General features: G+C 37.3%; 2 pseudogenes; both read right to left on the bottom strand.

Moving 5' to 3' along the window:
* Positions 1-46,935: 46,935 nt before the first annotated feature.
* Positions 46,936-48,271, bottom strand: LOC132372857 (cytochrome b-like; annotated as a pseudogene).
* A 408-nt stretch (positions 48,272-48,679) lies between these two features.
* On the bottom strand, positions 48,680-52,548 carry LOC132372856 (NADH-ubiquinone oxidoreductase chain 5-like; annotated as a pseudogene).
* Between the last annotated feature and the right edge of the window lie 19,541 nt (positions 52,549-72,089).

Here is a 72,089-nt window from a genome sequence, read left to right as displayed (position 1 = left end):
ACGCGCAGGCTCAGTAGTTGTGGCTCACGGGCCTAGTTGCTCTGCGGCATGTGGGATCTTCCCAGACCAGGGCTCGAACCCGTGTCCCCTGCACCGGCAGGCAGACTCTCAACCACTGCGCCACCAGGGAAGCCCCAGAGGACTTTTTAAATGCAAAGATTTTTTTTTCTTTTACAATAGAAAAATTGATTTCTTAAATATCTTGGATATTTTCATGCTAATATTTTTTTGGAAAACATGAATGGTGGGGAGTGATAGCTTATTAATTGCAATTAGCCAAACATGAATAATCTAAATGTTCTCAATTTTAGTTTAACAATACTAAAAAGATAAAAGAATTTGGTGCAATAAACATGTTAAGGAAATTGCATATCATAGACTAAACAAGACAAGCAGCATGCACTGACTTAGTTAGAAGCACATGTAAATGTTCCCAAGAGCTTGAAAACCCTGGTTTCCTTATTAGAGACCTTGTACCTCAGAAGAATACATAAATGAAACAATTTATAAATTAAGATAAAACATTAAAGTCCTATAGTTTAAAGTTTTCCTTGATACTTATTTGCTTTACATACATATTTGCTTACTCTTTGATAATAACTCTTCTCTATAATTTTACCATATCTATTCTTTTCACATAATTCAGGCCATTTCTCCTGCTCACTAGTATTTCAAAGGTGTTAGAGAAGATAGCAGTTAAAATTATAAGTGTATCTTACTTTCGTGTGTGTGTGTGTGCACGCACACACGTATATATTCTAAGTTGAATTATTTAATTTTACTTTTATAAGTAATAAAAATAATAACATTATTTTTATGATAATTGCAAACAAATTCTAATGTCTTTATGAAAAACAAGATGTCCATATTCTTAACGACTGAACCAGTTTTAAGGTTGGTGTTGAAAAAACTGACTTTTATCTTAGTATATTAATATATTATAACTAAATTTGCTGATTTCAGTCCATATCACCAGAGTAAGAGTGTTTTCTATATGCAAGAAAAGATTTTTTGTCTATGGGAGGGAAGCCTTTTCTCTCCCAACAATGTTAATTTTGCTTCCCTAGAGCTTTCTCTTCACATCTAGACCCCCTTTGCTCTGAGACCTTTTACAGTAGCAGAAATGAACTTGACCTAAAGGCACACCTATAGATTTTTGTTATATAGTCTGCTCTCCCTCCTTTTCCCTCTTTCTAAAGTCTTCAAAATGGATGCTACAACCATCCACAGCCTTTATCATTTCTGATGTGGCTTGAACTTTGGACAGCAGAAGATCAGTTGAGTGGTTCTTGCTTGCCAGTGACTGAAAAAGCTGTGAGGGTTGATAAAAGATGAGAATATTTTCTTTGGGGTAATGAGGTGTTTACAATGAACTGTAAAACTGAAGCATTAAAGTTTTCAAAGTAATTTGCGGAGAATAGACCACATTCCATTCAACCAGCAAGGTCCTTTGGACTGCATTCCAGGATGAAAGGAAAACCTGACCCAAGGGTGAATGCACAGGAAAAAACGTGTGGACTATTATTACCACAGGTTATCACCTGTGGTCAAATGTCAAATGTCATTTGACTATAACTGAATTGTATCATGTTACTAGCATTCATATAAGAAGGTTGCATTGCTACTAACATTGGGGCAAAAAAAAAAAAGCAAATTAGTTTGGACACTACTAGAGGGGGGAAATCACATTTGGGGCACGAGGATTAGAGAGAAACTGAAACTTATACTCCAAAATTAGAGTGTATTCACCCAGTGACCACAATCCAGGGGAGAATCCTGCACTTGGGGGAGATACATATCTAGGCAAAAATGAGCACAAAAGCTAGGACAAATTCTCCTAAGGGGCATCTAGAAAGGAATCCCTTGTACCCTTATTTAGAAGCAAGAGGTGATGAAGAAACTATTTTTCCCCCGAAGTGACCTTTTTCAGACACTTTTGGGGGGGGGGTCTGAATTTTTTTTGCCATCCTTCTCTGTTGACTATCCACCCCACCTCACCTCCATCTGACTACGTTGTTTGTGCTGAGAAATCCCAAGACATGTTGGTCTAATTCACAGATATATCCCTGGGTACCTTGCAATTATTGCTCCATAAATTTTTTTGAAGAAATGTTTATAAATGTGTCAATAAAAATTGTTCCAAGGTTAAATTCATTAGATGAAACCTAGGTAAAAGCAAGTGAAACAAATTTCTTTATGGAAGGATTCCTACTGCCAATTGTGAACCTCCAAGAGAAGTTCATTGTTTACTTTTTTTCAGACTTTTTTCACTACTTTCACAGTCCACCTGTTATAATCTACTCAGTGTTCCATGTTCCCTTTCACCAGAAACATCAATTGACCAATGGACTGGGACAGCTCCTTTGGCAAAAATGCCTTTAAAGTAAAATCAGGAAATCCATTTGGCTACCACAGCCCAGATAGACCTACCTTCATGAGAACCCAAAATCATTTTATCCCTTTGTTGACCATGCAAATTTCTAACTTTGCAATTTATATTTTGCATATATATATATATTTATATATCACCATGTCACCAATAATTATGATTATGAGAGGTTAAAGATCTCTCCCTTATATATCAATAAACTGGCATTTTGATTTACGAATTTATCTTTTGTGAATTTGACCAACATGAAACTGAACCCTCCTAGATAAAATCATGACCAATCAGTTGTCTGGTGCTGGAAGACTGAAGCACAAAGCCTCAGTCAAAGTACAACATGACTGAACAGCCCCCTGGCTGATATGACTTTACCTATAATTCCAGAAAAATTTTAAAGTAGCTGCATAAAATCATCATAGAACTCAAAAATATATCACAGAACATTGCTATTTGTATCCCTATAGGTCTCTGCTGAGAATGGTCCTTTGTCTGGATAAAAATACTAATCAGTGATAAATTAATGCATGCATTCTTTCATTTATTTACCAAATGTGTATTGAGAACTTTCTCCGTGTCATGTTTGTTCTGGTGTTAGAGATACACTGATGAATAAGAGAGTTCCTGCTCTCAAGTTGCTCAGAGACCAGAGAAGTCAGACCAAAATATGAAATAAAATTAAATTAAGATTAAAATGCCCTCCATAATACAGTAAGTGTTATGATAAAATTTGTTTATGGTACTGAGGAACACATAGAGAGACATCTCTTGAAGTCAGGGAGAATAGAATCTTAGAAGTACTAACCCTTGCTGAGCCACGAATGGTATGGATGGATATCACAGCATCCTTCAGTGTTGCAAAATACATATTAATTACCTATCAAATATAGAATTCCTCCTAAATAATGGAACAAAGTATAATCACCAGCAAGAAAGCACTACTTTAAACTAACTTCTCTCAAGGGTGCATTGAAGTTCAGCTGAAAGTGGAGAAGTTTAAGTGTGTGAGCACCTCTGGGATTTGTGCCCTGGTTATTTTTAAGGTGTTCTGTGAGCTTTCTATTTATTAAACTACACATAGTGAAACAGTTTGCCTGGATTATGTTAGCATGGTTACTAGCAGAAAGATGTTTGTAGAGTTAACATGTAATATCATTTGAAGATTCTAATTCTCACAGAGAAAACATGTTTTTACTTGGCATCCCTTATGTAAGAAACCATAAAAAATTTTTGTTCTAGAATTTAGCACCAAGAAAAAACGTCTTTCCAGACAAATTCAGATTTGACTTTTAATATACAAAAATTATGATTCATCTCATGTTTCTTCCCTTTTGTAGTGAGAGAACAGATAAATGGAGGGTTCAGTTGTTGTTATGACTATCTCCCCATAGATCCCAGAAGAAATATTTTTCTTCTTCTAAATTATTTCTGATCATACTTGACATTTGATTAAGTCATTTATTCTTTTACATATTCAAACACCACAAACCATTAAAAATGTTTTTGAAGTTAAAAACATTCTAAGTTATTAATCTATAAGTAAATGGACAGATGAATAAATGGATAGGCAAGTGGTTTCAGAAATAAATAGATAGATCCTCAAATATAGTCAATGTTAGTGCTGTATTATGCTTTTCTACATGTTTTAATCAACAAAAATATTAATTATTACTAAAATAATTAATAAAGTATATTCTATACCCAAGAATGTGTTTAGTTTTTAATAGTTCATACAAATCACCAGGATATACATATTTACATATTTTAATCACAGCACTAATGAGCTAAATTTTTTATTGCACTTAGAATGGTACCTGGCATACAGAAAATGCTACTACATATGTGCTTCTTACATAAATTGTCCTAAAAAATATTACAAATAGTTGTTAAAACTTGAGAATTACCAAGAAGTTTAATTATAACAGTGTACAACAGATGATAGCTAGACTTCCATGGTGATTATTTTGTAGTGTATAGAAATAGCAAATCAACTATGTTGTACACCTGAAACTAATATAATACTGTAAATCAATATACTTTAATTTAAAAAGAGAGAGAGAGAAATATAGTGTTTGGAAAGAGTCTAGTAGTTTAATTTTTGTCTCATATATGTAACATATCGTGCAAAAATCTGTAAAGGTACATAATACCAACTTAAGTGTATAGAATATTAGGTGAGCTTCAAAGTAAAGAAATATTGTTCTTTATTCTTTAAGGTTAAGTAATTGAAATATTCAACAACACTGGTAATGTTTCATTAAAAAATTATGATAAAAATGTAAGGCTCACTTTTCTTCAGTAAATTAATAATTTGTCAATAGAAGTATCTGTTTACAAATGTACATATTTACCCCTTATTCACTACCTCTTAATTGCTATTACTCCACTTTCTTTTTCTGTAACAACTTTCACTTTTTTAATATCCTTATATGCTATTAGAAAAGCAACACACATACAAACACACACAAAAAAGTAAAGAATTTACTACCAACTTCATTATGAGTCATATATAAAGCTTGTGCTGAGTCATATACTTGTATTTACCTGTCATATACTTGTATACACATAACATATACCTGTTATGTATAAGTTGGTAAATATCCTTTGTAATTTGCAGAATAAAATTTACATTTTATGTATTTTGCATATATATATATATAAATCTCTGCATGTTTAACTGAGAAAAATACAAGTATTCCAAGAAAAAAATGGTAAATATTATTTAATACTTCCTAAAATCCTTCAAATAATATTTAAATAAAGCATCATTGTCTCTTTTGTGTTGTAATATTAACATTTAAAACAAATGTGCTTCAGAATAGAACTAACATCAGTAGAACACTTCCCAAGAGAAGTTGCAAAACACCTCTTACTAAGTCTGAAATATTAAAAAAAACTGGTTCATTCTGACTACCAGGTATTAGTACAGAGCCAGTACACAATGTGCAACAGCATATATATATTGATATTATTAATACATAAGTAGGTTCATAATTTTACCAAATAACTGGGCACTCTTGAAACTCAAAGTAAATGTGGGACAAGCAAAAAGATGACACAAAGTCTCTCAGGCTCTGGATATAATAGCTGTTATACTAGGAGCCTGAGGGTGAAAAAGCAGAAAGGAATCAATATTCTTCAGAGAGTATTCTCCAAATTCTTCCATCTTAAGGGACAGCTATAGGCATGATAACATTTGACTAAAGAAGAGATTAAAGAAGTGGTTTTATAAAAAATTGAAGTGTGATTTCTCTGAGTCTCATTCATGGAATGCAGGGGCAGAATCATTGTCAAAGTTAGACCCAAAGGAGCTCTCTATAATTCATTAAAAAGAAACACCTCCTAGGGGTCTAACGGGCAATGAGAACTCTGAGCTCCAGTTAGAAACTAGAAGAGGCTAGAAACCCAGTTGGTATCAAGTTTTATCCCAATGGATTACAAGGATATTAGCAATATACTTGCCTACACACAGGAACTAGATTCTAACAATGAAGCATATAGCTGGAGCAGAATCTAAAAGAGGTCCTTTTATTTAGTGTCTGTAACATCTTCCAAATCCAGGTAAGTTATTTAGCCTTAAATTTGAACCTAGTTTTATATATATTATACACTGTGGAGTACAGTATACATTTTGGTATACATAATACACTTGGATAGTACACACCTATGTGAAAAGTTCTGTACTTTTAAAACTGACAGTGATAACAAATCCAACTTCAGGTGTCATATATGAAATGGGAAAGTTACTATCAAAGCACGGGGAACGAAATTCTCAACTGTATCCTCCTTAGCCTAACAACAACTTCTAATCTTCTGTTTGATAACCAGGCTTCTGTTTAAGCCAAATGTGAATAGATCTCTTCTCTACCACTGATTAGCTGTAATGGGACCTGTTTCCTCATCTATAACATGGAAATAATAAGAATATCTACCCCACAGGAGTAGTTTGTAGAGTTTAAAGAAGGACAATTTGTATAAAACGTTTATTAGCATGCCCTAGAAACAAGGACTGTCCAATAGAAATATAATGTTAGCTATAAATGCAAACCACATAAGTAATAGTACATATTCTAGTACCTACATTTTTTAAACGATTAAAAGGAAATTAATTTTAATTATATATTTTATTAATCTAATATATCCAAAATATTATCATTTTAGCAATCAATATAAAAGTTATTAATGAAATATTTTATATTTTTTCCTACAATATCTTTTAAATCTGATGAATTTTTTATATTTGAGTACATCTCAGTTTAGTTTTGCCCCATTTCAGTACTCAATAGCCACATGTGACTAGTGACTACTGTATTGAACAAGGCAGATCTAGGATGTAGTTAACACTCAACAAATATTTATTAGTGTTAATTATTGTAGTAGTACTTGAATTACTATTACTATTACTATATTCTTACAATAATCCTAAGCAGTGTTTATAACTATTTATATGTTGGGGCTCAGTGCAGGTCACTCCAAAATATGCCACAATGGCATATTGATTGTTTTGAATTAAATTTACTGGAGAAAGAGCCAACACAAGAGGGACACTCTGGCCCTCCTTTCTGTCTCCCTGAAAGCAGGAAATAAATCTCCCATGCGAAGCCTGTATTCCCTGTATCTGGAGGTAGAAGGACACCCTTACCATAAAAGATAGGAAATTCAGGTGGAAAATCCTGTATAAACAAATCTTGTTACTTTAATTTACTACCCCAAGTCCAAATTCTGTTTAGATTCTTCACTAATTGAGCGCCCAAAACCTAAGTTTCTTTGTCCTTGTCAATTCCTCACAAATTCACTGTTTCTTTGTCTAAAAAAGTATAAAAGCTACCTGTTTTGGCCACTCCTTAGGTCCCATTTCTATAAGAACTAAAATTTGCGCCTTTTTCTCCTGTTAATCTGTCTTGTGTTAATTTAATATTAGTCCAACCACAAGAACTCAAGAAGAGTAGAAGGGGAAAGTTTTCCTTCCCTGATGCATAGAATTTAAAATCTCTTGCTAATTTTCAAAATATGAAAGTCTCCAGTGATGTTACAAAAACGAATAAAAAAATAAAAGCAGATATGCATCTTAATATGTTAGGAAAAATTACAGAAGAAAATTTTCGAAGAGCACAGCAAATGTTCCAAAGGGGAAAAAACTGTATGGACATGAGGAAAATTTCAGATAGATTATATATTTCAAGAAAAGGTTTTTTTAAAAAGCAGGATTTAAGGCTGTAAAACATAGGTTTAAATTTTCACTATAGCAAACATAGTGGGAATTTTTAACTAAAAACCCTGTTTGCTTATTATCCAAAAAATCCAGATAAATGTAAAAGCCTTAGTAAGGCAACTTAGATATACAGTTTTGAATTAAGCAAAATCAGAGTTGTACAAGACCTTCTAGAACAACATTATTTTATAAGTCAGGGAGCTTCTTTGAGGAATAAAATTTAGCCTGAAGTTGTAAAGGTACATGTAGGCCTTGTTACCAGATTGCAAGGGAGGAACTTCCCAGGACACTGAGCCTTCCTAGGGCTGGTTGAGTCCACTTCCCTGACTCCACAATGCAATCTCTCTCTCACCCCAATCTCCTTCTGGCAAACTCCTAATTATGCTTCAGGTATCAACCTAGCCTTTCCTTCCTTTGGGAAGTTTTCCCTGACCCTGAAAGACCCTGATATATGTCTATGGCACACTCTTTTACCTTTTTGGTATTTCTTACCACAATGTATTTCAGTTCCAAGGATATGTGTTGATTCCTTTTTTTTCCTTGAAACTCCTTTTTTTTTTTTTTTTTTTTTTACTTGTTTACTTTCTGTCTCTGAGGAATATTATAATTTCCTATGCTTTCAACTATCTATGCATATAGATTATAAATATATATCTAAAACCTGCTAGAATTCTCCACTTTAAAGTGCACAAAACTAAAATTATCATCCTACCCTTTCAAAACCTACTCCTCCTCCTGACTTCTCGTTTTTTTTTTAATAGCCTCACTGTTCTCTTGGTTATGAAGGAAATCTTAAATTCATTTTTGGTTCTTCCTTTCCCTATACCATCCAGACTAAATATAGGCCCTGTAGGGAAGCAAAATTTGCCACCGCAAAATGTCTCTTTGGCATAAGGATTATTGCAAGCTGAAAACAAGCAAGACCCAAAAGACTCAGGAAGAAACTTTGATCTTCCTACTAACTGCCTAAAAAAATTTAGACAAAGGGCCTGTTCCTGGAATAGAGCTATCACTAGAGATACTGCGAAGAATATGGGCTAGGTGTGATGGGGGAAACTCAGCAGGGCCTAGAGATCAGAGTGGACTCTGTCCCACTGTCTCTGCATGGCCCTACAAATATTTACTTACCAAACATTTGCTTTTCCATCTCCTTGTGAATTGCCTTCCTCCCTTTTGAAGTCCCAAACCACTACCCCAACATCCTCTTTTGTCTTTAGCTGAAGATATTTAAGGTGAGGGCTATGGCCATTTTGGTGTGTTAGCTTTCCTAGGTCTCTCCCATGTATACATGTTATTAAACTTTTGCTGGATTATCTCCTGTTAATCTGTTTCATGTTATAGCTGAATATAAAGTTAAAAATTTAGCAACTAACCTTCTTTTAACTCATGCATTAAATCGAATAATGTACACATGCTGTTTCTCTCTGCTAACTATGCCAATAAGTTCTATCCCGTTTTGCTAGTTCTTCTTGAGTCACAGGTGCATAGGATCAAGTGGTCAGCAGAAAAACAACTAGAACATCTTGACAAGAGGCAGACAGCCACAATGGCCATGAATCATGAAAATATCAAAACAAGTGGCACCGTCCCAGCGAGGTCTCAGTCCTGCAACCCACACTCTCAAAATTCTCCTTAAATAGACCTGCCCTCTTTCAGAGAGTAGGATGGTACTTTTCAAGACATTAGTCTGCTACCCTCCTCATTTGCTGGAAAATTAATAAATTTCTTTCCTTTACCCTCATAACCTTGTTCTCATTATTCTCATCTGGCATCAGGGACACGGAATGAATTTTCAGTTACAAATTAGTGAGTCAGCCAGGAGACACCTCGGCACTGCAGTGGTGTGCGTCCCTCTACCGACCTCCAACGTTGGAGCAGGGAGGGGCCATGTCAGGTTGCGCTTTGAACCCTTGCCAGCAGGAGTGCTACCTCCCAGGGAGAGATTGAGGGTCAGGTAGGCCCCATGTAGCTCCATGGAACTTCTGTCTCTCTCCCTAAATAGGGCACTGTCTCCTGCAGCTTGAACCTTCTTTGAGGAAAAGGAAACAGATTTTGGAAGAGTCGTGACATCTTGGCCATTTGGGTAAGTCCCCCAGTGTGCACACTGAGACCCTTAATTCCACACTTTTAGGGAAGGTTGTGAACCTTCCAGCCCCTTACAGGGCACTTGTGACACTGTTGGTGTGGACGTCATAGTTGAGTGGGACTAAGGAATCCAGGGAAGTCTTTCTCTTTTGTTCTTTTTTGAGTTTTGAAAGGTTCCCATTTGTTTAGCTAGCCTTGGTTTTGATATATTTGGGGTTTGGTTCCTTTGTTGTTGCTCTTTTGTCATTTGTCTACTTTTAAACATGGGAGACAACATTTCAATTCCATCTGAAAGTCTCTTGGGAAGAATTCTGGCCAAATGACCAACTTATAGCTATAAGCCTATGTCTAAAAGGAAAATGTGAAATTAGAGCTCTATTCCATTTTGTAGTTGTTTCTTAGGGTGTACTTTACACAACTGGGAGATTTTTAGTATGCTCCTAGAAAGAGAAAGAAAGATTTTTTAAAATACTGCATGGTCACAATGTTCTTTAGACTCCAGAGAAAAATGGCCAAGATGAAGTTTTTCATTCCAAAACTGTTTCTTTTTGCATACGGAGTTAGAGAAAGCTGGCTTGATAAAATACATTTTTTTCAGAATTCTGATCCTGTAAGAAGAAAAATATGCCTAGGAAAAGCTTGAAATTAACTCTTATCATGTCATTGAAATACAAACACAGCCCACCTTACCTGAGATGTCACCCTTCGGTTAATAAGTAGAACTTCAAGCCAAGGGGGAGAAAAGGACAAAGAGGTTATTATGTCTCAGTATGTGTCTTTGTCTTTGGATAATATTGCTGAGGTTAATTTGTAAATAAGCTCTATTTATTTGGCTTAAAGAAAAGTAAGTGCTTACAAATCAAACATTTCTAAACACAAGAGAAACTAAGATAACTAAATTTCAGGTTCACGTGATCTGGGGAATATTCAGTATTAAATTAATACCTAGTATTAAAGTCAGTTTAAGTTTGTTTAAATATGTTAATTAATACAGGCATATCTTTAGAAACATCAACATTAAATATAGTAATTTTATTGTACCTGGGTCTACCGAAAGTCAATAAGTTCATACTATCTCTGTTGCAATATTTGCCAGCAAGAAAATTAACTTGGTATGGGATAAAAACTTTGAGTGAACACTTTGGAAATAATTGTGTTTTAGAAATGTCTACTTAAAAATAGTTTTTCCAGATTTTTGGTAACTCGAAATTTTAGAGTTTTGTTAAATTTGGTTAATTGATGAAACCTCATTGAATGTCTAAATTATTTTTAAGATAAAATACTGGAACACTGATTGCTGAATAAATCTAAATTTACCTACTTTTTTCTTCTTACAAGAGGGAAACTAAAGATGTTTGGGTTTATTAACCATGCATTTTGTACCACATACTAGAGGAATTATGCTATGAGAAAAATGTATGTTTTTGGAGATTATGAAATATATTCTTAAGTTTGCTAATCAGGAAATGCTGATATCACAACTAATTAAGATACTTGTTTCTTGGTTTTGTTAAGGTTTCTAAGGATTAAATAATTATTATATGTAACTAAAGCTACTAAAATAATAAGGGAAACATTTCAGTGTGTAAAGAAAGTAGGATATGTGTTGTCAGTAATAGAAGATATGAAGACTGGAAATATATTTGTTGGGGGGAAAAAAGGAGAATAATTTTGTCCTGGAGCTGGTAGTTTATGGATTAAAAAATAAGGAACAAGTTAATATGGATACATAAAGTTATAAAACGTTTACAGAAAAGAACCTTGAAAAAAGGAATTTTATATGGTCAGGATTGATTAAGATTAGATTGAATTTAATTAAATTAATGAATTTTGTTATTAACAGTAAGCTGATACAAGACTAGAATTTGGTTTTCTCTCTGTGTTAAAAAAACAAAGGTTTCTTGGAATGCTGCTTTTGATAACAGATTTTGTAAATCTCTTTGCCTTTAAGTGATACTTATTTGCTTTTGAAATCTTTTATTACTTTGGTTGAGAAAATAACTATTGTTTCAAAATGACCTATGATTCTATTGACCAAATGTTTTGAAACTTTTTGATATTTTTGACAAACTTCCCAAATGTCAAATTCTAATTAAGGTCTTTCTGACCTCCAGCTAACATTGAGGTGTTTCAGAGGACCCCTGAGGCACCTCAGAAAAACTATTAAACTAACTAGGATTATTTGGTAGGTTAAATTACAAGGGAAGCATTGTCAAATAAAAGATAACATTAAGCCTTCTTAATGTTATGTCTCTGTATATATATATTATGGGTGTTACAGAAATTATATCAAGTTCCTGGAAATCTTATATGACCCGACATAAAATGTTATCTGTAATCAAAACTGAGGCTCATACTGAACCTGAGTATTAGGGAAATGTCCTAACTGACTTTCATGCAAAGCCAACAACAACAGAATCTGTAAAGGTTATGGCAAACATAAATAAAGTCCATTCTGCTTCTACAAAAATTTAACACCTCATTTTCAGACCTTTGCCATCCTGATGTCTTTGTAGCATGGCAACAGTCTGATCCTAAATCAGAGAAATTAAGATGGGTAAACAATAGCTGTGAGTTAAACAGTCAGGGCTATGGGAAATCCAAGATGGCCATTTGGTTCTTCCTGGCTCCCTGGTAAACCCCATTTTTTATTTGATGTGTTAAAGCCATCCCTTGCTGTAAGACTGATGCCCTCACAATGAAAAAGCAAAAAGGGTTAGAAAATGTGTTTTCCACTTAGGGTATACTTTCTACAATCTTAATTTGACTATATTTGGTAAAAATAAGGATAATTTTAGAGAGAAAAGATTATGTTTCAATAGATATTAATTCTAGTTTTGTTAATTAAGGTCAGTGTTTACTGTCTAAAACTCACTTCCCAAATAGCATTTTGTTCCTATGTTACATTATTGTAAAGTTTGAGTTATTAAGAAGATATTCTAAGCTTGTTTCTGATGCTGATCAGTGTAATTTATCTTTTAATGAAAATTAGGTGCCCCTTGATCTATAACCAAGGGATTATACATACTGGAAAAAATATCATTTAAAGGACTGTCTCCAACCTAAGTGAAAGACTTCTTATCAGGTGTTCTTAAGTGCCTCAAGCACAAAGAAACTGAGGGGAATTAACTCTTAAATTTATATTTGCCACTTAAGAAGGGGCTCTGCATTGGACTGTCTATAAAAAAAGACTGCTGACACCAAATGACACTCACACCAGGATGAGAAGACAACAGCACGGGTAGGCAACTGACCCAAGAATCTGGACCTGGACTGTAAGAACCATCCAACTAATTTAGTTGAACTGTTCACAAAATGTTTGTCTTCCTATCAAAATGGAAAGCTATTGCTTTACTTCTAACCATATTTTTAACCCCAATGTTCAGGATGAAAAGAAAATTCTCTAGTGATATTGTCAAAGTATAACTATTCATGACATGCATCACTGCTTACTTTGAGTATACTGCTAAAAGCACATGTACAGTGTTTGAAAGACAATTTGGTATAATCGATAAAATGTATAGCCTATAAAGTGTTTTCCTGTCACCATACCTCCCTGTACTTGCTTCTCATATCTGATTAGTTTTCCCCCAATGTGGAGAACTAGGCAAAGGTATAAAGAAAAAGTAAGCCTAGCACCTAGGGACATGAATGGACTTGGAGTAGGCAGCTCAACCACTCTAACAACAATGGAAAAGTATATTGATTATCAATACTTTCTAAGGAGTGATTTGCATCTAAAAGGGGAAAATGATGGAGGAAATTTTCACATATTGAGGTATGGGGAAGTCTTTCCGGCTTATACATTATTTTGAAATTTAGGCTAACCAAAACAGCCTGTTTTTGGCCTATTAAACATACTTTGTATATCTGCTTTAACCATTCAAAAAAATACATTTAAAAATCAAAGTTGAGGAGGAGCTTCAAGATGGCGGAAGAGTAAGATGCGGATATCACCTTCCTTCCCACAGATACATCAGAAATACATCTACATGTGGAACAACTCCTACAGAACACCTACTGAATGCCGGCAGAAGACCTCAGACTTCCCAAAAGGCAAGAAACTCCCCATGTACCTGGGTAGGGCAAAAGGAAAAAGAAAAAACAGAGACAAAAGAATAGGGATGGGACCTGCACCAGTGGGAAGGAGCTGTGAAGGAGGAAAAGTTTCCACAGACGAGGAAGCCCCTTCATGGGCAGAGACTGCAGGTGGCAGAGGGGGGAAGCTTCAGAGCCACAGAAGAGAGCGCAGCCACAGGTGTGCAAAGGGCAAAGCAGAGAGATTCCCGCACAGAGGATCAGTGCCAAGCAGCACTCACCAGCCCGAGAGGCTTGTCTGCTCACCCGCCAGGGCGGGTGGGGGCTGGGAGCTGAGGCTTGGGATTCGGAGGTCAGATCCCAGGGAGAGGACTGGGGTTGGCAGCGTGAACACAGCCTAAATGGGGCTACTGTGGCACAGATAGCCGGGAGGGAGTCCAGGAAAAAGTCTGGAACTGCCGAAGAGACCAGACTTTTTCTTGCCTCTTTGTTTCCTGGTGTGCGAGAAGAGGGGATTAAGAGCACCACTTAAAGGTGCACCAGAGATGGGCATGAGCAGTGGCTATCAGCGCGGACCCCAGAGACGGGCATGAGACGCTAAGGATGCTGGTGCCACCACCAAGAAACCTGTGTGCAAGCACAGGTCACTCTCCACACCGCCCCTCCCGGGAGCCTGTGCAGCCCACCACTGCCAGGGTCCCGTGATCCAAGGACAACTTCCATGGGAGAACGGATGACACGCCTCAGGTTGGTGCAACATCACGCCAGCCTCTGCCACTGCAGGCTCACTCCGCATTCCGTACCCCTCCCTCCCCCTGACCTGAGTGAGCCAGAGCCCCCGAATCAGCTGCTCCTTTAACCCCGTCCTGTCTGAGCGAAGAACAGATGCCCTCAGGCAACCTACACGCAGAGGTGGGTCCAAATCCAAAGCTGAACCACAGGAGCTGTGCGAACAAAGAAGACAAAGGGAAATTTCTCATAGCAGCCTCAGGAGCAGCGGATTAAAGCTCCACAATCAACTTGATGTACCTGCATCTGTGGAATACCTGAATAGACAACAAATCATTCCAAATTGAGGAGGTGGACTTTGGGAGCAAAGATATATTTTTTATTCCCCTTTTGCACTTTTTGTGAGTGTCTATGTGTATGCTTCTGTGTGTGATTTTGTCTGTATAGCTTTGCTTTTACCATTTATCCTAGGGTTCTGTCCATCCGTTTTTTGTTTGTTTGTTTATTTTTACTTTAAAATTTTTTTTTCTTAATAATTATTTTTTCTTTTAATAAATTTATCTTCTTTTATTTTACTTTATTTAATTTTATCATCTTTCTTTCTTTCTTTCTATTTTTTTCTCCCTTTTATTCTGACTCATGTGGATGAAAGGCTCTTGGTGCTCCAGCCAGGCATCAGGGCTGTGCCTCTGAGGTGGGAGAGCCAACTTCAGGACACTGGTCCACAAGAGACCTCCCAGCTCCACATAATATCCAATGGCGAAAATCTCCCAGAGATCTCCATCTCAACATCAAGACCCAGCTTCACTCAACGACCAGCAATCTACAGTGCTGAACACCCTATGCCAAACTACGAGAAAGACAGGAACACACCCTCATCCATTAGCAGAGAGGCTGCCTAAAATCATAATAAGGCCACAGACACCCCAAAACACACCACCAGACGTGGACGTGCCCACCAGAAAGACAAGATCCAGCCTCATCCACCAGAACACAGGCACCAGTCCCCTCCACCAGGAAGTCTACACAACCCACTGAACCAACCTTAGCCACTTGGGACAGACAACAAAAACAACGGGAACAACGAACTGCAGCCTGTGAAAAGGAGACCCAAAACACAGTAAGTTAAGCAAAATGAAAAGAGAGAAAAACACAGCAGATGAAGGAGCAAGGTAAAAATCCACCAGACCTAACAAATGAAGAGGAAATAGGCAGTCTACCTGACAAAGAATTCAGAATAATGATAGTAAAGATGATCCAAAATCTTGGAAATACAATAGAGAAAATAAAAGAAACGTTTAACAAGGACCTAGAAGAACTAAAGAGCAAACAAACAATGATGAACAACACAATAAATGAAATTAAAAATTCTCTAGAAGGAATCAATAGCAGAATAACTGAGGCAGAATAACGGATAAATGACATGGAAGGTAAAATAGTGGAAATAAATACTGCAGAGCAGAAAAAACAAGAAAGAATGAAAAGAACTTAGGACAGTTTCAGAGACCTCTGGGACAACATTAAATGCACCAACATTCGAACTATAGGGGTCCCAGAAGAAGAAGAGAAAAAGAAAGGGAATGAGAAAATATTTGAAGAGATTATAGTTGAAAACTTCCCTAATATGGGAAAAGAAATAGTTAATCAAGTCCAGGAGGCACAGAGAGTCCCATACAGGATAAATCCAAGGAGAAACACACCCAGCACATATTAATCAAACTATCAAAAATTAAAAACAAAGAAAACGTATTAAAAGCAACAAGGGACAAATAGCAAATGACACACAGCAGAATCCCCATAAGGTTAGCAGCTGATCTCTCAGCAGAAACTCTGCAAGCCAGAAGGGAGTGGTAGGACATATTTAAAGTGATGAAGGAGAAAAACCTACAACAAAGATTACTCTACCCAACAAGGATCTCATTCAGATTTGATGGAGAAATTAAAAACTTTATAGACAGGCAAAAGCTAAGAGAATTCAGGACCACCAAACCAGCTTTACAACAAATGTTAAAGGAACTTCTCTAGGCAGGAAACACAAGAGAAGGAAAAGACCTACAATAACAAACCCAAACATTTAAGAAAATGGAAATAGGAACATACATATTGATAATTACCTTAAATGTAAATCGATTAAATGCTCCAACCAAAGGACATAGACTGGCTGAATGGATACAAAAACAAGACCCATATATATGTTGTCTACAAGAGATCCACTTCAGACCTAGAGACACATACAGACTGAAAGTGAGGGGATGGAAAAAGATATTCCATGCAAATGGAAATCAAAAGAAAGCTGGAGTAACAATTCTCATATCAGACAAAATAGACTTTAAAATAAACACTATTACAAGAGACAAAGAAGGACACTACATAATGATCAAGGGATCAATCCAAGAAGAAGATATAACAATTGTAAATATTTATGCACCCAACATAGGAGCACCTCAATACATAAGGCAAATACTAACAGCCATAAAAGGGGAAATTGACAGCAACACAATCATAGTAGGGGACTTTAACACCCCACTTTCACCAATGGACAGATCATCCAAAATGAAAATAAATAAGGAAACACAAGCTTTAAATGATACATTAAACAAGATGGACTTAATTGATATTTATAGGACATTCCATCCAAAAACAACAGAATACACTTTCTTCTCATGTGCTCCTGGAACATTCTCCAGGATAGATCATATCTTGGGTCAAAAATCAAGCCTCAGTAAATTTAAGAAAATTGAAATCATATCAAGAATCTTTTATGAACACAATGCTATGAGACCAGATATCAATTACAGGAGAAAATCGGTGAAAAATAGAAACACACGGAGGCTAAACAATACAGTATTAAATAACCAAAAGATCACTGAAGAAATCAGAGAGGAAATCAAAAAATACCTAGAAACAAATGACAATGAAAACACAACGACCCAAAACCTAAGGAATGCAGCAAAGCAGCTCTAAGAGGGAAGTTTAGAGCAATAAAATCCTACCTTAAGAAACAAGAAACATCTCAAATGAACAACCTAACCTTACACCTAAAGCAATTAGAGAAAGAAGAACAAAAAAACCTGAAAGTTAGCAGAAGGAAAGAAATCATAAAGATCAGATCAGAAATGAATGAAAAAGAAATGAAGGAAACGATAGCAAAGATCAATAAAACTAAAAGCTGGTTCTTTGAGAAGATAAACAAAATTGATAAACCAATAGCCAGACTCATCAAGAAAAAAAGGGAGAAGACTCAAATCAATAGAATTAGAAATGAAAATGGAGAAGTAACTACTGACACTGCAGAAATACAAAGGATCATGAGAGATTACTACAAGCAACTCTATGCCTATAAAATGGACAACCTGGGAGAAATGGACAAATTCTTAGAAATGCACAACGTTCCGAGACTGAACCAGGAAGAAATAGAAAATATGAACAGACCAATCACAAGCACTGAAATTGAAACTGTGATTAAAAATCTTCCAACAAACAAAAGCCCAGGACCAGATGGCTTCACAGGTGAATTCTATCAAACAGTTAGAGAAGAGCTAACACCTATTCTTCTCACTCTTCCAAAATATAGCAGAGGGAGGAACACTCCCAAACTGATTCTAAAAGGCCACGATCACTCTGATACCAAAACCAAACAAAGATGTCACAATGAAAGAACACTACAGGCCAATATCACTGATGAACATAGATACAAAAATCCTCAACAAAATACTAGCAAACAGAATCCAACAGCACATTAAAAGGATCATATATTATGATCAAGTGGGGTATATCCCAGGAATGCAAGGATTCTTCAATATACGCAAATCAATGAATGTGATACACCATATTAACATATTGAAGGAGAAAAAGTATATGATCATCTCAATCGATGCAGATAAAGCTTTTCACAAAATTCAACACCCATTTATGATAAAAATTCTCCAGAAAGTAGGCATAGAGGAAACTTTCCTCAACATAATAAAGGCCATATAAGACAAACCCACAGCCAACGTGGTCCTCAATGGTGAAAAACTGAAACCATTTCCACTAATATCAGGAACAAGACAAGGTTGTCCACTCTCACCAATATTATTCAACATAGTTTTGGAAGTTTTAGCCACAGCAATCAGAAAAGAAATAGAAATAAAAGGAATCCAAACCAGAAAAGAAGAATAAAGCTGTCACTGTTTGCAGATGACATGATACTATACATAGAGAATCCTAAAGATGCTACCAGAAAACTACTAGACCTAATCAATGAATTTGGTAAATTAGCAGGATACAAAATTAATGCACAGAAATCTCTTGCATTCCTATACACTAATGATGAAAAATCTGAAAGTGAAATTAAGAAAACACTCCCATTTACCATTGCAACAAAAAGAATAAAATATCTAGAAATACACCTACCTAAGGAGACAAGAGACCTGTATGCAGAAAATTATAAGACACTGAGGAAAGAAATTAAAGATGATACAAATAGATGGAGAGATATACCATGTTCCTGGATTGGAAGAATCAACATTGTGAAAATGACTCTACTACCCAAGCAATCTACAAATTCAATGCAATCCATATCAAACTACCACTGGCATTTTTCACAGAACTAGAACAAAAAGTTTCACAATTTGTATGCAAACACAAAAGACCCCGAATAGCCAAAGCAATCTTGAGAACGAAAAATGGAACAGGAGGAATCAGGCTCCCTGACTTCAGACTATATTACAAAGCTACAGTAATCAAGACAGTATGGTATTGCCACAAAAATAGAAATGTAGATCAATGGAACAGGATAGAAAGCCCAGAGATAACCCCACGCACATATGGTCACCTTATCTTTGATAAAGGAGGCAAGCATATACAGTGGAGAAAAGACAGCCTCTTCAATAAGTGGTGCTGGGAAAATTGGACAGGTACATGTAAAAGTATGAAATTAGAACACTCCCTAACACTATACACAAAAATAAACTCAAAATGGATTAAAGACCTAAATGTAAGGCCAGACACTATCAAACTCTTAGAGGAAAACATAAGCAGAACACTCTATGACATAAATCACAGCAAGATCCTTTTTGACCCAGCTCCTAGAGAAATGGAAATAAAAACAAAAATAAGCAAATGGGACCTAATGAAACGTAAAAGCCTTTGCACAGCAAAGGAAACCATAAACAAGACCAAAAGACAACCCTCAGGATGGGAGAAAATATTTGCAAATGAAGCAACTGACAATGGACTAATCTCCAAATTATAAGCAGCTCATGCAGTTCAATATCAAAAAAACAACGCAATCCAAAAATGAGCAGAAGACCTAATAGACATTTCTCCAAAGAAGATATACAGATTGCCAACAAACACATGAAAGAATGCTCAACATCATTAATCATTAGAGAAATGCAATTCAAAACTACAATGAGATATTATCTCACACCAGTCAGAATGGCCATCATCAAAAAATCTACAAACAATAAATGCTGGAGAGGGTGTGGAGAAAAGGGAACCCTCTTGCTCTGTTGGTGGGAATGTAAATTGATACAGCCACTATGGTGAGCAGTATAGAGGTTCCTTAAAAAACTAAAAATGGAACTACCATACGACCTAGCAATCCCACTACTGGGCATATACCCTGAGAAAACCATAATTCAAAAAGAGTTATGTACCAAAATATTCATTGCAGCTCTATTTACAATAGCCAGGACATGGAAGCAACTTAAGTGTCTGTCAACAGTTGAATGGATAAAGAAGATGTGGCACATATATACAATGGAATATTACTCAGCCATAAAAAGAAACGAAATTGAGTCATTTGTAGTGAGGTGGATGGACCTAGTGTCTGTCCTACAGAGTGAAGTAAGTCAGAAAGAGAAAAACAAATACCATATGTTAACACATATATATGGAATGTAAGAAGAAAAAAAAAGTCTTGAAGAACCTAGGGGCAAGCCGGGAATAAAGACACAGACCTACTAGAGAATGGATTTGAGGATATGGGGAGGGGAAGGCTAAGCTGTGACAAAGTGACAAAGTGGCATGGACATATATACACTACCAAAAGTAAAATAGATAGCTAGGGGGGCTCGGGGCAAGATGGTGGAAGACTAAGACACGGAGATCACCTTCCTTCCCACAGATACATTAGAAATACATCTACATGTGGAACTGCTCCTACAGAACACCCACTGAACGCTGGCAGAAAATGTCAGACCTCCCAAAAGGCCAGAAACTCCCCACGTACTTGGGTAGGGTAAAAGAAAAAAGAAATAACAGAGACCAAAGAATAGGGATGGGACCTGCACCAGTGGGAGGGAGCCATGAAGGAGGAAAGGTTTCTACACACTAGGAAGCCCCTTCACAGGCAGAGACTGCGGGTGGCAGAAGGGGGAAGCTTCGGCGCCACGGAGGAGAGAGCAGCCACAGGTATGCGGAAGAAAGCGGAGAGATTCCCGCACAGAGGATCAGTGCCGAGCAGCAATCACCAGCCCGAGAGGCTTGTCTGCTCACCCGCTGGGGTGGGCGGGGGCTGGGAGCTGAGGCTCGGGCTTCAGAGGCCAGATTGCAGGGAGAGGACTGGGGTTGGCGGCATGAACACAGCCTGAAGGAGTTAGCGCACCACAGCTAGCCGGGAGGGAGTCCGGGAAAAAGTCTGCAGCTGCCAAAGAGGCAACAGACTTTTTCTTGCGTCTTTGTTTCGTGGTGCGCAAGGAGAGGGGATTCAGAGCGCCGCCTAAATGAACTCCAGAGACGGGTGCCAGCTACAGCTATCACCACGGACCCCAGAGACGGACATGAGACACTAAGGCTGCTGCTGCCGCCACCAAAAAGCCTGTGTGCGAGCACAGGTCACTCTCCACACTGCCCCTCCCGGGAGCCGGTGCAGCCCGCCATGGCCAGGCTCCTGTGATCCAGGGACAACTTCCCCAGGAGAACGCACGGCGCGCCTCAGGCTGCTGCAATGTAATGCCGGCCTCTGCCACTGCAGGCTCGCCCCGCATCCGTATCCTTCCCTCCCCCACGCCCGAGTGAGCCAGACCCCCCGAAGCAGCTGCTCCTTTAACCCCGTCCTGTCTGGGCAGGGAACAGATGCCCTCAGGTGACCTACACACAGAGGCGGGTCCAAATCCAAAGCTGAACCCCGGGAGCTGTGCGAACAAAGAAGAGAAAAGGAAATCTCTCCCAGCAGCCTCAGAAGCAGCAGATTAAAACTCCACAAACAACTTGATGTGGCTGCATCTGTGGAATACCTGAATAAACAATGAATCATCCCAAATTCAGGAGGTGGACTTTGGGAGCAGGATACATTAATTTTTCCCCTTTTCCTTTTTCTGTGAGTGTATATGTGTATGCTTCTGGGTGAGATTTTGTCTATATAGCTTTGCTTTATAATAGCTTTATTTTATTTTATTTTATCCTCTTTCTTTCTTTCTTTCTTTCTTTCTATTTTTTCTCTCTTTTACTCTGAGCTGTGTGGATGAAAGGCTCTTGGTGCTCCAGCCAGGCATCAGGGCTGTGCCTCTGAGGTGGGAGAGCCAACTTCAGGACACTGGTCCACAAGAGACCTCCCAGGTCCACGTAATACCAAATGGCGAAAATCTCCCAGAGATCTCCATCTCAACATCAAGACCCAGCTTCACTCAACGACCAGCAAGCTACAGTGCTGGACACCCTATGCCAAACAACTAGCAAGAGAGGAACACAGCCCCATCCGTTAGCAGAGAGGCTGCCTAAAATCATAATAAGGCCACAGACACCCCAAAACACACCACCAGACGTGGACGTGCCCACCAGAAAGACAAGATCCAGCCTCATCCACCAGAACACAGGCACTAGTCCCCTCCACCAGGAAGACTACACAACCCACTGAACCAACCTTAGCCACTGGGGACAGATACCAAAAACAATGGGGACTACGAACCTGCAGCCTGCAAAAAGGAGACCCCAAACACAGTAAGATAAGCAAAATGAGAAGACAGAAAAACACACAACAGATGAAAGAGCAGGGTCAAAACACACCAGACCTAACAAATGAAGAGGAAATAGGTAGTCTACCTGAAAAAGAATTCAGAATAATGATAGTAAAGATGATCCAAAATCTTGGAAATACAATAGACAAAATGCAAGAAACATTTAACAAGGACCTAGAAGAACTAAAGAGGAACCAAGCAACGATGAAGAACACAATAAATGAAATTAAAAATACTCTAGAAGGGATCAAAAGCAGAATAACTGAGGCAGAAGAATGGATAAGTGACCTGGAAAATAAAATAGTGAAAATAAGTACTGCAGAGCAGAATAAAGAAAAAAGAATGAAAAGAACTTAGGACAGTCTCAGAGACCTCTGGGACAACATTAAATGCACCAACATTCGAATTATACATTTTTCTCAAGTGCTCATGGAACATTCTCCAGGATAGATCATATCTTGGGTCACAAATCAAGCCTTGGTAAATTTAAGAAAATTGAAATCTGATCAACTATCTTTTCTGACCACAACGCTATGAGACAAGATATCAATTACAGGAAAAGATCTGTAAAAAATACAAACACATGGAGGCTACACAATACACTACTTAATAACGAAGTGATCACTGAAGAAATCAAAGGGGAAATCAAAAAATACCTAGAAACAAATGACAATGGAGACATGACGACCCAAAACCTATGGGATGCAGCAAAAGCAGTGCTAAGAGGGAAGTTTATAGCAATACAAGCGTACCTCAAGAAACAGGAAACATCTCGAATAAACATCCTAACCTTGCACCTAAAGCAATTAGAGAAAGAAGAACAAAAAAACCCCAAAGCTACAGAAGGAAAGAAATCATAAAGATCAGATCAAAAATAAATGAAAAACAAATGAAGGAGACAATAGTGAAGATCAATAAAACTAAAAGCTGCTTCTTTGAGAAGATAAACAAAATTGATAAACCATTAGCCAGACTCATCAAGAGAAAAAGGGAGAAGATTCAAACCAATAGAATTAGAAATGAAAAAGGAGAAGTAATTACTGACACTGTAGAAATACAAACGATCATGAGAGATTACTACAAGCAACTCTACGCTAATAAAATGGACAACCTGGAAGAAATGCACAGATTCTTAGAAATGCACAAACTGCTGAGACTGAACTAGGAAGAAATAGAAAATATGAACAGACCAATCACAAGCACTGAAATTGAAACTGTGATTAAAAACCTTCCAACAAACAAAAGCCCAGGACCAGATGGCTTCACAGGCGAATTCTATCAAACATTTAGAGAAGAGCTAACACCTATCCTTCTCAAACTCTTCCTAAATATTGCAGAGGGAGGAACACTCCCAAACTCATTTTATGAGGCCACCATCACCCTGATACCAAAACCAGACAAAGATGTCACAAAGAAAGAAAACTACAGGCCAATATCATAGATGAACATAGGTGCAAAAATCCTCAACAAAATACTAACAAACAGAATCCAACAGCACATTAAAAGGATCATACACCATGATCAAGTGGGGTTTATCCCAGGAATGCAAGGATTCTTCAATATACGCAAATCAATCAACGTGATACAACATATTAAAAAATTGAAGGAGAAAAACCATATGATCATCTCAATAGATGCAGAGAAAGCTTTCGACAAAATTCAACACCCATTTGTGATAAAAGCCCTGCAGAAAGTAGGCATAGAGGGAACTTTTCTCCACATAATAAAGGTCATATATGACAAACCCACAGCCCACAGAGTCCTCAATGGTGAAAAACTGAAACCATTTCCACTAAGATCAGGAACAAGACAAGGTTGCCCACTCTCATCACTGTTATTCAACATAGTTCTGGAAGTCTTAGCCACAGCAATCAGAGAAGAAACAGAAATAAAAGGAATCCAGATTGGAAAAGAAGAAGTAAAGCTGTCACTGTTTGCAGATGATATGATACTATACATAGAGAATCCTAAAGATGCTACCAGAAAACTACTAGAGCTACTCAATGAATTTGGTAAAGTAGCAGGAAACAAAATTAATGCACAGAAATCTCTTGCATTCCTATACACTAATGATGAAAAATCTGAAAGTGAAATTAAGAAAACACTCCCATTTACCACTGCAACAAAAAGAATAAAATATCTAGGAATATACCTACCTAAGGAGACAAGAGACCTGTATGCAGAAAATTATAAGACACTGAGGAAAGAAATTAAAGATGATACAAATAGATGGAGAGATATACCATGTTCTTGGATTGGAAGAATCAACATTGTGAAAATGACTCTACTACCCAAAGCAATCTACAGATTCAATGCAATCCGTATCAAACTACCAATGGCATTTTTCACAGAACTAGAACAAAAAATTTCACAATTTGTATGGAAACACAAAAGACCCCGAATAGCCAAAACAATCTTGAGAACGAAAAATGGAGCTGGAGGAATCAGGCTCCCTGACTTCAGACTATATTCCAAAGCTACAGTAATCAAGACAGTTTGGTACTGGCACAAAAACAGAAATATAGATCAATGGAACAGGATAGAAAGCCCAGAGATAAACCCACACACATATGGTCACCTTATCTTTGATAAAGGAGGCAAGCATATACAGTGGAGAAAAGACAGCCTCTTCAATAAGTGGTGCTGGGAAAACTGGACAGGTGCATGTAAAAGTATGAAATTAGAACACTCCCTAACACTATACACAAAAATAAACTCAAAATGAATTAAAGACCTAAGTGTAAGGCCAGACACTCTCAAACTCTTAGAGGAAAACATAGGCAGAACACTCTATGACATAAATCACAGCAAGATCCTTTTTGACCCCGCTCCTAGAGAAATGGAAATAAGAACACAAATCAACAAATGGGACCTAATGAAACTTAAAAGCTTTTGCACAGCAAAGGAAACCATAAACAAGACCAGAAGACAACCCTCAGAATGGGAGAAAATATTTGCAATTGAAGCAGCTGACAAAGGATTAATCTCCAAGATTTACAAGAAGCTCATGCAGTTCAATAACCAAAAGCAAACAACCCAATCCAAAAATGGGCAGAAGACCTAAATAGACATTTCTCCAAAGAAGATATACAGATTGCCAACAGACACATGAAAGAATGCTCAACATCCTTAATCATCAGAGAAATGCAAATCAAAACTACAATGAGATATCATCTCACACCAGTCAGAATGGCCATCATCAAAAAATCTAGAAACAATAAATGCTTGAGAGGGTGTGGAGAAAAGGGAACACTCTTGCACTGTTGGTGGGAACGTAAATTGATACAGCCACTATGGAGAACAGTATGGAGGTTGCTTAAGAAACTAAAAGTAGAACTACCATACGACCCAGCAATCCCACTACTGGGCATATACCCTGAGAAAACCATAATTCAAAAAGAGTCATGTACCAAAATGTTCATTGCAGCTCTCTTTACAATAACCGGGACATGGAAGCAACCTAAGTGTCCATCATCAGATGAATGGATAAAGAAGATGTGACACATATATACAATGGAATATTACTCCGCCATAAAAAGAAATGAAATGGAGGTATTTGTAGTGAGGTGGATGGAGTTAGAGTCTGTCATACAGAGTGAAGTAAGTCAGAAAGAGAAAAACAAATACAAGATGCTAACACATATATATGGAATCTAAGGGAAAATAAAGGTCATGAAGAACCTAGTGGCAAGACGGGAATAAAGACACAGACCTACTAGAGAATGGACTTGAGGATATGGGTAGGGGGAGGGGTAAGATGTGACAGGGTGAGAGAGTGGCATAGACATATATGCACTACCAAATGTAAAATAGATAGCTAGTGGGAAGCAGCCGCATAGCACAGGGAGATCAGCTCGGTGCTTTGTGACCACCTAGAGGGGTGGGATAGGGAGGGTGGGAGGGAGGGAGATGCAAGAGGGAAGAGATATGGGAACATATGTATATGTATAACTGATTCACTTTGTTATAAATCAGAAACTAACACACCTTTGTAAAGCAATTATACTCTAATAAAGATGTTAAAAAAAAAAATCAAAGTTGAGTAACTGTGGTTCAGGCATCCAAAATAAATTGGATGGCCATTACAGACATGCTTTCAGACACATTTCTTTACTACTGAGAACCTGACTGGCAACTGCAAATTTATGGCCTCAAGGTGTTATTACAGCAAGAGGTGACGTCAGGCTGGAAAGAAAAACAAAAAAGCCTCTTTGCTTAAGCTGCAGAATTCTAGAACGCATTTTGGGACAAGAGAATTCTCAAAATGAAAGTCCAGAACTTTCCTCTAATCCTCCCCAATTTTAAGATCATCCCTTTTCAGGAGGAAGTAGCCAGATGACTTCATCGCCCTCACTTCCATCAATATGGAAGGTTATAACTGACAGTAGGGTATATGTAGCCGAACATAGAGGTAAAAATTTAACAACTAAACTTCTCTTTGAACTCATGCGTTAAATCAAATAACATACACATGCTCTTTTTCTCTGCTAATTATGCCGATAATTTCTATCCTGTTTGGCTAGTTCTTCTTATCTCAAGTCACAGGTGCATAGGATCAAGCAGTCAGCAGAAAAACAGAACATCTTGACCAGAGGCAGACAACTAAAATGGCCATGAATCACAAAAATATCAAAACAAACAGTGCCAGCCCAGTGAGGTCTCAGTAACATTAGTCCTGCAATTCCCTCCCTCAAAATTCTCCTTAAATAGACCTGCCCTTTTTCAATAGGACAGTAGTTTTCAAGACATTAGTCTGCTACCCTCCTCATTTGCTGGCAAAATAATAAATTTCTCTTTTCTTTATCCTCAAAATCTATTCCTTATTATTCTCATTTGGCATTAGAAACAGGGACCAAATTTTTGGTTACAATGCCAATTTAATTCTAGAGCAGCCAGAAGAACCTAGAAGGGTAGAGGAAAATTTCTTCCTCCCCAGCACCCCACTAACCACTGTCTTCAGAATGCATTTCCATTATTCTGATTCACAGCTTCATTAGTTCCTACTGACAGAAACACCTTCTAGCTGGCCCTTCAATTTGGAAGTCTCTCCTACCCCAGTCTGCTGACACATTGCTGCCAATTGTTTTTAGTACAGCTATTTGTCCATGCAACTCCTCTGTTCAAATTCCTTTACTTGTCCTAGCATATTAAGTCTTAACCTCTAAGCCTGGCTTTCTAAATTCCCCACAATATGGCCCCAAACTATCCTTCCAGGTTTATTTTCTACAATTAACCTCAGTTAATTAAATGTCCCAGCCAAATTAATTCTGTCTTTCCTAGGAGTCCCTATGCTTCCTTGATTTTATTATTTTTTCATTTTCTATGCATAGGAAGACACAACCCACACAATCTATAGCTAAAAATCCCACATTTTTCCTGATTCCTTTTTTAAAAAGTGATCATTTTCTCGCTTGAAACCCAACCTATATTCTGGGACTTGATTTGTATTATTCACTTTCATCTTTACTTATCTTATGGCTTTCTAGTTGATTTGAAGTTCCTTAAAGAAGGAATCATGTCTTGATTTCCTTAGTGTTACCTTCAATCCACCACCCTAGAAAAAAGCAGTAAAAAATAGGAATAGAAGAAAACTCCCCAGATGTTGTCACTGTAAATGTACCATACTGAATTAGAAGAAAACTGAGAGAGTCTGGTTATATTTTAGGTAGAAAACAATCCAATTTAGGATAGGCTTCTTAAATTTGTGAGGAGTTTGAACTCACAGAGGAAGTTAGTAGGTAAATAGTGGAAAAATATTTGTGTATGCCAATTATTTAATTACCCAGTACTTATTAAATGCCTGCTGACATCCTCAAATTATTTCAGATACAGAGAGAAATTCCAAAAAGGAGAAAATACTTCATCAAATGTGCTATTCAGAACCTCATTCTAAATGGCTGTACCATGAAGTTTCCCTCAAGAATAAAAAGTCAGCAAAACCACCTTCCCTTGTTTACAGAGCTGCCTTTTAACTCCAAAGCCTCCTGGAGTTGAAAAGGTACTAACTCAAAAGCACTGAGAAAGTGAACTCAAGTCATCTTTAAATATTTTTTATTTTTAGTAGTTCTCTGTCTTAGGGACATAAAAGTGCAAACTATCTCTTAGTAGTAGAAAGGAGGCTCTAGACTTGTAAATTAAAAAATGGGCAGTTAGACAATTAAAAAAGCAAAATGCACGTAAAACAGCAAATGAAATTACAAATAATTTTAAATGTCAGCTATAAAAAGAATCATGGCATGAGATCATAACAGATGCAAGTGATTTTAATAATCTGAAAAGCAAAACAGAGATAATTGGAAAGACAACAAAAATAGCAAATGGTACCTGAACAAAATATTTAATTATTGTAGTTGTTTAGAGTTGTAATAAAATCTCTTTAGCTGATCAGAATGTGTTCAGGACATAGAATTGTATTCTTCTTTTGAAAAATAAATGTAAATCTCAAACTTTCTGGATATTTTTTCTTGGAAATATAGCCTAACAATCTCTGAATTGTTTAAGTGTTTTTTCTCAAATCATGCAAATATTTGAAAGACTGAAATAAAATTTTAATGAACCTATACATGACCTGATTCTCCTTCAAGAGCACAAATTTTTTAAAAAATAATAATTTAGGGTCAAACTATCCCTGCAGCATGAACAAGACATTCTGTGTCTTTTATACATATACCTGGCATACAGTAAAGGTACAATAAATTATTATGAGAAAATAAATAAGAGTTAAGCATAATATGAGCCCTCCTTATTATTCCAGCCTCATTGTTTATTACTCCCTCAAAATATACTTGTAGTCTACCCACATTTAATCACTCACATTCCTGTAACATCCCCAAGTTCTCCTATATAATTATGCCTCTGCTCCTGCTAATTTGTCTTTCTGATATGGTAATTCCAAATTGCCCACAGGATAGGCTCTACTCATCCATTAAGACTGAATTCTATGATCAAAGGATCAATCCAAGAAGAAGATATAACAATTGTAAATATATAGGCACACAAAATAGGAGCACCTCAATATATAAGGCCATAAAAGGAGAAATTGACAATAACACAATAATAGTGGGGGAATTTAACACCCTACTTACATCAATGGACAGATCATCCAGACAGAAAATCAATAAGGAAACACAGTAGACCAGATAGACTTAACTGATATTTAAAGAGCATTCCATCTGAAAGCAGAAGAATACACATTCTTTTCAAGAACGCATGGAACATTCTTCAGGATAAATCACATGCTGAGCCATAAAAAAAGCCTTGGTAAACTTAAGAAAACTGAAATCACATTAAGCATCTTTTCAGATCACAATGCTATGAGATTAGAAATCAACTACAAGAAAAAAATGTAAACAACACAAACACGTGGAGGCTAAACAATATGCTACTAAACAACCAATGGTTCAGTGAAGAAATCAATGAGGACATCAAAAAATACCTGGAGAAAAATGACAACAAAAACATGACAATCCAAAACCTATGCGATGCAGCTAAAGCAGTTCTAAGAAGGAAGTTTATAGCAATACAAGCTTACCTCAGGAAACAAGAAAAATCTCAAATAAACAACCTAACCTTACACCTAAAGTGACTAGAGAAAGAAGAACAAACAAAACCCAAAGTTAGCAGAAGCAAAGAAATCATAAAGATCAGAACAGAAATAAATGAAATAGAGATGAAGAAAACAATAGAAAAGATCAATGAAACTAAAAGCTGGTTCTTTGAAAAGAATAAACAAAATTGATAAATCTTTAGCCAGACTCATCAAGAAAAAAAGGGAGAGGGCTCAAATCAATAAAATTAGAAATGAAAAAGCAGAAGTTACAATGGACACAACAGAACTACAAAGGATCATAAGAGACTATATGCCAATAAACTGGACAACCTAGAAGAAACGGACAAATTCCTAGAATGGTATAATCTCCCAAAATTGAACCAGGAAGAAATAGGAAATATGAACAGACCAGTCACAAGCACTGAGATTGAAACTGTGATTTAAAAACTACCAATAAACAAAGTCCAGGACCAGGTGACTTCACAGGCAAATTCTATCAACCATTTAGAGAAGAGTTAACACCTATCCTTCTGAAATTATTCCAAAAACATTGCAGAGGAAGGAATACTCCCAAACCCATTCTGTGAGGCTACAATAATGCTGATACCAAAACCAGAAAAGGATACCACAAAAAAAGAAAATTACAGGCCAATATCACTGATTAACATAAATGCAAAAATCCTCAACAAAATACTAACAAACCAAATCCAACAGTAAATTAAAAGGATCATACACCATGATCACGTGGCATTTATCCCAGGGATGCAAGGATTTTTCAATATCTGCAAATCACTCAGTGTGATACACGATATTAACAAACTGAAGAATAAAAATCATATGATCTAGCACAGGGAGATCAGCTCAGCGCTTTGTGACCACCTAGAGGGGTGGGATAGGGAGGGTGGGAGAGAGACACAAGCGGGAGGAGATATGGGGATATAGGTATATGTATAGCTGATTCACTTTGTTATAAAGCAGAAACTAACACACCATTGTAAAGCAATTATACTCCAATAAAGATGTTTTTTAAAATCGTATGATCATCTCAATAGATGCAGAAAAAGCTTTTCGAAAAATTCAACACCCATTTATAATAACAACTCTGCAGAAAGTGTGCATAGAAGGAACATACGTCAACATGATAAAGGCCATATATGACAAACCCACAGTTAGCATCATATTCAATGGTGAAAAGTTGAAAGCATTTCCTCTAAGAGCAGGAACCAGAAAAGAATATCCACTGTCACCACTTTTATTCAATATAGTTTTAGAACTTCTAGCCACAGCAATCAGAGAAGAAAATAAATAAAAGGAATCTAAATTGGAAAAGAAGAAGTAAAACTATCGCTGTTTGTAGATGACATGATACTATAAATAGATAATCCTAAAGATGCCACCAGAAAACTTTTAGAGCTAATCAACGAATTTGGTATAGTTGCAGGATACAAATTTAGTGCACAGAAATCTCCTGTATTCCAATACACTAACAACAAAAGATCAGAAGGAAAAATTAAGGAAACAATCCCATTCACAATTGCAACAAAAAGAATAAAATACATACGAATAAACCTACCTAAGGAGGCAAAAGACCTGTACTCTGAAAACTATGTCATTGATGAAAGAAATCAAAGATAACACAAACAGATGGAAAGATATACCATGTTCTTGGATTGGAAGAATCAATACTGTCAAAATGACTATACTACCCAAGATAATCTACAGATTCAGTGCAATCCCTATCAAATTACTAATGACCTTTCTTGCAGATCTAGAAAAAAAGTCTTAAAATTTGTATGGAAACTCAAAAGACCCCAAATAGCAAAGTAATATTGATAAAGAAAAACAAAGCTGGAGTAATCAGGCTTCCTGAATTCAGACTATACTATAAAGCTAAAGCAATCAAAACAGTATGGTAATGGCACAAAACCAGACTTACAGATCAATGGAACACAATAGAAAGCCCAGAAACAAACCCATGCACCTATGGTCAATTAATCTACAACAAAGGAGGCAAGAATATATAATGGAGAAAAGACAATCTCTTCAATAAGTGGTGCTGGGGAAACTGGACAGCTACATGTAAAAGAATGAAATTAGAACATTCTCCAACACCATACACAAAAATAAACTCAAAATGGATTAAAGAACTAAATGTAAGACCAGTTACTATAAAACTCAGAGGAAAATATAGGCAGAAAACTCTTTGACATAATTTGCAGCAATATCTCTTGGATCCACCTCCTAGAATAATGAAAATAAAAACAAAAATAAACAAATAGGACTTAATTAAACTCAAACGCTTTTGCACAGCAAAGGAAACAAAAAACAAAACAAAAACACAACTCACAGAATGGGAGAAAATATTTGCAAGTGATGCTACTGACAAGGGATTAATCTCCAAAATATACAAACAGCTCATGAAGCTCAATATCACAAAAAGCAAACAAACAACCCAATCAGAACATGGGCAGGAGATCTAAATAGACATTTCTCCAGTGAAGACATAAGATGGCCAACACACACATGAAAAGATGCTCAACATTTCTAATTACTAGAGAAATGCAAATCAGAACAACTCCAATGAAGTATCACCTCACATCAGTTAGAAAGGCCATCATCACAAAGTCTACAAAAAATAAATGCTGAAGAGGGTGTGGAGAAAAGGGAATACTCCTACACTGTCGGTAGGAATGTAAATTACTGCAACCACTATGGAGAACAGTATAAAGGTTCCTTTAAAAACTAAAAATAGAGCAACCATATGATCCAGCAATCCCATTCCACGGCATATACCCAGAGGAAACCGTACTTCAAACAGATACCTGCACCTCAACGTTCATTGCAGCACTATTTACAATTGCCAAAACATGAAAACAACCTAAATGTTCATTGACAGATGAATGGATAAAGATGTGGTACATATATACAATGGAATATTACTCAGCCTTTAAAAAGAATGAAATTATGCCATTCGCAGCAACATGGATGGACCTAGAGATTATCATACTAAGTGAAGTAAGTCAGCCAGAGAAAGACAAATATCATATGATATCACTTATATGAAAAATCTAAAAAAATGATACAAATGAACTTATTTACAAAACAGAAACAGACTCAGAGACATAGAAAACAAATTTATGGTTACCAAAGGGGACAGGTGGTGGGGGAGGGATAAATTAGGAGTTTGGGACTAACATATACACACTACTACATATAAAATAGATAATCAACTAGGTCCTGTTGTATAGCACAGGGAACTCTAATCAGTACTCTTTAATAACCTATATGGGAAAAGAATCAGAAAAAGAATAGATATATGTATATATATATATATAAAACAATCATTTTGCTGTACACCTGCAACTAGCACAACATTGTAAATGAACTATACTGCAATATAAAATAAAGATTAAAAAAAAGAAAAGCTGTCACATCAAATACACATGGGGCCATTCAATATAATCACTTCAATCTTCCTGACCCATTTAGAAATAATATGCTCATTTATATGTTATATGCTTTCATCTGATAATTGTTTGCATTTAAATTTCAAATCATTAAAAAGTACTATGCACCAAAAAAAAATGAATGTCCATTTTAGTAAAAAAATACATATTACAATTATAAAACCAGTAGCAGTTACTTTTGGTACTAAATTAATGATGAAACATTAAATAGTAAAGGTAGAAACCAATTCTTTTTTTATTTCTTTTTCTTTTTCTTTTTTTTTTAAACATCTTTATTGGAGTATAATTGCTTTACAATGGTGTGTTAGTTTCTGCTTTATAACAAAGTGAATCAGTTATACATATACATATGTTCCCATATCTCTTCCCTCTTTCATCTCCCTCACTCCCACCCTCCCTATCCCACCCATCTAGGTGGTCACAAAGCACCAAGCTGACCTCCCTGTGCTATGCAGCTGCCTCCCACTAGCTATCTATTTTACATTTGGTAGTGTATATATGTCCATGCCACTCTCTCACTTTGTCCCAGCTTACACTTCCCCCTCCCCGGATCCTCAAGTCCAAGCTCTAGTAGGTCTGCATCTTTATTCCTGTCTCACCCCTAGGTTCTTCTGACTATATTTTTTTTCTTTCTTTCTTTTTTTTTTTTTATATTCCATAAATATGTGTTAGCATACTGTATTTGTTTTTCTCTTTCTGACTTACTTTACTCTGTATGACAGTCTCTAGGTCCACCCAACTCACTACGAATAACTCAGTTTCCTTCCTTTTTATGGGTGAGTAACATTCTATTGTATATATGTGCCACACCTTCTTTATCCATTCATCTGTTGATGGACACTTAGTTTGCTTCCATGTCCTGCCTATTGTAAATAGAGCTGCAATGAACATTTTGGTACATAAATCTTTTTGAATTATGGTTTTCTCAGGGTATATGCCCAGTAGTGGGATTCCTGGGTCTATGGAAATTCTATTTTTAGTTTTTTAAGGAACCTCCATGCTGGTCTCCATAGTGGCTGTATCAATTTAGATTCCCACCAACAGTGTGAGAGGGTTCCCTTTTCTCCACACCCTCTCAAGCATTTATTGTTTGTAGATTTTTTGATGATGGCCATTCTGACTGGTGTGAGATGATATCTCATTGTAGTTTTGATTTGCATTTCTCTAATGATTAAAGATGTTGAGCATTCTTTCATGTGTTTGTTGGCAATCTGTATATCTTCTTTGAAGAAATGTCTATTTAGGTCTTCTGCTCATTTTTGGATTAGGTTGTTTCTGTTTTTGATATTGAGCTGCATGAGTTGCTTGTATGCTTTGGAGATTAATCCATTGTCAGTTGCTTCATTTTCAAGTATTTTCTCCCATTCTGAGGGTTGTCTTTTGGTCTTTTTTATGGTTTCTTTTGCTGTGCAAAAGCTTTTAAGTTTCATTAGGTCCCATTTGTTTATTTTTGTTTTTATTTCCATTTCTCTAGGAGCTGGGTCAAAAAGGATTTTGCTGTGATTTATGTCATAGAATGATCTGCCTATGTTTTCCTCTAAGAGTTTGATGGTGTCTGGCCTTACATTTAGGTCTTTAATCCATTTTTTTTTAAACATCTTTATTGAAGTATAATTGCTTTACAATGGTGTGTTAGTTTCTGCTTTATAACAAAGTGAATCAGTTATACATATACATATGTTCCCATATCTCTTCCCTCTTGCATCTCCCTCCCTCCCACCCTCCCCATCCCACCCCTCTAAGTGGTCACAAAGCACCGAGCTGATCTCCCTGTGCTATGCGGCTGCTTCCCACTAGCTATCTATTTTACATTTGGTAGTGTATATATGTCCATGACACTCTCTCACACTGTCACATCTCACCCCTCCCCCTCCCCATATCCTCAAGTCCATTCTCTAGTAGGTCTGTGTCTTTATTCCCGTCTTGCCACTAGGTTCTTCATGGCTTTTTTTTTTTCTTTAGATTCCATATATATGTGTTAGCATACTGTATTTGTTTTTCTCTTTCTGACTTACTTCACTCTTTATGACAGACTCTAACTCCATCCACCTCATTACAAATACCTCCATTTCATTTCTTCTTATGGCTCAGTAATATTCCATTGTATATATGTGCCACATCTTCTTTATCCATTCATCTGTCGATGGACATTTAGGTTGCTTCCATGTCCTGGCTATTGTAAATAGAGCTGCAATGAACATTTTGGTACATGACTCTTTTTGAACTATGGTTTTCTCAGGGTATATGCCCAGTAGTGGGATTGCTGGGTCGTATGGTAGTTCTATTTTTAGTTTTTTAAGGAACCTCCATACTGTTCTCCATAGTGGCTGTATCAATTTACATTCCCACCAACAGTTCAAGAGTGTTCCCTTTCCTCCACACCCTCTCCAGCATTTATTGTTTCTAGATTTTTTGATGATGGCCATTCTGACTGGTGTGAGATGATATCTCATTGTAGTTTTGATTTGCATTTCTCTAATGATTAATGATGTTGAGCACTCTTTCATGTGTCTGTTGGCAATCTGTATATCTTCTTTGGAGAAATGTCTATTTAGGTCTTCCACCCATTTTTGGATTGGGTTGTTCGTTTTTTTGTTATTGAGCTGCGTGAGATGCTTGTAAATCTTGGAGATTAATCCTTTGTCAGTTGCTTCATTTGCAAATATTTTCTCCCATTCTGATGGTTGTCTTTTGGTCTTGTTTATGGTTTCCTTTGCTGTGCAAAAGCTTTTAAGTTTCATTAGGTCCCATTTGTTTATTTGTGTTCTTATTTCCATTTCTCTGGGAGCTGGGTCAAAAAGAATCTTGCTGTGATGTATGTCATAGAGTGTTCTGCTTATGTTTTCCTCTAAGAGTTTGATAGTGTCTGGCCTTACACTTAGGTCTTTAATCCATTTTGAGTTTATTTTTGTTCATGGTGTCAGGGAGTGTTCTAATTTCATACTTTTACATATCTCTGTCTAGTTTTCCCAGCACCACTTATTGAAGAGGCTATCTTTTCTCCACTGTATATGTTTGCCTCCTTTATCAAAGATAAGGTGACCATATGTGCGTGGGTTTATCTCTGGGTTTTCTATCCTGTTCCATTGATCTATATTTCTATTTTTGTGCCAGTACCATACTGTCTTGATTACTGTAGCTTTGTAATATAGTCTGAAGTCAGGGAGCCTGATTCCTCCAGCTCCATTTTCTTTCTCAAGATTGCTTTGGCTATTCGGAGTCTTTTGTGTTTCTATACAAATTGTGAAATTTTTTGTTCTAGTTCTGTGAAAATTGCCAGTGGTAGTTTGATACGGATTGCATTGAATCTGTAGATTGCTTTGGGTAGTAGAGTCATTTTCACAATGTTGATTCTTCCAATCCAAGAACATGGTAGGTCTCCCCATCTATTTGTATCATCTTTAATTTCTTTCATCAGTGTTTTATAGTTTTCTGCATACAGGTCTTTTGTCTCCTTAGGTAGGTTTATTCCTAGGCATTTTATTCTTTTTGTTGCAATGGTAAATGGGAGTGTTTCCTTAACTTCTCTTTCAGATTTTTCATCATTCGTGTATAGGAATGCGAGAGATTTCTGTGCATTAATTTTGTATCCTGCTACTTTACCAAATTCATTGATTAGGTCTAGTAGTTTTCTGGTAGCATCTTTAGGATTCTCTATGTGTAGTATCATGTCATCTGCAAACAGTGACAGCTTTACTTCTTCTTTTCCAGTATAGATTCCTTTTATTTCTTTTTCTTCTCTGATCAATGTGGCTAAAACTTCCAAAATTATGTTGAATAATAGTGATGAGAGTGGACAACCTTTCCTTGTTCCTGATCTTAGTGGAAATGGTTTCAGTTTTTCACCATTGAGAATGACGTTGGCTATGGGTTTCTCATATATGGCCTTTATTATGTGGAGGAAAGTTCCCTCTATGCCTACTTTCTGGAGCATTTTTATCATAAACAGGTGTTGAATTTTGTTGAAAGCTTTCTCTGCGTCTATTGAGATGATAATATGGTTTTTCTCCTTCAATTTGTTAATATGGTGTATCACATTGATTGATTTGCATATATTGAAGAATCCTTGCATTCTTGGAATAAACCCCACTTGATCATGGTGTATGATCCTTTTAATGTGCTGTTGGATTCTGTTTGCTAGTATTTTGTTGAGGATTTTGGCATCTATGTTCATCAGTGATATTGGCCTGTAGTTTTCTTTCTTTGTGACATCTTTGTCTGGTTTTGGTATCAGAGTGATGGTGGCCTTGTAGAATGAGTTTGGGAGTGTTCTTCCCTCTGCTATATTTTGGAAGAGTTTGAGAAGGATAGGTGTTTGTTCTTCTGTAAATGTTTGATAGTATTCACCTGTGAAGCCATCTGGTCCTGGACTTCTGTTTGTTGGAGGATTTTTAATCACAGTCAATTTCAGTGCTTGTGATTGGTTTGTTTATATTTTCTATTTCTTCCTGGTTCAGTCTTGGAACATTGTGCATTTCTAAGAATTTGTACATTTCTTCCAGGTTGTCCATTTTATTGGTGTAGAGTTGCTTGTAGTAATCTCTCATGATCCTTTGTATTTCTGCAGTGTCAGTTGCTACTTCTCCTTTTTCATTTCTAATTCTATTGATTTGAGTCTTCTCCCTTTTTTTATTGATGAGTCTCACTAATGGTTTATCAATTTTGTTTATCTTCTCAAAGAACCAGCTTTTAGTTTTATTGATCTTTGTTATCATTTCCTTCATTTCTTTTTAATTTATTTCTGATCTGATCTTTATGATTTCTTTCCTTCTGCTAACTCTGGGGGTTTTTTGTTCTTCTTTCTCTAATTGCTTTAGGTTTAACATTAGGCTATTTATTTCAGATGTTTCTTGTCTCTTGAGGTAGGATTGTATTGCTATAATCTTCCCTCTTAGAACTGCTGCTTTCACTGCATCCCATAGGTTTTGGGTCGTTGTGTTTTCATTGTCATTTTTCCTAGGTATTTTTTTATTTCTTCTTTGATTTCTTCAGTGATCTCTTGGTTATTTAATACTGCATTGTTTAGCCTCCATGTGTTTGTATTTCTTACAGATTTTTTCCTGTAATTGATATCTAATCTCATAGCATTGTGGTCGGAAAAGATACTTGATACAATTTCAATTTTCTTATATTTACCAAGGCTTGATTTGTGACCCAAGATATGATCTATCCTGGAGAATGTTCCATGAGCACTAGAGAAGAATGTGTATTCTGTTGTATTTGGATGGAATGTCCTATAAATATCAATTAAGTCCATCTTGTTTAATGTATCATTTAAAGCTTGTGTTTCCTTATTTATTTTCATTTCGGATGATCTGTCCATTGGTGAAAGTGGAGTGTTAAAGTCCCCTACTATGATTGTGTCACTGTCAATTTCCCCTTTTATGGCTGTTGGTATCTGCCTTATGTATTGCAGCACTCCTATGTTGGGTGCATAAATATTTACAATTGTTCTATTTTCTTCTTAGATTGATCACTTGATCATTATGTAGTGTCCTTTTTAGTCTCTTGTAATATCTTTGTTTTAGAGTCTATTTTGTCTGATATGAGAATTGCTACTCCAGCTTTCTTTTGATTTCCATTTGCTTGGAATATCTTTTACTATCCCCTCATTTTAACTCTGTATGTGTCCCTAGGTCTGAAGTGGGTCTCTTGTAGACAGCATATATATGGGTCTTATTTTTGTATCCATTCAGACAGTCTATGTCTTTTGGTTGGTGCATTTAATCCATTTACATTTAAGGTAATTATAGATATGTATGTTCCTATTCCCATTTTCTTAATTGTTTTGTATTTATTATTGTAGGTCTTTTCCTTCTCTTGTGTTTCCTGCCTAGCATTTGTTCGTTTAGCATTTGTTGTAAAGCTGGTTTGGTGGTGCTGAACTCTCTCAGCTTTTGCTTGTCTGTAAAGGTATTAATTTCTCTGTCAAATCTGAATGAGATCCTTGCTGGGTAGAGTAATCTTGGTTGTATTTTTTTTTCCTTCATCACTTTAAATATGTCCTGCCACTCCCTTCTGGCTTGCAGAGTTTCTGCTGAAACATCTGCTGTTAACCTTATGGGGATTCTTTTATGTGTTATTTGTTGTTTTTCCCTTGCTGCTTTTAATATGTTTTCTTTGTATTTAATTTTTGATAGTTTGATTAATATGTGTCTTGGCAGGTTTCTCCTTGTATTTGTCCTGTATGGGCCTATCTGTGCTTCCTGAACTTTATTAACTATTTCTTTTCCCATATTAGGGAAGATTTCAACTATAATCTCTTCAAATATTTTCTCAGTCCCTTTCTTTTTCTCTTCTTCTTCTGGGACCCCTATAATTAGAATGTTGGTGCATTTAATGTTGTCCCAGAGGTCTCTGAAACTGTCCTCAATTCTTTTCATTCTTTTTTCTTTATTCTGCTCTGCAGTACTTATTTCCACTATTTTATATTCCAGGTCATTTATCCGTTCTTCTGCCTCAGTTATTCCGCTATTGATTCCTTCTGGAGAATTTTTAATTTCATTTATTGTGTTGTTCATCACTGTTTGTTTGCTCTTTAGTGCTTCTAAGTCCTTTTAAACGTTTCTTGTATTTTCTCCATTCTATTTCCAAGATTTTGGTTCATCTTTACTATCATTATTGTGAAGTCTTTTTCAGGCAGACTGCCTATTTCCTCTTCATTTGTTAGGTATGGTGGGTTTTTGCCTTGCTCCTTCATCTGCTGTGTGTTTCTCTGTCTTCTCATTTTGCTTAACTTACTGTGTTTGGGGTCTCCTTTTCACATTCTGCAGGTTCGTAGTTTCCATTGTTTTTGTTGTCTGTCCCAAGTGGCTAAGTTTGGTTCAGTGGGTTGTGTAAGCTTCCTGGTGGAGGGGACTAGTGCCTGTGTTCTGGTGGATGAGGCTGGATCTTGTCTTTCTGTTGGGCAGTTCCACGTCTGGTGGTGTGTTTTGGGGTGTCTGTGGCCTTATTATGATTTTAGGCAGCCTCTCTGCTAATGGATGGTGTTGTGTGCCTGTCTTGCTAGTTGTTTGGCATAGGGTGTCCTTCACTATAGCTTGCTGATGGTTGAGTGGAGCTGGGACTTAGAGTTGAGATGGAGATGTCTGGGAGATTTTTGCCGTTTGATATTACGTGGAGCAGGGAGGTGTCTTGTGGACCAGTGTCCTGAACTTGGCTCTCCCACCTCAGTGGCACAAACCTGACGCCTGGCTGGAGCACCAAGAGCCTGTCCTCCACACAGCTCAGAATAAAAGGGAGAAAAGAAAGAACGAAAGAAGAAGATAAAATAAAATAAAATTTAAAAAAGTAAAATAAAATAAAGTTATTAAAATAAAAATTAAAAAATAATTATTAAGGAAAAAGAATTTTTTTAATTAATAAAAAAAAAGACAGACAGAACCCTAGGACAAATAGTAAAAACAAAGCTATTCAGACAAAATCACACACAGAAGCAGACACATACACACTCACAAAAAGAGAAAAAGGGGAAAATATATATATATCATTGCTCCCAAAGTCCATCTCCTCAATTTGGGATGATTTGTTGTCTATTCAGGTATTCCACAGATGCAGGTACATCAAGTTGATTGTGGAGATTTGATTCACTGCTCCTGAGGCTACACAGAGAAATTTCCCTTTCTCTTCTTTGTTCTCACAGCTCCTGGGATTCAGCTTTGGATTTGGCCCTGCCTCTGTGTGTATGTCACCTGAGGGCGTGTGTTCTTCCCTCAGACAGGATGGGGTTAAAGGAGCAGCTGATTCGGGGGCTCTGGCTCACTCAGGCTGGGGGGAGGGAGGTGTACGGATGCTGGGCGAGCCTGCGGTGGCAGAGGCCGGCGTGACATTGCACCCACCTGAGGCATGCTGTGCCTTCTCCCGGGGAAGTTGTCCCTGGATCATGGGACCCTGGCAGTGGCAGGCTGCACAGGCTCCCGGGAGGGGCGGTGTGGATAGTGACCTGTTCTTGCACACAGACTTCTTGGTGGTGGCAGCAGCATCCTTAGCGTCTCATGCCCGTCTCTGGGGTCCACGCTGATAGCCGCGGCTCGTGCCCGTCTCTGGAGCTCCTTCAAGCGGCACTCTTAATCCCCTCTCCTCACGCACCAGGAAACAAAGAGGCAAGAAAAAAATCTCTTGTCTCTTCAGCAGCTCCAGACTTTTTCCTGGACTCCCTCCCGGCTAGCCGTGGCACACTAGCCCCCTTCAGGCTGTGTTCACGCAGCCAACCCCAGTCCTCTCCCTGGGATCCGACTGAAGCCCAAGCCTCAGCTCCCAGCCCCCGCCCGCCCCGGTGGTTGAGTAGACAAGCCCCTCGGGCTGGTGCATGCTGGTCGGCACCGATCCTCTGTGCGGGAATCTGTCCCCTTTCCCCTCCTCACTCCTGTTGCTGTGTTCTCCTCCGTGGCTCCAAATCTTCCCCCCCTGCCACCCACAGTCTCCACCTGCGAAGGAGCTTCCTAGTGTGTGGAAACCTTTCCTCCTTCACAGCTCTCTCCCACTGGTGCAGGTCCCATCCCTATTCCTTTGTCTCTGTTTTTTCTTTTTTCTTTTGCCCTACCCAGGTATGTGGGGAGTTTCTTGCCTTTTGGGAGGTCTGAGGTCTTCTGCCAGTGTTCAGTAGGTGTTCTGTAGGAGTTGTTCCACATGTAGATGTATTTCTGATATATTTGTGGGGAGGAAGGTGATCTCCACATCTTACTCTTCCACCATCTTGAAGCTCCAGAAACCAATTCTTAAGTTAAACTTTACTTTTTACTTCAGGGGAAAGAAAACCCTTATCCTCCTTAAGAAAAGAAAGTGATGTATTAAAAACACTTTCTACAAAAAGTATATTCAGCAATAGTACTTTCTACAAGAAAAAAAAAAAAGTATAACCTGAGAATATGATGTCAGTTCTCTTATCTTTTTGAGCTCTGAGTAATTCAACATTTTTGACTAAGAAAAAAGTAACGACTAATATGGGGCTTTCTATAATGGGATATGGCCTGGTTTATCTCAATTTGCTAATTTCCTGAAATAGTGATTTTTTTCCTCCATGAACAAGAAATTTTCCAATCCTTCACTTACAAAACAAAACAAGCAAAATCTCCACAATACTCAGAGAAAGGAACCAAATGCAACAGCAGTGTTTGTTTGTGCTGAAATTAGGAAGGAGCTAAATTTTATAATATCCATATATCATGGCGAGAAGGACAATATTTTTGCAACCAAATTAAAGTTGATACCAGGAACCAAGTCCCACACCTCCAGCTCCTGACTACTGCAGACTTTGAGTGGAAAAACTCTGGATGACTTTGTTACTCCCTACCTTGTAGGATGAAGAATCAATGGAAAGTATAGGAAACATCCCATTCAGTGCATGTTCTTTAATATATTATGACAGGGGAAGCTGGAGTCAAGGAGAGATCACACAGGGAAGTTAGCACTACCCTGAATCAACCAATCTCTGTGCTTGACCTAAGCCTTGTTTATATGCTCTACTTCCTGGGTTTGAGTTTGAGTTCCACATAAACTATATGAATTAAGTGTGAAGAAAAAGTGAATTAATTTTATTCTCAGCAAAAGGGGAGATAGTTCTTGGACATGGAACAATAGTCATCCATTATATTCACTAGAAGCAGAATAAAGATTATTGAAGACTAAGGCACACCTAGTGAAATTGAATTTCAGTGTTAATGTAGGAATCATATAAATATACAAACAGAAGAAACAATTCATCAAGTAAGGGAAATTAATTTTAAAAACTTTATATGCAAAAGAACAGGAGAGCAATATCTCCAGAATTTGGAGGGAGAATAGATTTCACCCCTAGAGGGTACATCCAACCAAATTGTCATTAACATGTTAAGGCAACAGAAAGGTATTTCAAAATATACAAAGACTCTTCAACTATATGTCCTGTGTACTCTACATGAAAAATCTACTTGAATACATAATCTATCAAGTGAAAGACTGAAACTGTGGGAAGAAAATCCTGGAGTTAACTTTTAAAAACATAATTACTGTAGTTTAAACATTTAAATCATAGTTACAAAACTAACTTTTATGATTATAACTCATGAGCAAAGCTATATAATGAAATAATTAATAATTATTAATAATTCAGTTAGAATATACCAGGGAAAATGTCCCAGACTTGTCACTAAAACTGGAAAATAACAAGAGGGAGAGGTGGTAAAATTATATAATTTTTTCATCATTTATAGATGATATAACATAGAATCTAAGTATATTTTTAAAACTTCAGAAAATAAGAAATCAAAAGAAATACAACTATAACCAGCAATTTTAATACTTCTTTACTTCTTATCCTGGATAGATTGAGAAACCCAAAATTCAATAAGGAAGTAATATTTCTAATTATAATATTTAATATAATTAATAGAGTTGCTATAAAAATTTATACACCATAGAGGCTCTACCTTTTTTTAAGTCTCTGTGAACTCACAAAGAAAATCTCAATAAATTCTTGAAAGTAGAAAAGCATAATCTCTGAATACAATTCAGTAAAACCAGATATATCTAGCAAAAGTAACCACAAATAAAACAATAACTTTAATTTAACCAACTATTGAGTCAAGTATAAAGAAAATAAAAACTGAAATTACAGAATATTTTGAAAATAAAATTGAGGACACTACACGTAAAAACCTAAGTAAAAGAAGATAAAAATAATTTAGCATTCAGTATAAAATATTGAACAAATATGTCTTAGGAAAGTAAAAAAAATAAATGAATTAATAAGATAAAAACATAAATTAATAAATTAGAAATAGAAAAACAGTAGAATTGATGTAGCTAGATTTAAACAATAGTAACAAATATCTTTTCAAATAGGTAACTTTCCACTTGGCTTCATCAAGGGGGCAGATGGGAAAAGATGAAAGCACAAAAACATAAATTTAAGTGTGACAACAAGGAATGATCCACCAATACAGAAATGATAGAGCTACAAAAAAATAGTTTTCAAAATTCTATGCTAGTAAATATGAAATGCTCCTTGAATGGATGATTTTCCAAGATATATGTTCCCCAAATTAACTCCTAAAGGGAAAGAAAAATATAAACACCCAAAAATCATGAACGAAATTAGACAGTTGTCAAAGAACCATTACCTTTATCTCCATCTACTATTTTTAAAAACAAGGACTTTGCATGTCTACAGTGCTCTGGCAGTAATATTTATTATCCATAATATTGAAAAATTACATCTAGTCATCTCATTACTCTGGGATGTATTTTGTCTGGTTTAGATATTTTAATTGGTTTAAAACATGTATTTATTTTGGTTAATATCCTCTTGTCTATATGGTATTCAATGTCTGGTTTTAAATTGTTCTTATTAATTACAAAATCCACAATCACCTTGCTAGAGGGAATCTTGTCATTCAATTTCCTCCATCTCCAAGTTAGGAAATATATTCATAGAGGTGATACGATTTTCTTTATCAATCAGTTTTCTTTATCCAGCAAGCTAGTGGTAGAACAAGCACTAGAAAAAAATGATTACCTCACCGGAATAGAAAAGGTAAGAAAAGGTTCCTTTGCTAGGTGTTGGATGCTATTATATGTAATTCTCAGACTTTATGCCGATAAGTACTTTAGCCTTAGTTAACAATATAGAGTGCTTTCAGGTTCTTGTCGCTTACATATACACTTTGCTCAAATCAGAGTAAGGAAGCAAATTTGTAAAACTATTTTTAAAACTTCCTTAGTAAAAATGTGTTCTGAGGAGATTGCCTTCAAACCTAGAGCCTAGGGTAACAGATGTATCACAAATTGCAAAGTTTTTTCAGATGTATAAGAATTTCAAAGTGGTCCCTAAAGATTACTAAGGGCCTCACTGTTATGAAAAAAATGGAATCGTCAGTACACAGCCTGGGTAAGCATTAATGTCACATCCTGACATTACCACTCCATCAAAGCTGCTGAGAAAAAGCAAGCTGGGAGGTAACAGCTGTATTTCCAAATGATGAAAATGTTAAAGGTACTGCAGAGGTCTGTGGCAGTTATTTACTTTCATCACAGAAGTGCACTGATCAGGTGGGTTCATTTAGTTGATATTCTACAAGAATCAGGTCCTTTAAGATTCAGGGCACCATGTGAATGAGGACCTGTGCTGCTTCTCTTTTCTCTTTTGAAAAAGACAATATTTTAAGGCTGAGCCCAAAGGTTTGTGAAGATCAGCCTTTGGTTACATAAGTAAATCAGTATATATTAATCCACAGATCTGAAAGAATTTTAACAATGTTTTGTATATTCTATGGGGAATTTTTGTTTGTTTTGTTATATTCCTTTGCCCATAATAGTGCCTGCAACATAGTGGATGCTCAATAAATATTCATTAAATGAATAAACACACCATTTCTCTAATATTACTTCCTCCTTATATCATGTGTTTCATTTAGGTTCTGATCATCTTTTGTCTGTGTTATCATAGCAGCCTTCAATCCAGTTTCCTTGACTGTAATCTTATCCCTATTTCCCCCATGCCTAACTAATAGGCATGTGTCATATTTAATATTAAATTTTTGATAAAATGGCTGATGAATCTAGGGGGATGTCTGTCTATATGCGTGGTGAATATCTAAGTAGTTTATTGGTATGATGGGGGTGTTTTTGAGGCTAATCTGTTTTGATGGGTGTTTGTTTTAGACAGAGGGGGGGAGAATGGAATGCTATGTCTATTGTACATGTATATACATAAAATATTGTTATGTCCTGTAACCATTGACTGAATTGCACACTATGAATTACTGATGCTGGTAAATAATTTTCAATTGAAGTCCAGGTACAGTTTGCTTGACTGTATTAGGACCTCTTAAGATCATAGCTGAGTCTAAGCATCCCCCCTAAAAATTAAAAAATACCAAATGCATGAAATCACAGTTATGTGTGCACATGGGCTGATTAGTCATTAGTCCATAGAGATGTCTTATTTAAGGGGAAAGAGTGGGCGATTTTAGGTGAGATGACCCTGAAGTAAGAACCAGATGTCTGATAAAGTTCATCAATAGAAACCCCCACAAATTATGGGTCCAGAGCGAGAAGTGGGACACCTGCCGAGCGGGTTGATGGTTTCACGTGGCTTGGTGATTAAGCTCGTGGTCTAATAGACAGGATAAGCATGTTGACCAGAATTGATTTGACTTAATGTACTATGTACGATTAATAATCTATATGTACAATATAATACTAATAATAAGATGTACATGCATATAAGCATGGGGTAGATAATGTAATGTACAATTATACATATAATGTAATATGTACGTATACAGTATATGTACTTATTAATGTGGTAATACAAGTATGCACAATGTACATAGTAGTTTGTGATAAAATGGACTGTTTTGGTACTGATATAGTACTTAATAATTTTGTAAATATCTTATAATATAATTTCAGGGAATAATTTAAGTAGAATTTCAGCTTTGGGTTCTGGCAGCGTTGCTTAGAGATTTTTCCTTGAGTCTTAGGGAGGTGTGTTGTTCTCCTCTTCTGGTTTACAAGACTATGGTAATGTGATATACTACAAAGACTCTTCATTTCAGGAGATTGTTTTCAATGACGCTAGTTACTGGTATTAGCACTAGAATTAAAAGAAAGTATAAAGTAGATGTGAGTTGTCCAATAATGATGAAGGGGTGTTCTACAGGTTGTCCTCCAATCCATGTTAGTGTTAGTAGGTCTGCCACTAGCACTCAGAATAAGAACTGGCTAAGTGGTCGGAATGTTATGTTTCGTAGTTTGGATGTGTGGAGTATTGGGATAAATGCTAGAATTAGGACTGAGAGTAATAAGGCTAAGACTCCTCCTAGTTTGTTGGGGATTGATCATAGAATTGCATATGCGAATAGAAAATATCACTCCGGTGTAATATGCGGTGGTGTGTTGAGTGGGTTTGCTGGGGTGTAGTTATCGGGGTCTCCTAGCAAGTCGGGTGAAAATAGAACTAGTATTAGTGAGGCTAGGATTAGTAGTAGAGCACCTAGGATGTCTTTGATTGTGTAATAGGGGTGGAGTGGAATTTTGTCTGTGTCAGATGGGATTCCTGTGGGGTTGTTGGATCCTGTTTCGTGGAGGAATAGTAGGTGGACAGCTACTAGCACTGTAATGACGAAGGGGAGAATAAAATGAAAAGCAAAGAATTGCGTGTGTTGCTTTGCCTACGGAAAAGCCGCCTCAGATCCATTCAACAAGAGTGGTGCCAATATATGAGATTGCTGAGAGCAGGTTTGTAATGACTGCTGCCCCTCAGAATGACATTTGTCCTCATGGTAGTATATAGCCTATAAATGCAGTAGCTATAACTGTAAGCAGTAGAGTAATTCCGATGTTTCATGTTTCTGGAAAGGTATAGGACCCATAATATAGGCCATGTCCTACGTGAATGTGAAGGCAGATAAAGAATATGGAAACACTGTTTGCATGTATATATCGAATGATTCGTCCATAGTTAACGTCTCAACAGATGTCTGCTACTGATGAGAAGGCAGTTGTTGTGTCTGGTGTGTAGTGTATTGCTAGGAATAAGCCTATTTGTTAGGATTTGTAGGGTCAGGCAAATGCCTAGTAGAGAGCCAAAATTCCATCATGATGAAATGTTTGATGGGGTTGGGAGGTCAATAAGTGTATTGTTGATGATTTTTATTAGTGGGTATGTTTTTCAGTCATTGGTGTTCTTATAGTTGAATGATAACGATTATTTTTCATGTCATTGGTCATGGTTGGAACCCATGTGAGAATGATAATGACATATATTGTATTTATTTTAAGTGTTATTTTTGTGATCAGTTTTGTGGGGGTTTCTTCAAAACCTTCAGCTATTTATGCGGACTTTGGGTTGATTGTGAGTGGTGGTGTTGGGTGCGGGATCATGTTGAACTTTGGTAGTTCATTTTTAGGTTTGATAGTGTATTTTATTTATTTAGGGGGGATATTAGTTGTGTTTGGCTATACGATGGCTATGGCCACTGAGCAGTATCCTGAGGTTTGGGTTTCTAATAAGACTGTCTTGGGGACGTTTCTTTCAGGGCTGATAATAGAATTTTTTATGGTATTTTATATTTTAAAGGATGAGGAGGTTGAAGTTGTGTTTAAGTTCAATGGGTTGGGAGATTGAGTTATTTATGATACTGGTGACTTTGGCTTTTTTAGTGAGGAGGCTATAGGGATTGCGGCATTGTATAGTTATGGTACCTGGTTGGTGATTGTTACTGGTTGGTCGCTGCTTATTGGTGTTGTGGTTATTATGGAGATTACTTGTGGTAATTAAATAAAAGCATGCTAAGGGTGAGAGTAATAAGGAATGATAGGAGGTATCGTTTGATAAGGCCTTTTTGGCTTGAGATTAATGTGGAGAACTTTAGTTGGATAAGGGATGTGGTTTTTGCTAAAATGTTTTCTAATCAGGTTAAGTCCAAAAGGGACGATGCTGATTTTTGGCTTACTAATAGGTTTAGGTAAGGAAGTAGACAGTGCATCATGGTGGGGAAATATCCTAAGAGACTAAAGAATTTAAGGATATTTAAGGGGTAGATGAATTTTAAGTTTTGTGTGCTAAGGTTAATTTTGAGTGCAAATACAAAGCCTAGGATGGTTACTGCAAGAGCAGTTAATTCTAGATGTAAGGGTATAGTTATTAGGGGGACTGTTGTTGGGGGTATGTTGTTGGAGATAATGAATCCAGCAAAGACACTTCCAATTAGTAGGCATTTGATGGAGTTAATTAAGAGGGGGTTGTTGTCATTGATGGAGGTTAGGGGAGAGAAGCGAGGTTGTCCTAGTCGGGCAAAGAAGATAATGCAGGTACTACAGATAGCTGTGAGGGAGGTGGCAATTAGAGTTATTAACAGGGCTCAAGCATTGGTATAAGATATGTTAGCAGCTTCAATGATCGAGTCTTTAGAATAGAAGCCGGTGAGGAAAGGCATTCCTGTCAATGCCAGACACCCGATAACAAGGGCTGTTGTGGTGAAAATTAAAGCCTTGAATAGGCCTCCTATTTTTTGAATATCTTGTTCATCGTTCAAGCTGTGAATAATGGATCCGGAGCATATGAATAGTATGGCCTTAAAAAAAGCATGTGTGCAGATGTGTAAGAATGCTAGATAGGGTTGGTTGATGCCGATTTTTACCCTTATTAGGCCTAATTGGCTTGAAGTGGAGAAAGCGACAAGTTTTTTAATGTCATTTTGGTTAAGAGCGCGTATAGCTGTGAATAGGGTGGTGAGGGCTCCTAAGCATAGCACTATTGTTTGAATAAGTTTGTTGTTTTCTGTTAAGGAGTAAAATCGAATAAGTAGGAAGATCCCTGCCACAACTATTGTGCTTGAGTGGAGTAAGGCTGATACAGGGGCCCTCTATTGCTGAGGGGAGTCAGGGGTGAAGTCCAAATTGGGCTGATTTTCTGGCTGCAGCTAGTACGAGTCCTGTAAGGGAAGGTTTGAGGGATTTAGGTCGAGTATAAAAATTTGTTGCAGGTCTTGTGTGTTTGAGTTAAACAGGAATCATGCAATTGACATAATGAACCTGACATCCCCAATGCTTGGAGATTGCTTGGAGAGCAGCTGTGTTTGCGTCTGCTCGTCCGTACCATACCCACTGAGTAGGAAGGATATAATTCCAACCCCCTCCCATCCAATAAAAAGCTGGAAGAGGTTATTGACAGTAACAAGGATTAGCATGGTGATGGGGAAGAGGAGTAGGTACTTGAAGAACTGATTAATGTAAGAGTCTAGGTGTATGTACCATCTTGAGGACTCCATAATGGACCATGTAACAAATAATGCTACTGGTACGAATATTATTGAGAAGTAATCTATTTTGAAGCTAAGTGTTAAGTGAAGGGTTTGGACAGTGATTCAATGTCAGTTTGAAATAATTATTTCTTGACCTGTGTGGAGGAATATTATTGTTGGAACTAGGCTGGTAATAAAAGCACGAGACGGTATTTTTTACATATGATGGATATTTGTCACTTTTGTAGAAATCTATGTTAGTTTTTATAACTGGGATGATTAGTATTAGAAGTGTGACCAGAGCAAAAGAGGAAGATAGGTTTATTACTTTTATTTGGAGTTGCACCAATTTTCTGGCTCCTAAGACCAATGGATAACTACTATCCTTTAAAAGCCTGAAAAAGCCATACTGTTAGGCATAGGGAGTCAGTATTTAGTATATACTATTTAGTATTTACTACTTACTAAATACTATTTAGTATTTAAATAAATAGTACTTATTATTTATTTTCCCCTCTTTCAATCTAAAGCCAGATCTAAAATGTATTTCAGATCCTGTCAGTCTTTACTCTGAAATTTTTCAAAACTTCGCCATCAATTGCAGGATTAAGCTAAAGGTTTTAAGGTGGTATACGAGGTCCTCCATGATCTGGCCTAAGCCCTCTCCAAGCACTATCTGCCTCACACTTTGTGTTCTAATAACCACAAATTGCCTTATTGTTCTCTGCACATACTAGATGTTTCTTCCCTTCTGTTCATGTTTTACCTCTGCTTGATAGGTCCCCATCCCCACTTGCCTTTAAAGATTCAGTAAATGAGTACTCCTTTGTGAAGCATCACTAATTCCCTTTATTTTCTGGCTGTGTTACTTGCCCAATTCAGCACTCTCTGAATACCACTATTGTAGAATTTTCTGCATTGCACTGTGACGGTCTGTTTATGAACCTATCTTACCTCTAAAACTGTGAGCTTCTACAGGGCAAAGATGAGTTCTCATCCATTTTGAGATTCCCAATACTTTGCACAATAAATGGCAGTTAGCAGACTCCGTAAATTTGTTGACTGACTTTGTAGATATAAAGGAAGAAAAAAATATCTCAAGACTCTGGAGGAGCATTCTCAAGATGGAGAGAATACATATTTTATCCACCCCTTTCACGTAAAAGATCTGGCCTAAGAACATTATCCTACCTAATTTAAAAAAATCAAGACTAAAAGAAAATGGTTTCATCTCCTCATCTCAACAAAAAGGGAAAAAACTGGTTGCAGACTGGTAGGAAGGAATGAAAGCAGCCCGTTGGGAAAATTAACCAGCGTGAAGTGCTTCTGTGAATCTCACATAGAGAGCGCATCTATTCTGGACCAGAGTGAATATCTGGTGGGAATAACCTGGGGATCTGCTCTTGACATCTCAACCCCCTCTCTGTTTTCTCAAAGCCATTTGTTAGCTTGAATGCTTGGCTGTATATAGTAAGCTTGCTACTTAGTAATAGGATCTCCTATTTGTAAGATGTCTGTTAGCTCAGCTCATGGACATTTCTGGTGGCCTACCAAATAGTCATTTGCTTCTTTTTTACTAACAGAGTCATAACTTCGTACACACCCTTGTAGAGTGGTGGTTGTATAATACAGGTCTAGCACTAGCAATCCAAATCCAACAATACATTAAAAGTATCATACGCCATGATCAAGTGGGATTTATCCCAGGATGCAAGGATTTTTCAATATCTGCAAATCAATCAGTGTGATATATCACATCAGCAAATTAAAGAATAAAAACAATATGATCATCTCAATAGATGCAGAAAAAGCTTTTGACAAAATTCAGCACCCATTTATGGTAAAAAAAAAACTCTACAGAAAGTGGGCATAGAGGGAACATACCTCAACATAATAAAGGCCATATACGGCAAAACTACAGCTAACATCATACTCAACTGTGAAAAGCTGAAAGCATTTCCTCTAAGATCAGGAACAAGGATGTCCACTCTCTCCACTTTTATTCAACATAGTTTTGGAAGTCCTAGCTATGACAGAGAAGAAAAAGAAATAAAAGGAATCCAAACTGGGAAAGAAGTTAAACTGTCACTGTTTGCAGATGACATGATACTATACATAGAAAATCCTAAAGACGCTACCAAAAAACTACTAGAGCTCATCAATGAAGTAGATAACTTTGGATGGAGCTTCCAGGAAGTTCTTTTAAAAGGAGAAAATTGGCCTGGCTTGTCCCTTTAACTTCCTCTCTCTCTCTCTTATTTTTTTAAGCATTTGCTCTTCTTCCTGCCTGAAAGTGGAACATCCATATTACGACCATAAAGGAAAGGGACACAGGCCTAAAGTGCTATGTTGCTAAAACTTAGAATAGTCACTGATGACTTTTTGGAGCCATATTATCACACTTACATTTCCCATTTTGCGGGAAAATGTTGCTCTTCCCCATCAGTGTGATTATAACACTGCTATTCATGACGAAAAATCTATTCCTAACTGATAATCTCTTAGTGTCATTAGAGAAGAGAGAAGATGACTTTGAAGTCTTGGAGAACACTTTAACTGTCTTTTGATAAGGGAAAGTGAGGCCACAGGTCTCATATTGATGGATCAGGGCAAAAACAATTGCTTTATGTCATAAATAATAAAACACCAGGAGTTTGGGAGTGAGAAGAGGATGTATGGGGAGACTAGAGAATAAAAAAGAAGAGGAGATATAGAGAAAGGCCAACCATGGAGAAGGATTCTAAGGCAACATGATGGCAGCCTGGACCATGACTAGGAGGGCAACCTTGCCCCCAAATAAAGAAAAAAGAAAATTCCCTATAGAGAGCAATGAAGAGGGGCTTCAGAAACAAATAGGTTAATATTAAATTTTGCACTGTTGCTTTTTCTATGCTTAAATTTCCTTTTGTTAACCTGATAATTTCAGTAAAATTCTCTATTCTCCTGGGGGTAACTAAAGAGAAGGCAAATGTCTAGTCTGGGATAAGCTGTGCAGTAGGTGAATAGGTTCCATGGGAGGCAAATAATTATGAAAGGGTAGTAGAACTTTGGATAAAGTAGGAAACAAAGATGAGAGGCATGTGGGAAAAATGTAATTCCTTAACAATCCTCTAAGAACAATTTGGGGCTCTTCAGCCCTCCAGACTCCTTAGTGTAAGAAAGAGGTCTTATTGAGTTGTTAAAGGAGGAAGTCACGACCCTAAAATGTTGGAGGACTTGGGAACATGCAGGGAGTTAATACTTGGGTTTTATAAAAGAAAAGTGGCCTATTTCCCCTTGAGCTTTTCCAGTGTGCACTAATATTCAGACCAGATGTTTCCATTTAGACAAGTGAGCACCATGGGAAAGGATTTTTTGATAACTTTCACAGAATGTTTCTAAAGCAGCTGAATTGGAAATCTGTCCAGCATTATTTTGCTTAACTCAAGGGGCCATGATTTGTAGAAAAGCTAACACACTGTTTTCCCCATGAGAGACCTGTTTATATTAGAGAAAAGGTGAGTAACACCACTCATGGGTGTGTTCACTCATTTGTGGTGGACTCTAAAGTATAATGTCAAGAAAATTTACAGATTATTTTAAAAGGAAAAGCATGACATTTAGCTTATTGAATTTGGATGAAGGGCCACTTTTTCTCAATGAGGAGTCCTAACTGACTAAAGAGCTTAGGAGCAGTACCATTACTAACATTGTATCACATCTGTATTCTAATTTGCATATTTCTACATAATGTCCATTTATTGAAATGCCAGAAAAATTTAGCTCTCTATAAAATGTTTGGGACTACTGTGGCACAAATTTTGTTTGAATTGTTTCTTTTAAATTTCTATATATTTGTACCTCTGTCAGACAGGGTCCAATGAGGAATGTTTTCTGAAAAATTTCAAGCATAGGCAAATGCAGGAAATTAGGGCCTACAGAAACATTTAGATGCACTGGAGGAGTGGAATTCAGAGGGCTTCCATTGGATTTTCAGCTTCAAGGTAAATCCACCAAACCTGTAATTCAAAGATTATGCAGTGCTGTTGTGGGGCTTCTGCCTCTGTGGCCCACAAGAGCCCTACTCCCTCCAAGTGACTGAATAGACTGTGGAAAGTGAGGTATTCCACTGCAAACACTCATATCTGTTCGTTTGTCAATCGGTACTGTCTCCATCCCTCTGCAGCTTTCCATATATCATGGGAACCCATCACATTGGTAGAATCTATTCATGTAGACATTTGTGACAAGTGCCAGTAGGTAAGAGACCTAGCAAACTTCCTTTGGAGTTCCAGGGGTTTTATAGTCCAAGACATAGGGTAGAATCAGTCTGATTGTTATTGAACAGGTAAAACACAACAGTTGAATATGGTTCTCCTTGGGCCATTTACCATTAGCACAGAACTAGGATGCAACATGGGTATGATATTTAATAGGTCCTTTCAAACCCTCAATCATCTATGTCAATATTCTATGTATTCTTAGGTATCACAAAGGAAAAATATACCTTTACAATGGAAAATTCTGGTGGTCATCACTTTAATAAAATATTCAAGTCACACCTATAGAGGGACAACTTGACATTATGTGCTTTCCTTTTTTTTAACATCTTTATTGGAGTATAATTGTTTTACAATGTTGTGTTAGTTTCTGCTGTATAATAAAGTGAATCATCTATACGTATACATATATCCCCATATCCCCTCCTTCTTGTGTCTCCATCGCACCCGCCCTATCCCAACCTTCTAGGTGGTCACAAAGCACTGAGCTGATCTCCCTGTGCTATGCGGCTGCTTCCCACTAGCTATCTATTTTACATTTGGTAGTGTATATATGTCAGTGCCACTCTCTCACTTCGTCCCAGCTTACCCTTCCCCTGCCCCGTGTCCTCAAGTCCATTCTCTACATCTGCGTCTTTATTCTTGTCCTGCCCCTAGGTTCATCAGAACCTTTTTATTTTCTTAGATTCCATATATATGTGTTAGCATATGGTATTTGTTTTTCTCTTTCTGACTTACCTCACTCTGTATGACAGAATCTAGGTCCATCCACCTCACTACAAATAATTCAATTTCATTTCTTTTTATGGCTGAGTAATATTCCATTGTATATATGAGCCATATCTTTATCCATTCATCTGTCGATGGGCACTTAGGTTGCTTCCATGTCCTGGCTATTGTAAATAGTGCTGCAATGAACATTGTGGTACATGTCTCTTTTTGAATTATGGTTTTCTCAGGGTGTATGCCCAGTAGTGGAATTGCTGGGTCATACAGTAATTCTATTTTTAGTTTTTTAAGGAACCTCCATACTGTTCTCCATAGTAACTGTATCAATTTACATTCCCACCAACAGTGCAAGAGGGTTCCCTTTTCTCCATACCCTCTCCAGCATTTATTGTTTGTAGATATTTTGATGATGGCCATTCTGAACGGTGTGAGGTGATACCTCATTGTGGTTTTGATTTGCATTTCTCTAATGATTGGTGATGTTGAACATCGTTTCATGTGTTTGTTAGCAATCTGTATATCTTCTTTGCAGAAATGTCTATCTAGGTCTTCCACCCATTTTTGGATTGGGTGGTTTGGTTTTGTGATATTGAGCTGCTTGTATATTTTGGAGATAATCCTTTGTCAGTTGCCTCATTTGCAAATATTTTCTCCCATTATGAGGGCTGTTTTTTCATCTTGTTTATGGTTTCCTTTGCTGTGCTAAAGCTTTTAAGTTTCATTAGGTCCAAGTTGTTTAGTTTTGTTTTTATTTCCCTTTCTTTAAGAGGTGGGTCAAAAAGGATCTTGCTGTGATTTTTCTCATAGAGTATTCTGCCTATATTTTCCTGTAAAAGTTTTATAGTGTCTGGTCTTACATTTAGGCCTTTAATCCATTTTAAATTTATTTTCATGTATGGTGTTAGGAAGTGTTCTAATTTCATTCTTTTGCATGTAGCTGTCCAGTTTTCCCAGCACCACTTATTGAAGAGGCTGTTTTTTCTCCATTGTATATTATGCCTCCTGTGGTCAAAACTTAAGTAACGATAGGTGCATGGGTTTATCTCTGCCCTTTCTATCCTGTTCCATTGATCTGTATATCTGTTTTGGAGCCAGTACCATACAGTCTTGATTACTGTAGCATTGTAGCATAGTTTGAAGTCAGGGAGCCTGATTGCTCCAGCAACGTTTTTCTTTCTCAAGATTGCTTTGGCTATTCGGGGTCTTTTGTGTTTCCATACAAATTGTGAAATTTTTTGTTCTAGTTCTGTGAAAAATGCCATTGGTAGTTTGATAGGGATGGCATTGAATCTGTAGATTGTTATGGGTAGTATAATCATTTTCACAATGTTGATTCTTCCAATCCAAAAACATGGTATATCTCTCCATCTGTTTGTAACGTCTTTAATTTCTTTCATCAGTGTCTTATAGTTTTCTGTATACAGGTCTTTTGTCTCCTTAGGTACGTTTATTCCTAGGTATTTTATTCTTTTTGTTGCAGTGGTAAATGGGAGTGTTTCCTTAATTTCTCTTTCATAATTTCCATCATTAGTGTATAGGAATGTAAGGGATTTCTGTGCATTAATTTTGTATCCTGCTACTTTACCAAATTCATTGATTAGCTCTGGTAGTTTTCTGGTAGCATCTTCAGGATTCTCTATGTATAGTATTACATCATCTGCAAACAGTCACAGTTTTACTTCTTTTCTGATTTGGATTATTTTTCTTTCTTTTTCTTCTCTGATCTTTGTAGCTAAAACTTCCAAAACTATGTTGAATAATAGCAGTGAGAGTAGGCATCCTTGTCTTGTTCCTGATCTTAGTGGAAATGGTTTCAGTTTTTCACCATTGAGAACAATGTTGGCTGTGGGTTTGTCATATATGGCCTTTATTATGTGGAGGAAAGTTCCCTCTAAGCCTACTTTCTGGAGAGTTTTTATCATAAATGGGTGTTGAATTTTGTCAAAAGCTTTCTCTGCATCTATTGAGATGATCATATGGTTTTTATCCTTCAGTTTGTTAATAAGGTGTATCACATTGATTCATTTGAGTATATTGAAGTAATCCTTGCATTCCTGGGATAAACTCCTCTTGATCATGGTGTATGATCCTTTTAATGTGCTGTTGGATTCTGTTTGCTAGTATTTTGTTGAGGATTTTTGCATCTATGTTCATCAGTGATATTGGCCTGTAGTTTTCTTTTTTTCTTTTTTGTGACATCTTTGGTTTTAGTTTCAGGGCGATGGTTGCCTTGTAAAATGTGTTTGGGAGTGTTCCTCCCTCTGCTATATTTTGGAAGAGTTTCTTAAGGATAGGTGTTAGCTCTTCTCTAAATGTTTGATAGAATTCGCCTATGAAGACATCTGGTCCTGGGCTTTTGTTTGTTGGAAGGTTTTTAAATCACAATTTCAATTTCAGTGCTTGTGATTGGTCATTTATATTTTCTATTTCTTCCTGGTACAGTCTTGGAAGGTAGTGCATTTCTAGAATTTGTCCATTTCTTCCACGCTGTGCATTTTATTGGCGTATACTTGCTTGTAGCAATCCCTCATGAGTCTTTGTAGTTCTGCCATGTCAGTTGTTACTTCCCCTTTTTCCTTTCTAATTCTGTTGATTTGAGTCTTCTCCCTTTTTTTCTTGATGAGTTTGGCTAGTGGTTTATCAATTTTGTTTACCTCCTCAAAGAACCAGCTTTTAGTTTTATTGGTCTTTGATACTGTTTCCTTCATTTCTTTTTCATTTATTTCTGATCTTATCTTTACGATTTCTTTCCTTCTGCTAACTTTAGGGTTTATTTGTTCTTCTTTTGTGGTGGCCCCCAAGCTGTAAGCTTATTCAGCTTTCTGCTTTGCGGAGAACTGCTTGTCTCTTTCTTGGTATGCACTCCTGACGCTGCGGTATTGAGCGTAAAAAAGGAAAATGGCTTGCGGCCAGTTTCGTTCCAGGTGCCTGCTCTGGATCTAAGAGCCCCTGGTTGTTCCCCAGAAGAAGGACGTGCTGCCCTGAGGGGGAAGTCTGTATCTCCAAAGAACGGCCCATAAGGCATGCTGACGCATAGATAGTGGTGCATAGATAGTGGTGCATAGATAGTGGTGCATAGATAGTGGCGCATAGATAGTGGCGACAGAATTATGTGGAAATACAAGGAAATACTGATTTGTTGCCTAGTGTTCGTTCCGTGCTGAACCTATATATACATTCATGCTCTTTGAATAAACTTGCCTTGCAACCATCAGTTGTCTTGGCCCTTCTGACCCCATACTGGTGCTTTTCAGTTCCTTACCCCTCACCACCAGGAACTTCTAGCTTTCTGCAGCCGGTCTGCGGCATTCTTTCTCTAATTGCTTTAGGTGTAACGTTAAGTTGTTTATTTGAGATTTTTCTTCTTTCTTGAGGCAGGATTGCATTGCTATAAACTTCCCTTTTAGAACTGCTTTTGCTGCATCCCATAGGTTTTGGGTCGTCGTGTTTTCATTGTCATTTGTTTCTAGGTATTTTTTGATTTCCTCAGTAATCTCTCAGTTATTTAATAGAGTATTGTTTAGCCTCCATGTGTTTGTTTTTTTTTGTATTTTTTCCTGTAATTGATACCTAGTCTCATAGCATTGTGGTCAGAAAAGATACTTGATACGATTTCAATTTTCTTAAATTTACCAAGGCTTGACTTGTGACCCAAGATATGATCTATCCTGGAGAATGTTCCAGGAGCACTTGAGATGAAAGTGTATTCTGTTCTTTTTGGATGGAATGTTCTATAAATATCAGTTAAGTCCACCTTGTCTAATGTGTCATTTAAAGCTTGTGTTTTCTTATTTATTTTCATTTTAGATGATCTGTCCATTGGTGAAAGTAGGTTGTTAAAGTCCCCTACTATGATTGTGTTGCTGTCAATTTCCCCTTTTATGGCTGTTAGCATTTGCCTTATGTATTGAGGTGTTCCTATGTTGGATGCATAAATATTTACAATTGTTATATCTTCTTCTTGGATTGATCCCTTGATCATTATGTAATGTCCTTCTTTGTCTCTTGTAATAGTCTTTATTTTAAAGTCTATTTTTTCTGATATGAGAATTGTTACTCCAGCTTTCTTTTGATTTCCGTTTGCATGTAATATCTGTTTCCTTCGCCTCACTTTCAGGCTGTATGTGTCCCTAGGCCTGTAGTGTGTCTCTTGTAGACAGCATATATATGGGTCTTGTTTTTGTATCCATTCAGCCAGTCTATGTATTTTGATGGGAGCCTTTAATCCATTTACATTTAAGGTAATTATCAATACGTATGTTCCTATTACCATTTTCTTAAGTGTTTTGGGTTTGTTTTTGTAGGTCTTTTCTTTCTCTTGTGTTTCTTGCCTAGAGATGTTCCTTTAGTATTTGTTGTAAAGCTTGTTTTGTGGTGCTGAATCCTCTTAATTTTTGCTTGTCTGTTAAGGTTTTAATTTCTCCATCAAATCTGAATGAGAACCTTGTTGGGTTGGGTACTTGGTTGTAGGTTTTTCCCTTTCATCACTTTAAATATGTCCTGCCACTCCCTTCTGCCTTGCAGATTTTCTGCTGAAAGATCAGCTATTAACATTATGGGATTTCCCTTCTTTGTTATTTGTTGTTTTTCCCTTGCTGCTTTTAATATTTTTTCTTTTATTTAATTATTGATAGTTTGATTAATATGTGTCTTGGCGTGTTTCTCCTTGGATTGATCCTGCTGGGACTCTCTGTGCTTCCTGGACTTGATTGACTATTTCCTTTCCCATGTTAGGGAAGTTTTCAACTATAATTTCTTCAAATATTTTCTGTCCCTTTCTTTTTCTCTTCTTCTTCTGGGACCCCTATAATTCTAATGTTGGTGCATTTAATGTTGTCCCAGTAGTTTCTGAGACTTCTTCATTCTTTTTTCTTTATTCCGCTCTGTGGTATTTTTTTGTTTTGGTTTGGTTTTTTGTGGGGTTTTTTTGCCTGTATTGGCTCTTTGCTGCTGTGCACGGACTTTCTCTAGTTGTGGTGAGCAGGGGCTACTCTTCGTTATGGTGTGTAGGCTTCTCATTGCCATGGCTTCTCTTGTTGCAGAGCACGGGCTTCTGGTGCACGGGCTTCAATGGTTGTGGCACATGGGCTCAGTAGTTGTGGCTCACGCACTCTAGATCTCAGGCTCAGTAATTGTGGCACATGGACTTAGTTTCTCTGTGGCATGTGGGATCTTCCCAGTCCAGGGATGGAACCCATGTCCCCTGCATTGTCAGGCAGATTCTTAACCACTGTGCCACAGGGAAGCCCTGCTCTGTGGTATTTTTTCCCACTCTTTTATCTTCCAGGTCACTTATCCATTCTTCTGCCTCAGTTATTGTGCTATTGATCCTTTCTAGAGAAATTGTAATTTCGTTTATTGTGTTGCTCATGATTGTTTGTTTGCTCTTTAATTCTTCTAGATCCTTGTTAAACGTTTCTTGTAGTTTCTCCATTCTGTTTCCAATTTTTGATTCATCTTTACTATCATTACTCTGAATTCTTTTTCAGGTAGGCTGCCTATTTCCTCTTCATTTGTTTGGTTTGATGGGTTTTTACCTTGCTCCTTCATCTGCTGCATGTTTCTCTGTCTTCTAATTTTGTTTAACTTACTGTGTTTGGGGTCTCCTGTTTGCAGGCTGCAGGTTTGTTGTTCCCATTGTTTTTGGTGTCTGCCCCCAGTGAGTGAGGTTAGTTCTGTGGCTTGTGTAGGCTTCCTGGTGGAGGGGACTGGCGTCTGTGTTCTGGTGGGTAGTGCTGGATCTTGTTATTCGGATGGGCAGAGCCACATCCGGTTATGTGTCTTGGGGCAACCCTGCAGTGGCAGAGGCTGGCATGATGTAGCAACAGCCTGAGGTGCACCCCGTGTTCTCCCAGGGAAGTTGTCCCTGTAACACGGGACCCTGGCAGTGGCGTGCTGCACAGGTTCCGGAAGGGGTGTGGATAATGACCTGTGCTTGCACACAGGATTCTTGGTGGCTGCAGCAGCAGCATTAGTGTTTCATACCCGTCTCTGGGGTCCGAGCTGATAGCCACAGCTTGTATCCATTTCTGGAGCTCATTTAGGTGGTGCTTTGCCTTCTGTGGGCACACATGGAAGGAAGAAACCCCCTCTCCTTGCGCACCCTGAAACAATGGTCTCTTGACTCTTAGGCAGGTCCAGACTTTTTCCGGGAGTCCCTCCCAGCTAGCTCTGGCACACTAACCCCCTTCAGGCTGTGTTCATGCAGCCAACCCCAGTCTTCCCCCTGGGATCTGAGCTCCGAAGCCCAAGCTTCAGCTCCCAGCCCTCACCCGCCCCAGCGTGTGAGCCAACAAGCCTCTCAGTGTGGTGAGTGCTGGTCGGGACTGATCCTCTGTGAGGGAATCTCTCTGCTTTGCCCTCTGTACGCCTGTTGCTGTGCTCTCCTCTGTGGCTCCGAAGCTTCCCCCCACCTACCCCGTTTCCACCAGTGAAGCGTCTTCCTAGTGTGTGGAAACGTTTCTTCCTTCACAGCTCCCTCCCAGAGGTGCAGGTCCCATCCCTATTCTATTATCTCTGCTTTTTCTTTTTTATTTTGCCCTACCCAGGTATGTGGGGGTTTTCTTGCCTTTTGGGAAGTCTGAGGTCTTCTGCCAGTGTTCAGTAGGTGTTCGGTAGGAGTTGTTCCACGTGCAGATGTATCTTTGATGTATTTATGGGGAGGAAGGTGATCTCCACGTCTTACTCCTCCACCATCTTGAAGTTCCCCCTAGTATGTATGTTCTTATTACCATTTTGTTACCTGCTTTGGGTTTGTTTTTGTAGGTCTTTTTTCTTCCCTTCCTCTTTTGTTCTCTTCTCTTGTGATTTTATGACTATCTTTAGTATTGTGTTTGGTTCCTTTTTCTTTTTGTGTGTGCATCTAATGTAGATTTTTTGTTTGTGGTTAACTTGGAGTTTTGATATAGCAGTCTAAGTATATACGAGATGGTTTTATGTTGCTGGTCTCTTAATTTCAAATGCATTTCCAATAATCTGCATTTGTACTCTCCTCTTATGATTGCTGGTTTTGATATCATATTTGTGTGTGGATGATTTCCTACATTTACTGTATGTTTGTCTTTACTGGTGAGCTTTCCCATTCATAATCTTCTGGTTTCTAGTTATGACCTTCTCATTTCCACCTAGAGAATTTCCTTTAGCATCTGTTGTAATGCTGGTTTAATGGTGCTGGTTTAGCTTTTGCTCATCTGTAAAGCTTTTGATTTCCTTGTCAAATCTAAATGAGAGCATTGCTGGGTAGAGTACTCTTGGTTGTAGGTTTTCCCCTTTCATCACTTTAAATATATTGTATCACTCCCTTATGGCCTGCAGAGTTTCTGCTGAAGAAACGGCTGATAACATTATGTGGTTCCCTTGTGTGTTATTTATTGCTTTTCCCTTGTTGCTTTTAATATTTTCTCTGTCTTTAATTTTTGTGAATTTGATTAATACGTGTCTTGGCGTGTTCCTCCTTAGATTTATCCTGTATGGGACTCTCTGCACTTAGGGAAGTTTTCAGCAATTATCTCTTCACATATTTTCTCAGGCCCTATCTCTCTCTCTTCTCCTTCTGGGACCCCTCTGATTTGAATGTTGGTGTATTTAGTGTTGTTCCAGAGGTCTCTTATACTGTCCTCATTTCTTTTCATTCTTTTTTCTGTATTCTGTTCCACAGCAGTGATTTCCACCATTCTATCTTCCAGCTCATTTATCCATTCTTTGCCTCATTTATTCTGCCTTTGATTCCTTCTAGTGTATTTTTCATTTCAGTTATTGTATCATTCATCTCCATCTGATTGTTCTTTAAATCTTCTAACTCTGTTAAATATTTCCTGTATCTTCTCAGTCCATACCTCCATTCTTTTTCAGAGATTTTGCATCATCTTTACTATTATTATTCTGAATTCTTTTTCAGGTAGATTGCCTATCTCCACTTCACTTAGTTGTTCTTCTGGGATTTTATCTTGTTTATTCATCTAGAACATATTCTTCTGCCATCTCATTTTGTCTAACTTTCTGTGTTTGTGGTCCCACGGGCTGCAGGATTGTAGTTCCTCTGACTTCTGGTGTCTGTCCCCTGGTGTGTGAGGCTTGTCTAAGAGGTTTGTGTAGGCTTCCTTGTGGGAGGGACTTATGCCTACCCACTGGTGGGTGGAGCTGGGTTTTTGTCCCTCTGGTGGGCAAGGTTGTGCCAAGGAGTGTGTTTAGAGTTGGCTCTGGGCTCAGGAAGACTTTAGGCAGCCTGTCAGCTGATAGGTGGGTCTGTCTTCCCACCCTGTTGGTGGTTTGGCCTGAGGCGTCCCAGCACTGAAGCACTGTTCAGTGAGGCCAGGTTTTGGTGTCAAAATGGTGGCCTCCAGGACAGCTCATGCCAATGAGTGATTCTCAGTACCTCCGCCAGCTGCATCCTTGTCCCTGCGGTGAGTCACTATCGCCCCCTGCCTCCCCAGGAGACCCTTCAAGACCAGCAGGTAGGTCTAGTCCAGGGTCCTGTGAAGTCACTGATTTTTCCCCTAGGTCCTGGTGTGCATGAGATCTTGTGTGTGCCCTCCATGACTAATGTTTCTGTTTCCCCCAATCCTGTGGAGTTCCTGATCAAGCCCCACTGGCCTTCAAAGCCAAATGTTCTGGGTGCTCCTCCTCCTGATGCCAGAACCCCAGACTGGAGAGCCTGATGTCGGGCCAGAACTCTCACTCCTGTAGGAGAACCTCTGTGATATAATTATTTTCCATTTTGTGGGTTGCCCACCTCGTGGCTATGGGATTTGATTGTATCAGGAGTATACCTCTCCTAATACCTTGTGCCTTCTTCTTTGACTTTGAAAGTAGAATATATTTTTTGGTAGGTTTCAGTCCTTTTTTGTTGATGGTTGCTCAGCAGTTAGTTGTGATTTTGGTGTTTTCATGAGAGGAAGTGAGCTCAGGTCCTTCTATTTTGCCATCTTGTTCTTGCCCATCTCCTCTTTCATGTGACATTATTTTCAATGAGCTTTTATAAAGTCCCCTTCAACCCCCCCAGGCTTGGAGCTGCTCCAACTTTATGCACAGTGGGGAAACTTCTATGCCTGTTCTTTAGGTATTCTGGGGTATTTTGATCTTCATTTTCTTTCTTTAAGATTTTTTTTCTTAATTAGACAGCTGTACTGCAATTTCCAGGAATGAAGAAAGGCATGTGAATGGTCTTCCAGTCCAAATCTGGACATTTGTCAAGCCCTTGCTAGTTCCTTGTTTTCTCATTTTTCCTGGAGGGAGGACCAAGAGGCAGTGCCAAGCTCTGTCCCTACTTCTTCCCTTTGTGGACCTGTGCACACACGTCTTCTTGTTGCCTCTGCTCTTGGAGGGGCAGCCTGCAACACAAAATGGGTGTGCGGATGTGGGTGTGTGGGAGCTTTTCCAGGGCCACCAGCTGGTCCCTGCTGCCCCCCCTACCCTAAAAACACCCCTTTGGAGCACTGAACCCCCCTTTCAGTTAAGCACCACCTTGGGGGGCTTGCCCAGGTTGCAGCCTCAAATTGCTGTTGCCATGTGTCACTGCTGCTGCCACTGCAGAAGAAGAATGTGGAAAGACACTGGGGACAGTAGTCAGTCTGACATTTGTTGGTTTTTGACTGGCCAGAACCCATTCACCCTCATGTTGATGACAATGGTCAGTTTTCACTTGGGGGTCTACTACTGCCTATTTTCAGTCCTTTGTTCTGCTGGATCCACAGGTGGTGTATCACCTAGGATGGGCATGTGGCTATGTAGGAATGTAACAGTGGCTATGTAGAAATTGTGTTATGAGCTGAATTGTATCCCCTCCACCCCCCCATGCCTATGTTGAAGTCCTAACCTCTAGTAACTCAGAATGTGACTCGTATTTGGAGATAGGACCTTAAGGAATTAAGGTAAAATGACATCATTGGGATGGTCCCCAACCCAATATGACTGGTGTCCTTATAAGAAGAGATTAGGACACAAACACATAGACAGAAGGACAACCATGTAAAGACAGAGAGAACAAGTGGCCATCTGCAAGCCAAGGAAATAAACCTCAGAAGAAATCAAGCCTGCTAACACATTGATCTTAAACTTCTAGTCTCCAAAAATGTGAGACAATAAACCTGCTATTTAAGCCACCCAGTCTGTTACTTCAGCTCTAGAAAACTAATACAAATTGGTATGTTACTCAAGTCAGTTCAAACAGAGCCAATAAGATTCATTTCTAGACATGAATATTTTTCACTACTGCATTTGAAGATGAGTGATTCAAGGTGGGCTGCTGTAGCTCTCTTAACACCATGAGGCTAGAAATGTCAGAGAATATAATCAACAAAGAGGAAGTGGTGCTGAAGGATCACATAAATGGGAGAAATGCAGTGCTTTCATTTGAGCCCTTAAGGTTAGGTGAACCTGAAACCACATCTACACATGGACTTCTCAGTTTTGCAAGTCAATAAAAATCCCCTTTTTAGCAATATAAATTGAATTTTCTGTCTGCACGGCCAAAATGTCCTAACTAATAAACTTAATATCCAAGAATTCTGAGCCAAGAGTTGTCCAAACTTACAGGTCATTTTTTTGTTTTGTTTTGTTTTCCTATTGCTTTGAAGTGATACAATCCCATGGAATGATATTATGGTCCCTATTTATAGGAAAAATATAAAGTAAAAAATAATAACCAAAATGTTATAGGAAAATTTCTTGAAAGATCTATTTATCCTATAAAGTCATTTTCTCTGGAAAGTGTGATTGGTTTGGGGGTAGAAGGATTTGGGAAGGTTTATGCTTTGATTTTATATACTCCATCATTGTTTTATTTTTTAAAACAAAAATAATGTTTTATTAATATTTTGAAATAATAAGAGAAATTTTAAAGAAAAATGAATTCTGAAATCCTGATTGTTGACTCCACAAGTTGACTTTCTGTAAATTTTATAATTAATTAAACATGATACCAAATACCTATTTTTGCCAGGAAATTAAAGTTAAAAACTAAGGCAAATGCCCAGATAATTCCAGTATAAGTACTCAAGAAACCAGTCTTTACATGTGAGCTTTTATTTCTTTCAAGGCCTTACAGATACACATCAAATAACTAAGCAGACAAGGTAACAGGAGGTAAAGTTACTTTTGTACCTGGTATGTATCCAAAGGACAACAATAATTTTAATTCCTGTATCAAGCAATCCTCAGAACAATATTATAATATGCTGAAAAAAATCAGAATATTAGTCATCCACCTTTCAAGGCTCATTGTAAAGAATTTGGTAAAAGAAGTAAATATTCATGTATAAACTTATTGGTAGAAATATTTTTCCTCAACAAGTCAGCAACAAGTCACAATGATAATGTTATATATGTTCCTATATTTCCATCATCTGAGAAGGTGATCTGTTCTATTTGGCTCTTAAATTGTAATGGCTGAAGAAAGCTAGAGAACTATCGACACTATCTTCTAAAAAGGTTGCAAGTTTCATGTAAAATAAGTTTCTTTACTGAAAAAATCAAAATCATTACAATGTTATATTTAAGGACAAAAAGAGATAATCAAAACAATGTGATATTTTCCCCTAATGTTAAAATAAAACGTGGCAATTATTATGACAAATTTTAGTTAGGTAATATTTATATCATTCTAGAAATTTCCATAATTTGCCTAGGAACCAATAAGAAGATTTGAGAAAATATTAAGGTTAAAACAAAAAGGAATCCTCAGTACATGCTATTCTGTACTCTACAATATTTATATTAGTGATTTTTATCTAATCATAAAAATATCAGCTCTATTGTACTAAATTATCTTCAGAACTGACAATTAGCCCAATTTGGTTTTGTTGGTACAAACACAGATATTTATACTAACTTGAGATATAACTGACATTTTTTTTCAAAAATGAATATTACAGTTCAGCTTTTTCAAAAAAAATCATAAAGACAAAAAATGATGGTGGAAGAATCATACACAGTGTTCCAGTTTCTCAGCTATATAGCCTTGGACAAGTAATTTAAGCCCACAGTCTTTTATTTTCCCCAACTGTAAATAAGGATAATATACCTATTTTATATGATTGTTATAAGAATTAAATGAAATAACATGCATAAGGCACCAAACATATTACAAAGGTTTTATAGTATTTTTAAAATAATATTAATAATACATACTAATAGTACTGTTATAGAAATACTTTTTAAATTAACATACAAAATATCAAATGTACAAAAGCAAAAAATAGAAGCATAATGTGCACTATTTTTAAATGTGTTCCCTAAAAGCAGTATTTTACTGCAAAAATCCTTGCTTTGGAGTTCTTCCACTCATTTAAAAGATGGCTGTATGCATTTGGAGCAACACTGATGGACTTGGAGGGTATTATGCTAAGTGAAATAAGTCAAACAGAGAATAACAAATACTGCATGATATCACTTATATGTGGAATCTAAAAAATACAACAAACTAGTGAATATAACAAAAAAGAAGCAGACTCACAGATATAGAGAGCAAGCTAGTGGTTACTAGTGGGGAGAGGAAAGGAGGGAGGGACAATATAGAGGTAGGAGATTAAGAGGTACAAACTCATATGTATAAAATAAGCTACAATGATACACTGTACAACATTGGGAATATAGCCAATATTTTTTAATAGCTATAAATGGAGTATAACCTTTAAAAATTGTGAATCACTATATTATACACACATAACTTACATAATATTGTACCTCAACTGTACCTCAATGAAAATTAATTTTTAAAATTAATTTTTAAAATTAAATTTAAAAAAGATAGCTGGCTGTATAAAAACTACAATTATGTACAGTAAGTGTACAGAAAAACTTCGTTGTCAGAGAGATCCTGATGAATCCTTACCAGCCTGTGATCTTAGGCAAGTTATTTAATTCATTTGAGTCTCCACTTCCTTAATGACAGAATAAAAGCATCATCATTTACTTGCCAAGGCTTGGGGGAAGACTGAGGTTCTGGACTATGTGTTTAATACATTCTTTAAATTTTAGAAACTCACTTATTTTAAAAAGGAAGATAAACATTTGCGGTAGCACCACACAGAAGAAATTTTGGCTGAAATGTATGCATATTTTAAACACTATTAAATTGCAAAAGGTCTAGCATAGGCTTGGGATCCTATAAATACTCAATAAGATTACAAAAGTGTTATAACCTTTATTCAAAATATTTTTGAGCACTTCATCTGCCAGATCTGTGCTCAGTATTAGAAGCCAATATCTCTGATGAAGTTAAAAATGGGAGCTAGTACCTACATCCTTTCTTTCCATCTCTGTTTTGTACTATCAGAGACTTAATCAACAAGAGCTAATGCCTCTGGGACTTAGAGCTGTGTTTCAGGAAACTAATTGTTAATTAATTAATTAATTAAAATACAACAGGGGTCCAACTGCCAGGTTTATTTGTGTCAGCTGTCTTTGTCTGACTTCTCTCTGCAGATTCATTCAAACCACTCTCCAACACTATCCAGAACATCAAGTTTATTCTGTTACTCTAAGTACAGAGTACAATAAAGCAGGAAACTTTGTTCTACGCAAAGCTTCAAGATTGACCTTAAGACAACAAAACAATGATAAGATGGTTAAGAAAAGGTAAAAATCCCTCAAGGATGAAATGATTTTTTTTAGTTTCATGCAAGCAAATATGCTTGCAGAGTTCAATCTCAGGAACAAAATGTAATTGTGTTGACAATGAATGCTGTCTTATCTTTTTTCATATCATGACTGCTAACATGTGACTATACTTTCAAGAATTTGCTTTGACAGCTCAGATTTTTAAGATCAATGTTCACCATACCCAACTATGATTGCCTTAGGTGATCAAACTAAAATATTTACAGAGCTGTGTTGTTATGTTATATAATAAATATTTTGGATATTACTGTGTTTAACATAAAGGATTTAAACTAAACGAAAAGAAAATCAAAGCCCTTCCCCTAGACAACATTTATGGTGATACAGTTTCTCAGCACAATTTATTATACTATTGATCCAAAAGTCTTAATCCAGATCTATACGCTTGAAGGGAAGAAGTTTTAGACACCAATCTGCCAAATTCTATCAGTTCATTAGTGAACACTCATAACAGTTTTTGTTTCCCCACATAACCTCATAACTGCAGAGGTCAGATAATAAATATTCATTTGTTACTTTCTCCCATATATCACCAAGTGTAAATCTAGAGTCTGAGAGACTTAATTTCAAGCCCTGCTTCTGTCTTGTGGTCACATAACTTCTCTGGATCCCAATTTCTTCCTCACTAAAAATATTGATAATAAAATCTATTTTATAGCATTGTCATGAAGATAAAATGAAACAATTTACTTAAAGTTTTAGAACATAATAGACCCTAATAAACAGTACCGCTTATTCTGAGGAATGGTCACATGAGATATCAATGCCACCAGGAGTGAGAAAGAGGCTATTCCATCCAGAGCATCCAGAACATCCAGGATCTTCCCTGTGGACTAAGGTTTGAAGCTTCACTAAGCTCAGCTGTGAAGAAGGAGCTAGGCAAAACAGAAAATTAGATGGACATAGTCAAAAACACAACTAATATCAAACATTAACAACTTTTATTTTTCTGGATTTTCTAACTACACTTTAATATTCCATTTTCCCCTCAGAATAACCTGTCAGCCCTGTCATCCTTCCAGGGGATAATAAAGATCCCTTTAATGATGCATAGCTATCTGGCTTATAATGCTTAAGTGTTGCTAAGGAATACCAAAAAAATAATTTTTACTTTATGCAAATATCCACAAATTAGGTCACTCATAATCCAAAAATCATCTCTCCACTGTAAGAACATTGAAGTGGCCCAGTACATATGGAGAAATAAAAGGAGTAAAATACATAGTAAATCAAAATATCATCTTTTAATTGATATAGAGTATATCAAAGGTCACAGCTTAATATAAGAGTTAAATTGACTTATCCCATCTATAAATAACTTATCCCAGTGTTAGGCAGATTTACCTATCCATTCCCAGGCATTGCTGGACAGGAGCAGGTAAAGCTTAAGCCACAGAGGAGCTGAAGAGAAACACTCCATGAAGACAGCCTACTGCAAGAGAAAAGAAAAGGGAGGTGAACTGAACGTGCTCAGTTGATCCTTCCCAAATGTATATGAGTTTGTTCTGGAGCAGAGTAAAAGGGATGGAGAGGAACCAGCATTGCCAAATTAACACTGAGTTCCTTAAACTGGGTGAAAATTTCAGGAATGAGAGAGGAAATATTCTCCCCTAATATCCACAACCAGAAAATGAACAGAAATTAACTGAAAATTGAGAGCAAAGAAAATTCCAGAGAGAGAAGTGAGGCAGGACACATTGTTAGAAATATGTTTAACTCCATATTCCCACTCAGAGGAAAGTGAACACCTGATCCTTGCCATCTCACCAAGATAGAAATCATTCCTCTTTGCATGTGGAGGAGTTAGCAAAAATTGCAAGGGAAGGTAGAAGCCCCCAACCCCATACTTTCATGTGGAGAGAAAGAAAAAGCTATCTCTTTTACACATTGTAGTCTATTCTAATGGGTGGTAGAAACTTAATCCCAGTCAATGCAGAGGTAACCCCTTTTATCCTGGTGTGGTGGCTAAATTGCAGTGGGAGGAAGATTTGGCCTCATGTGGTACCAGAGCATTCAGAGAGGAAGGTATCAGATCCAGGAAGGCAGCCAGCTACTCTGGTATCTGCATGGATCCCTATTCTTGCTGATCTCAGATGTTAGACCATACAGATTGCAAATTATTAAGTCTCAATCCTGTCCAAATGGTCCCCTAGGGTTGAGATTTGTCTGTTACTTCAAGTGCAGGGGAGCAACATGAAGCTACCCATATGACACTGGCAGAAGGGAAATTAGGGAGCTAATGCCCTGTGTCAGTTTTACACTCCTCTGTGGCACATAGAAGTGAGTCTTTTGCTCCTGTGTCACCCAGGACCCCCTATGGACCCAGCTTCTTTGCTTGGGAATTATTCTACCATTCTTGCCCCTCATTGGGACACAGGAAGTTTTATAAATTAAAAAAAAAGACCCCCAGGTCTTGCTGTTTCCTCAGGCTCCATCAAAAAACAGGCATGAGACGCCCTTGCCTCGCTCAGATCCCAGCAGAACATCCAGGGTTTTGTATTTATTAAACCCGCTCTCAGCACAGTTTGACTCAAGAAAGCAGAGCACAGGAGCTTGTAGTAGGTAATCAATAAGTATGTTTGTTATCATTGTCATGATCATTATTATAAATTTAATATGTCTCCATTTCATGTACGAAAAGGTATGATAAATCTATTTTCCTAAATTGCAATGCAGCTCAAAGAAGTCAGCATTTATCAAAAGCAAATTGCGAAGTATATTTAAATACGATTATTTTTCTTCTGTGAGTTCTTTGAGAAACGTGTTTTTATTTTTATCCACACCATCTCTTAGAATCTAATGAGTTCAATTAATGTTTTCAGTAAAATTATTACTTAAAACATATATAAAACAAGCTTACAACACAATTGAAAATGTTTATTTTCCATCAAAGTAAGCAGAAATTATGTCATATAGATTTTTATAGCCCCCAGATTTAACACAGTGGTAAGTACATAAAAGGAGAGTAGTGAATATTTGTGGAGTCATTGATTCACTTTATCCCAGTATATTTAACTGGCTACCTGTGACTCCTAAAGCAAGAATATAACTTTGAAAATGCCTAATATGTCTTATAGAAACAATAAGAAAATCAAGTCAAAAAGTCACAATAATGTTCTGGAAATATTATTTCCAGATATGGAACAATGGAAAAATATTAGCTTAAAACTGTGTCAAGAAGATCCAACAATAAAATGGCAAGGAGAAAATGAAGAAATTCATTTCTTTGTTACATTTCAGAAAGATCAGGCTGGTGGCTCTGTTCATGCCGTTATTCAGAGGCCCAATTCCTTCCATCTTGGTTCTTGGGGGTTCCCTAAGACAAAGTCCTCATATGATTGGAAGAGGCTG

Source organism: Balaenoptera ricei, chromosome 10, assembly GCF_028023285.1.
Source record: "Balaenoptera ricei isolate mBalRic1 chromosome 10, mBalRic1.hap2, whole genome shotgun sequence".
Classification (NCBI taxonomy): Eukaryota; Metazoa; Chordata; class Mammalia; order Artiodactyla; family Balaenopteridae; genus Balaenoptera; species Balaenoptera ricei.
This window is presented reverse-complemented; position numbering and strand designations above follow the sequence as displayed.